This window comes from Triticum aestivum, chromosome 4A, assembly GCF_018294505.1.
Source record: "Triticum aestivum cultivar Chinese Spring chromosome 4A, IWGSC CS RefSeq v2.1, whole genome shotgun sequence".
In the NCBI taxonomy this organism is placed as follows: domain Eukaryota; kingdom Viridiplantae; phylum Streptophyta; class Magnoliopsida; order Poales; family Poaceae; genus Triticum; species Triticum aestivum.
Genome location: NC_057803.1, coordinates 392,441,381 through 392,513,469, shown reverse-complemented (window position 1 = coordinate 392,513,469; position 72,089 = coordinate 392,441,381). Strand labels below are relative to the sequence as shown.

At 49.1% G+C, this 72,089-nt stretch overlaps 1 protein-coding gene across 1 annotated transcript; it reads right to left on the bottom strand.

Moving 5' to 3' along the window:
* Nucleotides 1–27,033: 27,033 nt before the first annotated feature.
* LOC123083822 (uncharacterized) lies at nucleotides 27,034–61,897 on the bottom strand. The gene is made up of 3 exons (XM_044505725.1): nucleotides 61,761–61,897; nucleotides 27,781–28,180; nucleotides 27,034–27,703 (listed from the first exon to the last, which is right to left on the bottom strand). Exons 1-3 carry the CDS (start codon nucleotides 61,895–61,897, stop codon nucleotides 27,593–27,595), a joined length of 648 nt encoding a protein of 215 aa, XP_044361660.1. The 3' UTR covers nucleotides 27,034–27,592.
* Nucleotides 61,898–72,089: the final 10,192 nt, after the last annotated feature.

The following is a 72,089-nucleotide window of genomic DNA, read 5'->3' as shown; positions in this document are numbered from 1 at the left end:
TAGGCGTCGCCGTCGTCCACCACCTTGGTGCTCTCGGCGCGGCATGGTCAATGTGGTCAAGGAACAGCTTCCATCGAAAGAGTACTGTTCGTGGAGAGGTTGACAGATGGGTCCATGGCCGCAGCAAGGAAGTGCCTCCTTATTACACAGAAAATAATGGTTCCTCCACCTGACAGCAGGGACACACCGGACGGGCCACTATATCTCGTGCAAAAAACATTTCCCCCCTGACTACTAGGACCCACCTGGTCGAACCGTACGTAGCATTGTCATTCTGGTTACGAACATGTACGTACATACGATCGGTCTGTCTGCAGGCTGCAGCGATGAACTGTGGCCGTGTAAGGAAGTGCACGTGTCATAGTATAGGCGCGCACGTGTCATAGTAGAGGAGCGCACGTAGCATCTCACGCAGTCCTGTTAATCTCATGTACATGGACGTACAGCCAGGGTGCAAGAAAGTAAATATGGCCATGTACGTACATACGGGCTTGGTCTCGAATGCCAACTCGCGCATACGTACGGCCAGGGATCATGTACATGGATGGGTAGGAACGGAGAAACTGCATCGTCGTGTTCTTCGGGAGCCAAACGGCTTGGACTGAACAACCGATCGAAACAAGCCTGGCGTACTGCAGAACGGAGGAAACGGCCTTGTGTTTGACCGGCCATGGTCGAAACGGAATCTTGTTCATCGGGAGGGGTCTGGCATGCCGCAAAACGGAGGAAACAGACTTCTCTTGGACCTCCTACGTTCGAAATGGGGTCCTGTTGATCGGGAGGGGTGTGGCATACCGCAAAAAGGAGGAAACAAAATTGTGTTGGAGCACTACAGTCGAAACAGGGGTCCTATTCATCGGGAGGGGTGTGGCGTACCGCAAAACGGGATTCCACGGGATATTATTCATCTCTAGCGTCGACTGCCTCCACGGGCTACTGTTCATCCACCATCGACCTCCTCTAGCCTCCACCTGCGACTGTTCATCCATGATGTCTCCCTCCTGCCTTCACCAGCCATTGTTCATCCATGGGCTCCTGTTCATCCAACCTCCACTGCTCCTCCACCGACTACTATTCAACCAGCCCTCTCCATGGGGTCCTGTCCAACCGCCCCTCCACGGGCTACTATTCATCTAGCCCTCCACCGTCTACTCTTCAACCAGCCCTCCACAGGGTCGTCCTGTTCATCCAGCGGCAACGGCCTCTACTACCACGGTGTCCTGTTCATCCAACCCGTCATCGGGAACTATTCATCCAACCCCCCCCCCCCAACAACGCTCACTATTCGTCAAGGGAAGGAGGCAGCAGGTTTTGAGAAGCTTCAGTTAGCAGTAGTAGTGTCTGTGTCCTAGGAACGTTGGTGCCCAGACTTGGCTGCCTGCGGCCCACGGCGTGGCTCCATCAGTGGCCCGGTACGCCCCAGTTCGGCAGTAACAACACAAGACCCCAACATCAAGAGCTCCCTAGGGGCAGCCTCACTAGGCTGGCTCCCAAGGAGCGGAGATATCAAGGCAAGGCACTCCTCACGAGGTTCACATGATGTGAGCCATGACGACCAAGGCCAGGCAGGCGCTAGCGGATGCAGCATACCAGTTTCCCCTTTGGTGTCAAGGGGGCACGCGCAGGGGCGGAGTGCCAAGGAATCAGGCAAAGGTTCCCATATTGGTACACCAAGACCAAGACCGCTAGGACGACAGGACGAAGGTCATCGTGGAGCCCACTATAGCGTAACCACCAGATCCTTTGTACATGGCTGACTCAGGGTGGCTCGTCATGGCCCGGTAAACGCGCAGGCTGCGTTGCTCATGGCACATGAGCTCCTACGCTACCGCCCGGCCAAGGACCTCTACGAAGACTAGCTCAACTGGCTCGCCAAGCTAGTCAGCGCAGCTGGGGGCTCGGCTGCACCATCCCTCTCATTGCCTTGCCTGCTGCCCACTATGCGCGACATAGCCCATGGAGTGCCTCCGCCACCTCCTCGTCAGGACGCCACCCTCGGTCCAAGATGCGCGGCCCCACGGCGTGACCCACCACGCGGGCGCCCGCGCACAAAGAAGAAAGCTGTCGGGAGGTCCAACGGCCTCAAGAAGGTGCCCCAGCGCTCCCTCCACCAACACGTCAAGACCGCGCGCTGCCTGCGGATCGTGGTGCGCGCGCACCAAGATCAGGCTCCACCTCCACGACGAGCTCCGGTGACCACCGCGGGCTGCCGCGCCTTCACCCCTGAGTTGCGCAGCGTTGTCTGGCCAGGCAAGTTCAAGCCTGACCTACCTCCACGTTATGACGGTACCCCTGACCCTGCAGAGTTCCTACACCTCTACGAGCTGAGCATCGGGGCGGCCAGTGGCGACGAAAAGGTCATGGAAAACAGGTTCCACATGGCCCTCAAGGATGGCACACGCTCGTGGCTCCTGATTCTGCCCGCGGGGTCGATCTCCTCCTAGGGAGAGATGTGCGAGCTTTTCGTTGCCAACTTCCAGGGCACTCGCAACCGCCCACCTACCGTGGGTGACTTGCCACACATGAAGCAGCAGCCAGGGGAGACCCTGCAGAAGTATATCCAGCGCTTCAACAAAGTTCGCCTCAAGATCCCTAATGTTTCTAACGAAGCCATCATCTCAGCGTTGTCAAGATGAAGGAGGAGCTCGCCATCCATGACAACCTGTGCAAGGCTTTGGAGATGTTCAACATGGCTACCAAGTGCGCGAGAGCTGAGGAGGGGCACCTCTCCCTCCTCGAGCTCCCAACTGCCGACCCGGAAGACATGAAGGCCCAAGTCAAGGACACGAAGTGCAAGGGGGCTGCCGTGCTCGCGGCCGAACCAGAGATGAATTATGCGGCGACGACCACCCAAAGTCATCCAAGAGCAGCCGTCCATTTTGCGTCTTCCACAACATACACAACCACAACACGAATTACTGTCAAGAGCTCAGGGCCATCCGCGACGGGCACCTCGGTTGATGCCCCGAGCACAACGATCGAGGCTACAGCCGTGGAGGAGGTAGAAGCGGAGGATATTGGGATGACCGCGGCCCCCACCAGGACTGGCGTGACCAGCCTTGTGAGGATCGCTAGCAAGGCTAGCCTCGCTAGGGCGCCTGGAGAGACCAGCCTCGTGAGGACCATCCTCAGGGCAATACTGGCGTCCCTCCACTGCCACCACCACCGAAAAGAAACGACGACCACCACTAGGACGAGGGGGCTGGGGGCTTCCAGGAGCCTCGTGCCATCGCCTGCATCTTGGGTGGTGCTCAGACCCCAGCCTCACACCGCATCTTCAAGCAGTTCGCTCGTGAGGTGAACGCGGCCCTCCCTAGGTTCGAGGCCACACATCCGCTCAGGTGGTCCAAGTGCACCATCACCTTCAGCTCCTCCGACCAGCTCAAGTGCGCTGTGAGGGAGTCCTGGATTACGGGGTCCTCAGGCGTCCGGGCGATGTGACGTGGGCCAGACTGATGGGTCGTGCAGATACAAGACAGAAGTCCTTCCCCCGTGTCCGGATGGGACTCTCCTTGCCGTAGGAGGCAAGACTGGCATGCAAATATGAAGATTCCTTTCTATATAAACCGACTTTGTACACACCTAGCCCCCTCCACTATCTATATAAACCGAAGGGTTTAGTCCGTAGAGGCAATCATAATCATACATCCTAGACATCTAAGGTTTAGCCATTACGATCTCGTGGTAGATCAACTCTTGTAACCCCTATACTCATCAAAGTCAATCAAGCAGGAATTTGAGAAGAAAAAGAGAGAATAGGACAATCTATATGTTTAACACAAGCGGTTAAGTCGATAGCTTTCTTAAGGAACAGCTAAAGAAAACTACCCCCCACCTCTGAAGCTTGCCCCCGACGAACCTGTCTGCACCTGCGGGCCCGCGCTTACATCATTGGCATCGCATGATTAAACATCAGCACTAGCATATTACCTCCATCAAGAGGGCCCAAACCTCGGTAAACACTGTGTCCCTGTCTCCTATTACCTTCGATCTTTAGACGCACAGTTCGGGACCCCCTACCCGAGATGTGCCGGTTTTGACACCGACATTGGTGCTTCCATTGAGAATTCCACTTTGCCGTTGTCGAAAGGCTCAATGGCTCGCCTTGTCATCAAGGTCATTATCACTTCCGGAGGAGCCCTAGTTTCAGGGAAAACTCTCCGTCTTGGCGGCTTCACCATGGGTGCCCGCTCAGCCGTTAAGCCGAAAGTGACCCCCAAGTCGCCGAAAATCCTGTCCGTATTAGCCCCGAATACTCCGACAAGATGGATCCGGCAGATCTATCATCGTTGAACGAGCTGCTAGATCACATCGCCACCCTCGGAGTCTCAACTGACTATGATCGTACTGGGCTTAAATCCAACCAGAGAGAAATCAAAACTCCACCGATCACCCATCAGGTAGCGGTTGTGGTGGAACAAGCTGACAATAACTCTTCTCCTACATTGAGAAGAAACTACGTTCGGATTTCCAAACCCAGAAAATCGGATACCCGTCCTCGGGAGGACACTCACTGCCCTCCGAACACAAAATCAGATATTAAGCCTGAGAATTCACCGGACACTCCGGAACCTGGGCTGGCAACCTCAAAAATTCTTGGAACTCCGGATTCCATAGTGGGTCAGGGTGCGAATTTAATCCCGCCCACCCACCACAAGCAATATTCTCCAAGAAATTCCGGCCCTCCGAACATATGCGACCTAACGTATGTGTGGCAGCAGCCTTGGGAGACAGTCCATCTCTTTTGGGCCAAATTCCTTCTTGTTAAAAACAAGATAAAAGACTGCTGCAATGACGACACAATTTTAGTATTTCGCAACAACTGCACGGACGAGGGAATCCTTAATGCCCTCAATCACCGTCGTGTACTGCACTTTGCATATTTGGCACACATAGTACAGAAGTACTGCATAATGGAAAGCGCCTGGAAAAGTTAGACAACCCGCTGGGAACCGCAAGCCTTTAAGCCATCTCCCAGGTGGGCAAAAAGGATGCACCCTCGCGGGGCACCTGATCATCATCTCGTGGACAAGAAACCCAAGCCCTTTACGGGACAAAGAACTTTCTTCGAGGAATGGCTCGATAGGCCGTGTCAAATACACATGACGCCGAATACCAAACCAACACGCAGCCTACGGGCATGTTGGATACTGCGGCAGGTGGCCAAGAGTGGCGAGGGTATCCTCACCAACAATACCCCAGAGAAGTACCCTTCGGAGAACACCTATTTCAAGGTATTCACAGTCTTTGAGACCTTCTCATCAAATAATAGGTGCAAAAGGGCGTTCCGCGACCTCGCCGAAGTCTGCCAAATAGCAGCAATAAAACCCTTGGAACGATACGGTGATCACTTTCAATACCAAGGACGAACCAAGGTCCCGCTTAGTCCGGGCACTAGCCGCTTTGGTCCTAAACCCAATCATGGACGGCTTTCGGCTCACTAAATTGCTAATGGACGGTGGTAGCGGGCTGAACCTCATCTATGAGGACACGCTCAAAAAAATGCAAATCGACAGGAGTCACATTGAGCAAAGCAATACATCCTTTAGGGGAATCATCCCCAGTAGGGGAGCAAGATGCTCCGAGAAAATTAAACTAGTCGTGGTATTCGGCACACCAGAAAACTATAGGTCCGAAGAGATAATCTTCTAGGTGGTTCCTTTCAACAGCGGATATCATGTCCTATTAGGACAAGATGCATTCACACGCTTTCAAGCTATACCTCATTACGGGTATACGAAGCTCAAAATGCCCGGTCCCAATGGTGTTATCACGGCGCGGCGTGGTCAATCTGGTCAAGGAACAACTTCCATCGGAAGAGTACTATACGTGGAGAGGCTGACAGCAGGGTCCACCACCGCAGCAAGGAAGTGCCTCCTTATTACGTGGAAAATAATGATTCCTCCACCCGACAGTAGGGACCCACCGGACGGGCCACTGTATTTCGTGAAAAAAATGTTTCCCCCCTGACTGTTGGGACCCACCTGGTCGAAGCGTACGTTGTGTTGTCATTCTGGTTGCGAACGTGTACGTACATACGATCGGTGTATCTACAGGCTGTAGCGATGGACTGTGGCTATGTATGGAAGGGCACGTGTCGTAGTATCGGCGCGCACGTGTCGTAGTAGAGGAGCGCTCGTAGCATGTCACGCGGTCTAGTTAATCACATGTACATGTACGTATAGCCAGGGTGCAAGAAAGTAAATATGGCCATGTACGTACATACAAGGCTTGGTCTCGAATGCCAACTCACGCATACGTACGGCCAGGGATCATGTACATGGCTGGGTAGGAACGGAGAAACTGCATCGTTGTGTTCATCGGGAGCCAACTGGCTTGGACTGAACAACCGTTGGAAACGAGGCCTGGCGTACCGCAGAATTGAGGAAACGACCTTGTGTTTGACTGGCCATGGTCGAAACGGGATCCTGTTCATCGGGAGGGGTCTGGCGTGCCGCAAAATGGAGGAAACAAACTTCTCTTGGACCTCCTACGGTCGAAACGGGGTCCTGTTGATCGGGAGGGGTGTGGCGTACCGCAAAACGGATGAAACAAACTTGTGTTGGAGGGCTACAGTCGAAACAGGGGTCCTGTTCATCGGGAGGGGTGTGGCTTACCGCAAAACGGGATTCCACGGGATAATGTTCATCTCCACAATTGGCTGCCTCCACGGGCTATTGCTCATCCACCATCGACCTCCTCCAGCCTCCACCTGTGACTATTCATCCACATCGTCTCCCCTCCTGCCTCCACCAGCCACTGTTCATCCATGGGCTCCTGTTCATCCAGCCTCCACCGCTCCTTGACCGACTACTATTCAACCGCCCCTCCATGGGCTACTATTCATCTAGCCCTCCACCGTCTACTGTTCAACCAGCCCTCCACGGGGTCGTCCTGTTCATCCAGCCCTCCACCGAGTCCTGTTCATCCAGCGGCAACGGCCTCTACTACTACAGGGCCCTGTTCATCCAACCCCTCATCGGGAACTGTTCATGCAACATCCACCCCCCCCAACAATGCCCACTGTTCATCAAGGAAGGAGGCAACGGGGTTCGATCAACTTCAGTTAGCAGTAGTAGTGTCGGTGTCCTAGGAACGTTGGTACCCAGATTTGCCTGCCTGCGGCCCACGGCGTGGCTCCTTTAGCGGCCCGGTACGGCCCGGTTTGGCAGTAACAACACAAGATCCTCGCGAGGGGCCAAGCCTCATGAGGCGGACAACACCGAGAGCTCCCTAGGGGGCGGTCTCACTAGGCTGGCTCCTGAGGAGCAGAGATATCAAGGCAAGGCGCACCTCAAGAGTTTCACATGATGTGAGCCATGACAACCAACGCCAGGCGGGTGCCAGCGGGTCAGCGTACCAGTTTCCCCTTTGGTGTCAAGGGGGCAAGCGCAGGCGCGGAATCTCGAGGAATCAGGAAAAGGTTTCCATAATGGTGCAGCAAGACCAAGACCGCAAGGATGACAGTACGGAGGACATCGCAGAGCCCACTACAGCGTCACCACCAGAGCCTTTGCGGGCGAAGACTACTTTTGTCAGGATAACTTGTACTAGTTGTCTCCCTTTGAATTTGGCCGTTGTGGGATCCCTTCCCGCCTACATTTGGGAAGAGGACCAAGGCCACTATAAATAGGACTTAGCCACCACCAAAAAAGGGGATCATATCCATTGCACCCTCACCACCTCTCTAGCTCATCGAGCTCAAGAACACCTTGCCTCCTGGGGCTGTTCAACCACTATACTGCTTCATCCTCAGCCCCTCGACGCAGTCCACCACAAAGCTGGAGTAGGGTATTACACCGCTAGGTGGCCCAAACCAGGATAAACATATGTGTCTTTTGTCCCTTGGGTTCGTCGAGCTAGGCTGTGGAATCGTTGGGCCGCAAGGAGTTCTTCGTATGCACCCCAGTGTTCGAACCTCTCAAGGGTCTGCGGAGCCCGGAATCCGAAATTTGGCACGCCAGTTAGGTGTGTGTCGGAGCTTCTCTTCTGTCAATCGACTCGTCGCCGCTCCACCATCTCCATGGCAGATGCTCGCCGAGCCCGCGATGAGCGTCGAGCCGCTCTTGCCGTGCACGTCGTCCAGACGGCGCCCGTTGGCGGGCCTCCCTGTGATTCTCCATCACCTGCCGCCCATGCCGTCACCGGCCCAGCAGGGCATGAGTAGCAAGCATCGTCGCAGAATCCCTCCATGCGGCGGCACGGACGGACCGCCACCCCATCGACTCCGGCCAACTCGTCATCCCACTCTTGTCACGGCCTGGTGAATGTGCAGGCTACGTTGCTCATGGCACGTGAGCTCCTGCACTACCGCCCGGTCAACGACCTCTGTGAAGACTGGCTCGACTACCTCGCCGAGCTAGTCAGCGTGGCTGGGGGCTCGCCTGCATCGTCCATCTCATTGCCTTGTCCGCTTCCTACTACTGGCGACATAGCCCATGGAGCGCCTCCACCACCTCCTCGTCAGGACATCACACTCGGTCCAACACGCGCGGCCCCGTGGCATGATCCACCACGCCGGGTGCCAGCGCACAAAGAAGAAAGCTGTCGGGAGGTCCAACAGCCACAAGATGGTGCCCCGGCGCTCCCTCCATGACCACGTCAAGACCGCACACCGCCTGCAGCGGTGGTGCACACGCACCAAGATCAGGCTCCACCTCCACGACGGGCTTCGGTGACCACCATGGGCTGCTATGCCTTCACCCCTGATGCTGCATAGCATTGTCTGGCCATCCAAGTTCAAGCCTGACCTGCCTCAACATTACGAAGGTACCCCTGACCCTGCAGAGTTCCTGCAACTCTACGAGCTGAGCATCGAGGTGGCCAGCGGCGACGAAAAGGTCATGGAAAACAGGTTCCCAGAGCCCTCAGGGATGGCCCACACACGTGGCTCCTGATTCTGCCCGCGGGGTCGATCTCCTCCTAAGGCGAGATGCGCGAGCTTTCGTCGCCAACTTCTAGGCAATCGCGACCGCCCGCGTGCCGTGAGTGACCTGCGGCGCATCAAGCAGTAGCCAGGGGAGACCCTGCAGAAGTACATCTAGCGCTTCAACAATGTTCACCTCAAGATCCACCAATGTTTCTAACGAAGCCATCATCTCTGTGTTCTCCGATGGCGTCTGCGATGTCAAGATGAAGGAGGAGCTCGCCATCCATGAGGACATGTGCATGGCTTTGGAGATGTTCAACATGGCTACCAAGTGCGCGAGAGCTGAGGATGGGCGCCTCTCCCTCCTCGAGCTCCCAATTGCCGACCTAGAAGACAAGAAGGCCCAAGTCAAGGACATGAACTGCAAGGGGGCTGCTGTGCTCGCGACCGAAACAGAGATGAATTAATCCCGGCTGCGACGACCCAGAGTCGTCATAGAGCAGCCGTCCATTTTGTGTATTCCCCAACATACACAACCACAACACGAATTACTATCAAGAGCGCAGGGCCATCCGCGACGGACACCTCGGTCGATGCCCCGAGCGCAATGATCGAGGCTACGGCCATGGAGGAGGCAGAAGCGGAGGACGTTGGGAAGACCACGGCCCCTGCAAGGAGTGGCGCGACCAGCCTTGTGAGGATCGATGGCGAGGCTAGCCTCGCTAGGGCGCCTGGAGAGACCAGCCCCGTGAGGACCGTCCTCAGGGCAATATTGGCCTCCCTCCGCTGACACCACCACCGAAGCACGACTTAGAGGCATAACCGCATAGTAGGCATGTCGCAAGTGGGGTAATCTTTACACATCCCATGTACTAAATAAGAAAGGGATAAAGAGTTGGCTTACAATCGCCACTTCACACAATACATAAATATAGCATTACATCATCCAGAATACAATCAAGGTCCTACTACAGAACCAAAATAAAGAAAGACAACCCCTAATGCTAGATCCCCGATCGTCCCGACTGGGCTCCACTACTGTAAAACCCACGATGCAGATATATCTCCCACGTGTCAGAGCATGACTTAGAGGCATAACCGCATAGTAGGAATGTCGCAAGAGGGGTAATCTTTACTCGTCCCATGTACTGAATAAGAAAGGGATAAAGAGTTGGCTTACAATCGCCACTTCACACAATACATAAATATAGCATTACATCATCCATATACAATCAAGGTCCGACTATAGAACTAAAATAAAAGAAGACCACCCCTAATGCTAGATCCCCGGTCGTCCTAACTAGGCTCCACTACTGATCAACTGGAAAACGAAACAGCACAATGAACACGATCTTCATCGAGCTCCCACTTGAGCTGGATTGTGTCACCTGCACTGGCATCATCGGCACCTGCAACTGTTTTGGAAGTATCTGTGAGTCACAGGGACTCAACAATCTCACACTCTCGCGATCAAGACTATTTAAGCTTATGGGTTGGAAAAGGTAGTGAGGTGGAGCTGCAGCAAGCACTAGCATATACGGTGGCGAACTTACGCAAATGAGAGCGAGAAGAGAAGCAATGCACGAACGTGAACTAGAAGTGATCAAGAAGTGATCCTGAAACTACTTACGTTCAAGCATAACACAAGACCGTATTCTCTTCCCGGACTCCGCCGAAAAGGGACCATCACGGCTACACACGCGGTTGATTCATTTTAGTTAAGTTAAGTGTCAAGTTTTCTACAATCGGACATTAACAAATTCCCATCTGCCCATAACCGCGGGCACGGCTTTCGAAAGATCAAAACCCTGCGGGGGTGTCCCAACTTAGCCCGTCACAAGCTCTCACGGTCAACGAAGGATATTCCTTCTCCCAGGACGACCCGATCAGACTCGGAATCCTGGTTACAAGACATTTCGACAATGGTAAAACAAGACCAGCAAAGCCCCCCGAATGTGCCGACAAATCCCGATAGGAGCTGCACATATCTCGTTCTCAGGGCACACCGGATTGTCCAAACTTCCGGTAGGCCAACCCATAGTTGCCCCTGGTGGCCACCGGCGGCTGACAGGTTGGACCAACACTCAAAGGAGCACTGGCCCGGGGGTTTAAAATAAAGATGACCCTTGAGGCTGCACAACCCAAGGGAAAAAGGCTTAGGTGGCAAATGGTAAAACCAAGATTGGGCCTTGCTGGAGGAGTTTTATTCAAAGCGAACTGTCAAGGGGTTACCATTATAAGCCAACCGCGTAAGGAACACAAAATCAAGGAACATAAACTGGTATGACGGAAACTAGGGCGGCAAGAGTGGAACAAAACACCAGGCAAAAGGCCGAGCCTTCCACCCTTTACCAAGTATATTGGTGCATTAAAGTAAACAAGATATAATAATGATATCCAAACAATATCCATGTTCCAACATGGAACAAACTCCATCTTCACCTGCAGCTAGCAATGCTATAAGAGGGGCTCAGCAAAGAGGTACATAGTCAAACAACGGTTTGCTAGGACAAGGTGGGTTAGAGTCTTGACATGGCAATATGGGAGGCATGATATAGCAAGTGGTAGGTATCGCGGCATAGCAATAGAGCGAACAACTAGCAAGCAAAGATAGAAGTGATTTCGAGGGTATGGTCATCTTGCTTGAGATCCCGCAAGGAAGAAAAACGAGTCCATGAAGATGACAAGCGGACGTAGTCGAACGAATCCTCAAAAACGCGACGTTACAGGAACTAACCCGAAGAAGCAACACCGGAAAGAAGCAAACAACATGGTAAACAACCATCACATAATCATGGCATGATGCACAACCAAGTATGATGCATGTCTGGTTTAAATATGCATGGCATGGCAAAGTGCACAAACAAAACTACAAGTTAAATGGAGCCCAATATGCATCGGGATGCATATTGACAGAACACCACATCAATTATTTAGTTCTCTCTCGGTTATGTACTCACCAATATTAAATGTTGTTAAGCATGGCAAGAGGTGAAACATAAAGTAAACTACACATTTAGGCAATTTTAAGTGAGGCCGGAAGCAACAAATAACCATTCCGGTAAATCCCCACATGCATTTATCAATTTGGTGCAACAAAAATTTTAAACATTTAAATGTTATTATCATGATGCAAATGACATGTGCAAGTTTTATGCAATATTTATGAAAATGTTGATAAGAGCATTTTATGAAGCATTTGTCACTGTGGTAGAAAGAAAGGGGTGCCACGGCGATGAAACAAAAATGATGCCATGGCAACATTCCGGTTCTGGTAATTCGATTAAGATGCCGGTGAAAAGATGGGGCATGGGCGAGTAAAGCAAGATGGTGGGGTGCTCCCGACTACCGGGTTCCCACGGGTTAGTGGCATGGAAACGAGTGGTAATTCGGACACGGTGCAGACAAAGGGTGCATCTCATACAACACTGGCATTCATTCTCGGGCGGTCGTTCTCGGCGGTTATACCTTCGAAGTGTGCAAAGTAGAGGAAGTAGACGTTCTCAGGACAGTCCTAGTGGAAGTAGTCGTTCACGGTTCGTTGTGGGAAGTAGTCCATCTCGTGGCGACGGTAGTGGAAGTAGTGATACTATCGGTCCTCAGCGATGGTAGTGGTACTAGCGACCTTGGCGACAGTAGTTGTTCACATTCTTAGTCGCACAAGTTTCCATAGATGTTTGGGGTCACGACGAGGAACTTGACGTCCACGAGGTCTTGGAGGGTCAACGGTAGTGATACACAAGTCATCGTGGGAGTAGTGGTCCACGCCACGGTAGTCGAACTTGACGAACCCTAACTCTTCGAGGGTCGTCGTGGTGCTTGACGATATCCAGGACGATCTTGTGATTTGCCGGTCTCGATGAACTGTATGGGTCCCTCATCTCGGGTTTTTGCGATGGTAGTGGAACTTGGCGCATCCAATGCCTTTGGGCGTAGAGGTACTTGCAAAAACCAAGATGGTCTTGATGATCCGGCGAGACGACATGGTTCGGGGCGGTCTCGATCTTGATGGTCCTTGAGTCCAACAATACTAGGTGATCTAGGCCTCCAAGACTGTAAGGAAAAAAAAGAAAAAAAGGTGTGCACGGGATGCAACAGAAGGTGATGGTGATGCAGGGGAGCAGTGCAGGCGAGGAGGAGTCCCAGCAGCGGAGCTCCTTGAGCAGAGAAGAAGCCGTCGGCACGGAAGGCCGGGACAGGAGGTTGCCACTGGGTGTCAGGGCCTTACGGTTCCAGGCGAGGTTGCCGGCAGCAGAGCAGCAGTGACCCGAGGTCAACCACAAGAGGTGGGAGCGATGAGCTCGCTCCGGTGATGGCGGGTTACAAGCCGTGGGCGTGGCCGGACACTTGGGATGGCCGGAGACGGAGGCGTTGCGAACTGCAGTGGTGGGCACAGTCTTGGAGCACCCCAGCCGGAGGACGAGGCAGGGGCACGAGGGGCGGCGGAGGCCATGGATGAAGCAGCAGGGCGGCGTCGGACGTTGAACGATGAGGGCAAGGGGGATCCAGTGGAGCTCGAGCTCCTTGCGAGAAGGACAAACAGGGAGGAGGAGATCCGGGCGCGGGCACGGGGTTCTTGAAGGTCGAGGTTGACGAGTAGGCGCGGAGGTCAGAGGGCGCGGCGATGAGGCTCGACGGCGCTCCAGGGAAAGAGATCGAGGGAGAGAAGGAGGAGTAATGCGGTAGTAGGTGGCGGGCACGGGAACAAAGGGATGGGCTAGGGTTACCGCGGGGGCACGGCTGGGCTTCAGATGGGCCTTAGAGGCCTCAGCGCAAATGGGCCGGCCTGGCAGGACTAGGCCCAAGAGGCTGGGCTTCTCTCTCTTATTCCCTTTTTATTTATTGCGTAAATAGAAATAAAGTGAAAAGTACAGAGGGTTTGGGGTTGAAGTAGGGATGGAGGTACATATTTCTGGAAACCATGAAATTTTCCCGATTTAAACAAATTAGTTTAGAAATTTTTACAGACTATAAATTTAAACATGTTCGAATTTAATTCAAACTTGCATGAATTTATAACCTAACCAAACTGAAACCAAATGGGCTTAAATTTTATAGGATGGCCCTACATAATAAATATGATTAATGGGCAAAAGATGAACATTTATTTGAGCAATTCTATTTGCAACTCAAATAAATAGAGAAAAGGGAAAGAAGGAAGTGGCATAGGGATTTGAAACTTGGGTGAAACCAAGTTGGAAGTGATCATGGGGTTGATGGAAGGATCAAGATAAGAAAAAGAAGTTGCAATGCACATGAGCAACTAAATTAAATAAACACAACAATGGTATGGAGAAGATGCATTATGCAAAATAAAATAAAACAAACATCACAAGCGAGCAAGCACGCATGAACATAACACAAAATAAAAATAAAAAAGGAGGTCTCAGTCTTGGGGCGTCACAACACTCCACCACTACGAGAGGATCTCGTCCCGAGATCTAGGATGGCACCGAAGAGAAAATGGAAGAGGAAGAGGTAAAACAAAGTTGCTTCTTTGATAAACAAGTGAAACCAATGAACCTTGAGAGGTTAAAAATTGGAAAGAAGAATACAACTGAGATGAACAAAGTTGAAAACACTCCGTTAGAAAAGAGGAACAAGGAACATTACTAGAACTTTGTAGGTTGAAAGACCTAAGAAAAAAGGGTTTCAATGGACAAGAAGTACATTCAAGCACTCCGGTAGAAACGATATGTACAAGGAACTATAAGGATCAATTACGACAACACTCCGGTTAGAAATGGAAGGCAAAGAATATGAACTTGGCAAAACAAGATGATGTGTTGAAGAAGGCAACATCACAAAGCCACCGGAAGAAAGAAAGAGTAGAATCAAATGAACAGAGGGAAACAAGATCTTGTGAGAGCATGCTTACGACAAATGCTAGAACGGAGTTGTTGGATTATCAACAACGAAAAGGATAAGCATGATGTGGGCTTATAGAAGACAACTCAAAATTAGAGATGAAATTCTGCCACTAACGGAAATGATAGATTGGATTGATATGAACAAGGAGATGAGAAGCTTATTTCACTGGGAGGATAAATGAAGAGCTTGGTTCATTTATGAGCACCATAAATAGCAACAATCCTTAGGGACGGCTTTTTGGTGAAAATGACACAAGATAACTCCATCACCCGGGTCGCCGCTCCGCCCCGCTCCACCGTGCTGGCACCGCCTCGTCGCCGTTCATCGACCCTGGCCGGATCCCGCATCCCCGGCGTCCACGTCAACTCCGGCCACCACCATCTCCATCTCCGGCTACAACTCTGGCGAGATCCACCGCCACTTCGGTTCGCGTGCCGGACATACCCTAGATCTGGATCGGGTTGACCTTTTGCCCTTATTTTAGTAATTTTAGCATATTTTCATCATGCCATAACTCTGCATCTGTGTCGCCGTTTTGGGCGTGTAGCATATCAAATTGTTCGTCTCGACGAGTACTTCATTTCATTCCATTGCACCATGTTCATTTGAGTTCATCTTGATGCTCTAAATGCTGTTGCAAGAGTGCTATGCAAAGTTAGTTTCATATTCTTATCAGTAATTGGACATTTGTCATTTTTGCTATGATTAATGTGTGCCTCCTCTGAACTTGAGCCCTACATGAGTTTTGAAGTATGCCATGCCATCTTTATAGGGGTATATGCCATGTATTTTTTTGATCTTTGTGGTGACTAGCACAAGCATGCAAAGTAGCCCTCGTAATGTTGCTGATTTCAGGGACATAGAAATCTTCTGTCTTTGTCCTGTTAATATTTTTATGCCATGTATTCTTGTTGATACAGAGTGATCCATGCCTCTTTTGAGCATGATCAGTAAGGATGTTTTGTAGATATTGTGGTGCTCTATCCATCCATGTCTTTGTTTGAAATTATGGAGCACCCTAGCTTGACTCAATCGAGCTCTAATTTTTCTATGAAATGTTCCTGGCAGAATGTTTACTTGTTAAGCATTTTGCCGAGGTTGTTATATTTGCTCCATGCATGCTATGATGTTGTTCTTTCCATGTTTAGCTTGTATGACATGTCTACTTGCTGGGTGTATGCTTAGTTTGTCATGCCATTCCTTGTGGTGAGTGCATCGAGCTCACAAACATGCCTACTTAATATCTGTTTTGCCATGTTCCAGTTTTCTACAAAGTCTGAATCTGTTAACGATAGTTGCTATGTTCACATGGTTGCCATTGTATTTTCTGATCCCTTTTTGGCTTATGGTCAGTAAGGGACTTTTGTTGTATGCTTTGAGTAGCTTCATCCCATGCCTTGCTTTGCCATGATATGTTCCTGTAGCATGTAGTTTTAATGCTCTAAACTTTACTTCCTGATGTTAAATTCCTGACATGTTATTTTCACTAAGTCTGTAACCTGATATCTTTTGCACTTGTGCCATGCTTGTTTGAACCTGCTATTGAGTGAATTAGCCGTAGCTCAGTGTTCATCTGTTGTCAAGCATCTTGAGTGGATCCCTGCCATGTGATTTGTTGTCATGTTAGAGTGATTAGCTTAATTTTCTTGATGCATTTAGATGGCCTCGTGCTGTTAATCGCAGCTTTGTGCCATTATTATTTTGCTTGCCATTTGCAAACCGTGCATCCGATTCTGGTGATCTTTATATCGATTTCGACCGAAATCAACTCATCTTTCCAGTGGCACTCTTGGTTTTCCGAGTTGAGGCCAGGTTCAATCTTTCTTTTCCGAAGCATGCATATGCACCGCATATCTCATCCCGCATATCATGCCTTGTGTTGCATCATGTTGTTTGTGCATTGCACGTGGTTGATTGTGGTTCCCTTTGTTTGTATCCTTGCTTTGGGTAGAGCCGGGAGACGAGTACATGATCAAGGAACCGGTTGAGTACGCTTACGAGGATCAAGCTAACGTCAACTGGGAGAACTTTGCACGCAAGATGACCATACCCTCGAAATCACTTCTATGTTTGCTTGCTAGATGCTCGCTCTTTTGCTATGCCTATGCTATGATACCTACCACTTGCACATCGTACCATGTTTTGCATCATGTTGCTTGAGCATTGCACGTGGTTGATTGTGTTCCTTTTTTCTTGTTGTTCTTGCTTGGGTAGAGCCGGGAGACGAGTACATGATCGAGGAGCCCGTTGAGTATGCTTACGAGGATCAAGTCAACTCAGAGAACTTTGCATATTAAGATGACCATACCCTCGAAATCACTTCTATCTTTGCTTGCTAGATGCTCGCTCTTTTGCTATGCCTATGCTACGATACCTACCACTTTCTTATCATGCCTCCCATATTGCCATGTCAAACCTCTAACCCACCTTGTCCTAGCAAACCGTTGATTGGCTATGTTACCGCTTTGCTCAGCCCCTCTTATAGCATTGCTAGTTGCAGGTGAAGATTGGAGTTTGTTCCTTGTTGGAACATGTTTATTGTTGGGATATCATTATTATATCTTGTCTACTTTAATGCATATATATACTTGGTAAACGGTGGAAGGCTCGGCCTTATACCTGGTGTTTTGTTCCACTCTTGCTGCCCTAGTTTCTGTCGTACAAGTGTTATGTTCCTCGATTTTGTGTTCCTTGCACGGTTGGGTTATAATGGGAACCCCTTGACAGTTCTCCTTGAATAAAACTCCTCCAGCAATGCCCAACCTTGGTTTTACCATTTGCCACCTCGCCTCTTTTCCCTTGGGTTTCGCGGACTCAAGGGTCATCTTTATTTTAAACCCCCGGGCCAGTGCTCCTCTGAGTGTTGGTCAAACCTAGAGCACCATGTTGGGTCGTCCTTTGGCAACTTGGGTTACGTTGGCTCCCGTACGCTTAGCTTATCCGGTGTGCCCTGAGAACGAGATATGTGCATCTCCTATCAGGATTTGTCGGCACATTCGGGCGGCTTTGCTGGTTTAGTTTTACCATTGTCGAGATGTCTTGTAACTGGGATTCCGAGTCTGATTGGATTGTCTTGGGAGAAGGAATACCCTTCATTGACCATGAGAGCTTGTGATGGGCTAAGTTGGGACACCCCTGCAGGGATTTGATCTTTCGAAAGCCGTGCCCGCGGTTATGGGCAGATGGGAATTTATTAATGTCCGATTGTAGAAAGCCTTAAACTTAACTTAATTAAAATGAATCAACAGAGTGTGTGGCCGTGATGGTCTCTTTTCGGCGGAGTCCAGAAAGAGAACACGGTCTCATGTTATGCTTGAACGTAGGTTGTTCTAGGATCACTTCTTGATCATAGTTTATCGACCGTGCCTTTGCCCCTCTCTTCTCGCTCTCTTTTACGTATGTTAGCCAACTTATATGCTAGTGCTTGCTGCAGCTCCACCTCATACCTTTTACCCATCCTATAAGCTTAAATAGTCTTGATCGCGAGGGTGTGAGATTGCTGAGTCCCCGTGACTCACAGATTACTTCCAAAACCAGATGCAGGGACTGATGATACCGCTCCAGGGGATTCGACTGAGCTCAAGTGGGAGTTCAATGAGGACTCAGGACGATACTATGTTTCCTTTCCAGACGATTAGTAGTGGAGCCAGTTGGGGGGATCGGGGATTTTGTTGCATTTTGGGGTTGTCTTTATTTTGGTTCCGTAGTCGGACCTTGATTGTATCTGGATGAATGTAATGTTATTTATGCTATTGTGTGACGTGGCGAGGGTAAGCAAACTATGTATCTCTTTCCTTTATTCAGTACATGGGTTGTGTGAAGATTACCCCACTTGCGACATTGCTTACAATGCGGTTATGCCTCTAAGTCGTGCTTCGACACGTGGGATATATAGCCGCATCGTGGGCGTTACAGTGAGCGAGTAAAGCAAGATAGTGGGGTGCTCCCGACTACCGGGTTCCAACGGGTTAGTGGCATGGAAACGAGTGGCAATTCGGATAAGGTGCAGACAAAGGGTGCATCTCATACAACATAGGCATTCGTTCTCGGGCGGTTGTTCTTGGTGGTTATACCTTCGAAGCATGCAAATGGGACGGTTCTCGTTCGGTGTAAAGTAGAGGAAGTAGACATTCTCGGGACAGTCGTAGTGGAAGTAGTCGTTCACGGTTCGTTGTGGGAAGTAGTCCTTCTCGTGCCGACGGTAGTGGAAGTAGTGATACTATCGGTCCTCGGCGATGGTAGTGGTACTAGCGACCTTGGCGACGGTAGTTGTTCACGTTCTTAGTCGCACAAGTTTCCGTAGATGTTTGGGGTCACGGCGAGGAACTTGACGTCCACGAGGTCTTCGAGGGACGACGGTAGTGATACACAAGTTGTCGTGGGAGTAGTGGTCCATGCCACGGTAGTCGAACTTGAAGAACCCTAACTCTTCGAGGGTCGTCGTGGTGCTTGACGATATCCAGGACGATCTTGTGATTTGCCGGTCTCAACGAACCGTAGGGGTACTGTAACACCCCGGATGTAACGTTCCCAATTTGTACTCCAACTCTTGCCGTTTCTGGCGTTAAGTTAATTTATTTCCTCGGGTTCGGGTTTTGTCTCCATGTGTTGTTGTCGTTTTCATGCATCTCATATCATGTCATCATGTGCGTTGCATTTGCATACGTGTTCATCTCATGCATTTGAGCATTTTCCCCGTTGTCCGTTTTGCATTCCGGTGCTTCGTTCTCCTCCGGTGGCCATTTCTAGCTTTCTTTCATGTGTGGGGATCAAACATTTCCGGATTGGACCGAGACTTGCCAAGCGGCCTTGGTTTACTACCGGTAGACCGCCTGTCAAGTTTCGTACCATTTGGACTTCATTTGGTACTCCAACGGTTAACCGAGGGACCGAAAAGGCCTCGTGTGTGTTGCAGCCCAACACCCCTCCAATTTGGCCCAAAACCCACCTAACTCTACTCCATGTCCTAGAGCGTTCGATCACGATCGTGTGGCCGAAAACCGCACCTCATTTGGACTCTCCTAGCTCCCTCTATGCCTATATATACACCCCCCCATTCCAAATTCGCGGATCCTCTCCCCTCTAACCCTAAAAATCCCAGATCCGCCGCTTCGGACGTGTCCGGGCGGAGCCGGACAACGTCCGCCGCCACCGCCGCCCAACCAGGACGCGCCACGTGGCGCCCGGCGCCCGCCGCCGCCGCGGCCCGCAGGGGCCCGAGGCCGGCCCTCCCGCGCCGCCTCCCGGGCCGCGCCCCGCACCGCCTTCCGCCTCCCCAGCGCCGCCCTTCTCCTCCGGAGCCGGCAGCCGCGCCGCCCGCGCCGGCCGGAGTTGCTCACCGCCGACCGCCGCCTCGCCACTCGCCGCCCCGCCGCCAAGACTCGTCATCGGCAGCCCCGCGCCCCGCGGCCGCCGCCCCGCCTCCGTGAAGCTCCGGGCGCCTCGCCTCCTCGTCGCCGGCGGCCTCTCTGGCGAGAGCTCCGGCCTCCGCGGCTCTTTTTCTTCCGGCGGTCCTCGAACAGCTACAGTGCAGCGCCGCGCCTCAGTTTCCGTGCAAACTCTAGATCCAGATCCGGAGGTTAAAATTTTCCTAACTGTCCAGAATTTTTAGTCCAAGTTGCTCTCTTCGCGGCTCCGTAACTTTGCATCCGTAGCTCCGATTCATGTATATAGCACATTAAAATGTTCACTTCAGAGAGTACATCATTTTATTCCATTGCATAATTTTCATTTGAGCTCATCTTGATGCCCGAAATGCTATTAGAAGAGGGCTACTTGAGTTAATTGTCAGATTTGTTACTCTGTTTAGCACTTTTGTCATTTTTGCCATGATTAATGTGTGCATGCTATGCCCGTGAGTTCTTCATGTGTTTTGTTAAGGGTTTTGTCATCTTTCCAGAGGTGCAACCCATGTACTTTTAAGATGTGTATGATGACTTGTGCAAGCTTGCAAAGTGGTGCACTTGCTAATTCTGTTTTCAGGGACTTAGTAATTTCACTAAGTCCTGGGATTGTTATCTCACGATGCCATATGTTCGTGTTGTTTCCTAGTGATCCGTGCCTCTTTTGACGATGATTAGTAAGGGAGTTTTGTTAATCTTGTAGTGCTCTATCCATCCATGTCTTTGTTTGCAATTATGGAGCACCCTAGCTTGAGTCAATCGAGCTCTACTTTTCCTTCGTTGCGAATCTGGGCAGATCGTCAACTTGTTTGCGATTTTGCCGATGTTATTGTAGTTGATCCGTGCATGCTATGCTATTGTTCTTGCCATGTCTAGCTTGTATTTTGTGCCTTATTTACGGATGTATACTTGTCTTTCCATGACTTGCACCGTGGTGAGTGCATCGAGCTCGTAAACATGCCTTCATGAGTTATGTTTCAGCAAGTCCCAGTTTTCACTAAGTCTGAAAACTGATTATGTTTTTGCGATGTTCACATGCTTGCAATTGTATTTTCTGCTCCCTTTTGGCTCAAGGTCACTAAGGGACTTTTGTTAAGCTTGTTGAGTAGCTCCATGCCATGTTTACGAGCATGTTGTTTTCTTTGTCATGTTCAGGTCCTGTAGCATGTTGTTTTGTTGCTCCAAAGAGGGCTATATGATCTGAAATTCCAGACAAGTGTTAATTTCACTAAGTCTGAGATCTGTTTGTCATTTGCGTTTTTGCCATGCTTGTTCGAACCTGTTAATGGATGATTTGGCCGTAGCTCAGTGCTAGACTTTTGTTAAGCATCTTGTGTGCATCCCTGCCATATATTTTGTTGTCTTGTTTGGGTGCTGTAGCATGTTCATTTCGTTGCATTTAGATGCCTACTTGTTGTAAATCGCAGACCGGTGTCATTTTTGAAACGCTTGCCATTTCCAAACCGTAACTCCGATTCCGGCGTTCTTTATATCGTTTTCAAGCGATTTCATCTCATCTTTCCAGTGGCACACTTGGAATTCCAAGTTGAGGCCAGGTTCATGCATTTCCTGTCGTACCTTGCATTTTGCATCCCGCATAGCATATCATCATTTCATCATATTGCTTGGTCTTGCACGTGGTTGATTGTATCCTTGTTGCTTGTTTGTCTTGTTTGGGTAGAGCCGGGATATGAGTCCGCTACCGAGGAGCCCGTTGAGTTTGCTTTCGAGGATCCAGTCAACTCTGACAACTGTGTAGGCAAGATGATCATACCCTCGAAATCACTACTATCTTTGATATGCTAGTTTGCTCGCTCTTTTGCTATGCCATTGCTATGATGCCTACCACTTGCTTGAAAGCCTCCCAAATTGCCATGTCAAACCTCTAACCCACCATTGTCCTAGCAAATCGTTGATTGGCTATGTTACCGCTTTGCTCAGCCCCTCTTATAGCGTTGCTAGTTGCAGGTGAAGATTGGAGGCCGTTCCTTGTTGGAACATCTTTTATTTACTTGTTGGGATATCATTATATTGCCATGTTATATTAATGCATCTATATACTTGGTAAAGGGTGGAAGGCTCGGCCTCTCGCCTAGTGTTTTGTTCCACTCTTGCCGCCCTAGTTTCCGTCATATCGGTGTTATGCTCCCGGATTTTGCGTTCCTTACGTGGTTGGGTTATAATGGGAACCCCTTGATAGTTCGCCTTGATTAAAGCTTTTCCAGCAATGCCCAACATTGGTCTTACCATTTGCCACCTACCCTTTTCTTTCCCTTGGGTTCTGCAGACTCAAGGGTCATCTTATTTTAACCCCCCCCCCCGGTCCAGTGCTCCTCTGAGTGTTGGTCCAAACTAGAGCCCCTTGCAGCGCCACCTCGGGGAAACTCGAGGGCTGGTTTTAGCTGTACGGATTGCTTATCTGAGTGTGCCCTGAGAAAGAGATATGCGCAGCTCCTATCGGGATTTGTCGGCACATTCGGGCGGTGTTGCTGGTCTTATTTTAACCTGTCGAAGTGTCTTGAATTACCGAGATACCGAGTCTGATCGGAACGTCTTGGGAGTAGGTATATTCCTTCGTTGACCGTGAGAGCTTGTCATGGGCTAAGTTGGGACTCTCCTGCAGGGATTGAACTTTCAAAAGTCGTGCCCGCGGTTATGGGCAGATGGGAATTTGTTAATATCCGGTTGTAGATAACTTGAACCTTAATTAATTAAAATGAATCAACCGAGTGTGTTACCGTGATGGCCTCTTCTCGGCGGAGTCTGGGAAGTGGACACGGTGTTGGAGTAATGTTTGCGCAGGTTGTTCTCTAGCTTCTCACTCGTGCTTTGCCTCCTCTTCTCGCTCTCTTTTGCGAATAAGTTAGCCACTATACTCGCTAGTCGCTTGCTGCAGCTCCACTTATATTTTACCTTGCCATACCTATAAGCTTAAATAGTCTTGATCGCGAGGGTGCGAGATTGCTGAGTCCCTGTGGCTCACAAATTACTATTACACCAGATGCAGGGCCTGATGATTCCGCTCCAGGAGACACGTATGAGCTCAAGTGGGAGTTCGACGAAGACTCTCAACGATACTATGTTTCCTTTCCTGACGATCAGTAGTGGTGCCCAGTTGGGGGTGAACGGGACCATGTCGCATGTTGGGTTCACTTTCATTTTGGCGCCGTAGTCGGGCCATGAGTGTTTGGATGATGTAATGTTATTTATGTACTTCATTGACGTGGCGAGTGCAAGCTAACTATGTTATCTCCCCTTTATTATTCATATTACATGGGATGTTGTGAAGATTGCCTAACTTGCGACATATGCCTTCAATGCGATTATGTCTCTAAGTCGTGCCTCGACACGTGGGATCTATAGTCGCATCGAGGGTGTTACAGGTACTTCATCTCGGGTTTTTGCGATGGTAGAACTTGGCGCATCCAATGCCTTCAGGCGTAGAGGTACTTGCGAAAACCGAGATGGTCTTGATGATCCGGCGAGACGACGTGGTTCGGGGCGGTCTCGGTCTTGATGGTCCTTGAGTCCAATAATACTAGGTGATCTAGGCCTCCAAGACTGTAAGAAAAAAAGAAAAAACGTGTGCACGAGATGCAACAGAAGGTGATGGTGATGTAGGGGAGCAGCGCAGGCGAGGAGGAGTCCCAGCAGCGGAGCTCCTCGAGCAGAGAAGAAGCCATTGGCGGGGAAGGCCGGGACAGGAGGTTGCTACTGGGTGTCGGGGCTTGACGGTTCCAGGCGAGGTCGCCCGCAGCAGAGCAGCAGCGACCCAAGGTCAACCGCAGGAGGTGGGGGCGACGAGCTCACTCCGGCGATGGCGGGGTACAAGGCATGGGTGTGGCCGGACGCTGGGATGGCCGGAGACGGAGGCGTTGTGAACTGCAGCGGCTGGCGCAGTCTTGGAGCACCCCAACCGGAGGACGAGGCAGGGGCACGAGGGGTGGCGGAGGCCATGGACGAAGCAGCAGGGCGGCCTCGAACGTTGAACGACGAGGGCGAGGGGGATCCAGCGGAGCTCGGGCTCCCAACGAGAAGGACAAACGGGGAGGAGGAGATCCGGGCGCGGGCACGGGGTTCTTGAAGGTCGAGGTCGTCGGGTAGGTGAGGAGGTCAGAGGGCGCGGCGACGAGGCTCGGCGGCGCTAAAGGGAAAGAGATCGAGGGAGAGAAGGAGGAGCTATGCGGGAGTAGGCGGCGGGCACGGGAACAAAGGAATGGGCTAGGGTTACTGCGGGGGCACGGCTGGGCTACAGATGGGCCTTAGAGGCCTCAACGCAAATGGGCCGGCCTGGCAAGACTAGGCCCAAGAGGCTGGGCTTCTCTCTCTTATTCCCTTTTTATTTATTGCGTAAACAGAAATAAAGAGAAAAGTACAGAGGGTTTTGGGTTGAAGTAGGGATGCAGGTACATATTTCTGGAAACCATGAACTATGCTCGATTTAAACAATTTAGTTTAGAAATTTTTACAGACTATAAATTTAGACATGTTCGAATTTAATTCAAACTTGCATGAATTTATAACCTAACCAAACTGAAACCAAATGGGCTTAAATTTTATAGGATGACCCTACATAATAAATATGATTTATGGGCAAAAGATGAACATTTATTTGAGGAATTCTATTTGCAACTCAAATAAATAGAGAAAAGGGAAACAAGGAAGTGGCATAGGGATTTGAAACTTGGGTGAAACCAAGTTGGAAGTGATCATGGGGTTGATGGAAGGATCAAGATAAGAAAAAGAAGTTGCAATGCACATGAGCAACTAAATTAAACAAACACAACAATGGTATGGAGAAGATGCATTATGCAAAATAAAATAAAACAAACATCACAAGCGAGCAAGCACGCATGAACATAACACAAATAAAAATAAAAAAGGAGGTCTCGGTCTTGGAGCGTCACAACTACTACTCAAAAGGAAACAAACAAAACAACGACCAAGATCTTCATCGAGCTCCCACTTGAGATGGGTTGCGTCACCTGCACTGGCATCATCGGCACCTGCACCTGCATCGACACCCTCGCGATCAAGACTATTTAAGCTTATGGGTAGGGAAAGGTAGTGAGGTGGAGCTGCAGCAAGCACAAAGCATATAAGGTGGCTAACTTACGCAAATAAGAGTGAGAAGAGAAGCAATGCACGTTCGTGAACTAGAAGTGATCAAGAAGTGATCCTGAAACTACTTATGTTCAAGCTTAACACAAGAACCATGTTCACTTCCCGGACCCCGCCGAGAAGAGACCATCACAGCTACACACGCAGTTGACTCATTTTAATTAAGTTAAGTGTCAGGTTCTCTACAACCGGATATTAACAAATTCCCATCTGCCAATAACCGCGGGCACGTCTTTCGAAAGTAGAAAACCCTGCAGGGGTGTCCCAACTTAGCCGATCACAAGCTCTCATGGTCAACGAAGGATATTCCTTCTCCCAGGAAGACCCGATCAGACTCGGCATCCCGGTTACAAGACATTTCGACAATGGTAAAACAAGACTAGCAAGACCGCCCGATGCGCCGACATCCCGATAGGAGCTGCACATATCTCGTTCTCAGGGCAACACTGGATGAGACATCCTACGAGTAAAACCAAACCTCAAGTTTCCCCTGGGTGGCCTCACAGTCTACTCGGTTCGGACCAACACTTAGACAAGCACTGGCCTAGGGGGGGGGGCTTAAAATAAAGATGACCCTCGGGCTGGGCAACCCGAGGGAAGGGTAGGCGGTGGTGAGGCAAATGGTAAAACCAATGTTGGGACTTGCTGGAGGAGTTTTATTCAAAACGAACTGTCAAGGGGTCCCCATAACACCCAACCGTGTAAGGAATGCAAAATCAAGGAACATAACACCGGTATGACAGAAACTAGGGCGGCAAGAGTGGAACAAAACACCAGGCATAAGAGACGAGCCTTCCACCCTTTACCAAGTATATAGATGCTTTAATTAAAATAAGAGATATTGTGATATCCCAATATATCCATGTTCCAACATGGAACAAACTTCATCTTCACCTGCAACTAGCAACGCTATAAGAGGGGCTGAGCAAAGCGGTAACATAGCCAAACAACGGTTTGTTAGGAAAGGTGGGTTAGAGGCTTGACATGGCAATATGGGAGGCATGATATAGCAAGTGGTAGGTATCGCAGCATAGCAATAGAGAGAGCAACTAGCAAGCAAAGATAGAAGTGATTTCGAGGGTATCGTCATCTTGCCTGAGATCCCGCAAGGAAGAAGAACGAGTCCATGAAGAAGACAAATGGACGAAGTCGAACGAATCCTCACAAACGCGAAGTTATCGGAACTAACCCGAGGAAGCAACACCAGAAAGAAGCAAACGACATAGTAAACAACCATCACATGAAAATGGCATGATCCACAACCAAGTATGATGCATGTCCGGTTTAAAGAGGCATGGCATGGCATGGCAAGGAAAAGTGCACAAGCAAAACTACAAGTTAAGTGGAGCTCAATATGCAACTCCGTTGCATATTGACGAAACACCACGTTCAAGTTATTTAGTTTGATCTTGTTTATGTACCCAACAATATTAAATGTTGACTAACATGGCAAGAGGTGAAGCCAGAAACAATGAACAACAATTCTGGTAAATCCCCATATGCAAATTATGGCTTTGGTACTGTTCTGCCCGAAAAATAATTTTGGAGTTGTTAAACATGCAAAGTAAGTACACCATGATAAACTAGGCATTTTTCTACCCCATTTACATATAAAGTTTATTAAAATCCGAATTACGGTTATTTAGTTATGAAATAAAGCATTTTAGCATGGCATTTGAGAAAATTTAAACAAACAGCAGTTTAAACATTTTAAACATGGTTGAAAGTTGGATATTATGAAACTAGACACAATTTTAAGCATTTTTCATATATAAAGTTTTTACATAAGATGCACTATTTGTGAGTTACGATATGCATGAAGTTTAGGGACCAAACCGTAAAACGGTAATTCTCTGAATAAAAGCTAAAAACGCAGCAGCAGGGGAAAAAATAGAAATGGGCCGAATCTGGGCAGCCCAACAGTGCATGGCCCAACAGTAGGAAAAAAAGAAGGCGCTCAGGGGGGTGGCCTCACCCAGTGGGCTTGGGCCCAGGTTGGTTACGGGTTGGGTAGAAGGGGGCGCTAGAGCGGCCGGTCGAGGCGTTGTGCGAGTCAATGAGGCAGGGACGCGCTCAAGACGAAGCAGAGGCAGGGCGTTGACCTCAGGGCGGCTATGCGCGAACGAAACAGGAAGCAGGGCGAGGCGACCTGGCCGTGGTCTTCGCCGGCAGCGGCGGAGAGGCGCAAAGGCTCGATGCGGGACGGCGGCGCAAGGACTGTAGGCCTCTGGCGGAAGAGGCACAGGGGCTTGTGGCTCGTCGCTCCGGCGCGAAGACGGACTGGGCACGGGCGCTCCTCCTGGTGGTCCTTGACGGTGGCGACAGGGCGCTAGTGCTCCGGCAGCTTGGTCGCCGGGAGAGCAACAGACGAGGGCAGGAATGCAGGGGCCTCGTCGGATCTTGCGGAGACGGAGACGAAGGGAGCAGGCCGGCGGAGGAGCTGCAAGGACATGGCAGGGAATCAAATTCAGAGAAGTAGCAGCGAGGGAGGAAGGAGAGGTTTCCTGAGGGGTTCACCAATGGCATGGCTAGCCGGAGCTGCGGGAGCTGCTGCTGCTCATCACTGACGGGGACGGCTAGCTCGACCCGCTCGGGATCGAGCTCCTGCGGGGCGCGCGCGAGGGAGGCTGCTCGGGGCCGCTTGCAGCTGGCTTGGGACGCGATGCAAATCAGGCACCGGGCGAGACAGGGCGGAGGAGAAAAGCGCGATGGGGAACGGAGCTCATCTGCTCGGGCTCCGATCCAGAACGGGCAGGAAGGCAGAGGAGGGCTGGATCGAGGGGAGGCCTCGGGTTGGTGGGGAGAGATCGAGAGGATTTGGATCGGGCTCACACGCACTGATTGGATGAGGATGAATCCCGAGGTGGGGGTGAGTGCGGAGGCGGAAGGGAACAAATCCCTAGATTTTAGGGTTAGGCTAGAGTTTGGTCCGGTGCATATATAGCAGGTGGGTTTTGGTTAGGGGCTAAACTGGACCCTTCGATCGAAAACGGGCGGTCAAGAAAAAATAGGTTAGGGAAGTCTATATAAGAAACGCAGATGTTTTATAGATGTTTGGGGATGATTCGGATCCATCGATAATGACAACCTAGGTCGGGTTCGGGTCAGTTTCGGACACGCGCAAGGGGTTTCTCAGAACTGAGCGGAGAGGAGGTCTAACAAAAGGCCATGGAGGCAAGGGCGGTTTGATGGGCTCAGAAAAGGAGAGAAGAGAAGGAGAGGCCCGGCAACTGTTTCCGGAGACCAAAAACGTCCGACGATAGACCGTCTATACAGCCGCTATAAATATCCGTTGGGGCATCAAACAGACTCCAAATGCGATGAAACTTGGCAGGCGGCCTATCTACACTAATATAAGAGCGCACGTCAACTTTCTTCGTAATCCGAGAACATTTTCCGGCCACTTATAAAATAATATTTCGGAGGTGCCACGGGCGCGTGCAAGTGTGTCTGGGCTCAGAACAGGCAATGGAAAGAACTGAGAAACCCATACGAATGCAAGTTTTGAAAAACATGATGATGCAATTCACATGATGACAAGGCAAGGTGCAACACACAAGCAAATGACATGGCAAGACAGTGAATAACCGGAAGACACCTGGCGCATCAGTCTCGGGGCGTCACAACACTCCACCACTACGAGAGGATCTCGTCCCGAGATCTAGGATGGCACCAGAGAGAAAATGGAAGTGAAAGAGGTAAAACAAAGTTGCTTCTTTGGAAAACGAGTGAAACCATGAATCTTGAGAGGTTGAACCAATTGAAAGAATACAATGAAGATTAACAAAGTTGAAAACACTTCGGTAGAAAAGAGGAACAAGGAACATTACTAGAACCTTGTAGGTTGAAAGACATAAGAAAAGTGTTACAATGGACAAGAGGTACATGCAAGCACTCCGATTGAAACGAAATGTACAAGGAAAGATAAGGATCAATTACAACAACACTCCGGTTAAAACAAACTAGAGAAGGAATAAGAATGATATAATTTGGGCAGCACTCCGACTATAAATGGAAGGAATCGAACAAGAATTTGACAAGAAGAGAGGATACTTGATGAAATCAACAACACACTGCCTTCGGAACTATTGAAAGAATGGCACAATGGGTAAGAAAGATTTTAGATAGCACGCCGGTTGAGAAGAGATGCAAGACTTGGCAGAATGGGAAGAACTTGAAAAGAGGGCACGACACTCCGGTTAAAAGGACCAGAAAGGAAAAGAATATGATGATGATATGGCAAAATGATGGTTCGAAGAGAGCAATGTGACAAGGCCTCCGATGAAAGAATAGAATATAGATCAATGAAAGAAAATGAACAGAGAAGAAAATGACAACTTCTCCCATAATTGAATTAGAAATAGCATCCTTACAAAGATGGATTGAACTGAGTTGTTGGAAGAATCAACAACGAAAACAATAAACTTGATGTGGGCTTATGGAAAAACATCTCAAAACTTGAGGTGAAATTCTGCCACTAACTTAAACAATTGATTTGATTGAGAGCACCAAAGAGATGAAAATTTTCTTCCACCAAGATGATAAAAAGATAACTTGGAACATTGATAAGCACCACAGTAGCAACATTCCCAATGGATGGCTTTAGGTGAAATCTATACCAATCTAACTCGAATGAAGAGATTGATGGATTGAGAAAAGCTCATGCTCGAAGAAATAGATGGGTTTAACTACCTCATTCTTGACAAGTGTTGCATCATGAGACACGAAAGAAATTGTCAAGAATGACATAACACCACCTCAAAAGATAAGGTAGAAAGAATTGCACTTCGGAATGCAAGAAGAAAGAATACTTGAAGTATAGCTTGGCGGATCATAGCTTCGAGAGAACTCTTGATGAACAGTTGAAGAATGAAAGGAATCCTTGACGAACCACCATGTAGAGCCTCTGTGAAGAACTCCAGTAATAAAAGAATGATCAAAAGAAAGGAAAGTTGAAAAGGACTCCGGGTGAAGCCTAGCAATGATTAAATGGACCTTCGTGATGATATAATTGAGAGAGCTTGGAACTCCGGGAAAGAAAAGATGAAATAATTGAAGCCGATAACTTGATGAGCCTCCGAAATAAGGAATTGAATTTACTTGATGAAACAAGAATAATAATTCCATTATGCTTATCCTTCGTCAATTAAATTGATGACACACAATGGATTTTTGCATACTACTTATTCTCGTAGAAAGGATTAAGATAGATATAGCGCCAACTTGAAGAGGCCTTCAACGAACCACCGGTAGGATTTGGAAACAACGAATGAATTGATATGAAAATGAAGGAAGAAGAAACTTGAACAAACCACCGTAAGAATTGAAAAACGAACGAAGTAAAGGGATGAATCACTGGTAAGAATTAGCAAATGAACAAAGATACATGAGAGAGTTTAGATATGAGAGAACGAAGAGATCATGAACTGATTAGAGGATATTTGATTGATGCACCGGTAATATTTGGGGAAACGAGAGCTGAAAGCTGGCATGAATAAACACGCAATGATGGTCTTCGGAGAATCAAACTAAAAAGAGTCCTGGATTGCTCCGGATGGGTGAAAAGAATTCTCACGATCGAAAAACAATTATGGAAGGATGGCATCAGGCTAGAACCACGAGTCTTGAGAGAACGGGTAAGATTGCAGCGAAACTCTTCTTCGGTCTTCAAAAGCAGAGAATGACGATGGGAAACACCAACATGAATTGTTGATGCACTTCGGAATGAAAATTAGAAAGGATGAACTAATGACGAAAAGAATTTGAAAGATCTTGGTGAAATACATTTAACTGATGATAACTCATTCTTACGACAAACTTTGAAATGAATTTGAGAATAACTCCGGGAAAATTTGCTGAGTCAGGTAAGATCCTGGGAAAAGACCTGTGGGTTAGGGCCCACTCAAAGAAAACACCATTGAACAATTTAAAAGAGGGATTGCACGGGTTTAATTAAATGGTTTGAATAAGGTAAGAGCTCGAAATATCTTGAAAGGATTACGAATAGAAACTTGAATCTTCTGGGAAATCTTTAGCACTCCAGATAGCAAGTAGTGGATGATTAAGAAGTGCACCAGCATGAGAAAACATTTAAAATGATGAAAGGGATATGATCAACTTAGCTTTAATTGAATCCACCAGAGAAGATAAAAGAAACGAAGAATGATGAACTTAAAGCTCCGTTAGTATCTTCCTGAGAATCACCGGATAAGAATATTGACGGAAAAGAATGGAGAGACTTCACATCAATAAGATGGATACTTGATTGAGAAATATGAGTCCTTGAAGAAAAAGGGTGGGATGGCGGGAAAAACAAAGAGAACTTTGGCAGATGGAAAGGATACCATTGAGAAAACTTAGAGTTGATCTTGCGGATGTTGAAAATGATCAAATCCACTTGAAGAAAAACACGTCGGATGAAAAAGGATTGACATGACAATCTTGATTATCATGAAGGATTAGCATTCACATAGAAATATGGGAACACCGCTTAGGGAAGGTATGGAAACCACACTTGACATTGAAGCAATTTGAAAACCACAAACCAAAACAAAACAAAGGATTGGCTTGCAGAATAAGCCGGAAACAAACATATGATAGATCCCATATCGTATCATGTGTCTGTTGGATGGATATTCTACGTGATACTTGAATTATCACTTATAAACTCCTGAAACTTACTGGTTATGCAATCTGGTGTTGGGGATACAGGGGAAGCATAATATCTCACCCAAACTAACAAATCCTACATCCAACCATATCCATCCTTCAACACATAACCAAGAAACCTTCGAAAATCATTTACCTCAACCTTCGAAAAGCATTTGTTATACGAGTTATGGCAATACTCCCGAACTCCCGCCCTAGTACTAGGTGGCGTCGAGGTTATCTCACCAACAACTGCGTAAAAGAGATGTTCTGTGTCGGTGAACTCAGGTATTCCAGAACTGCAAACGATAAAATTGTGATGACAACACCTCGGAGCTCAACTCCCCGGGACACTGCCACAACCCCTAAATGTCAGGAGGCACCAAGAACAAAGTTCTCGTCACAAAACCATCATAACGATTCCAAGATACCCGCGTGATACTAATTTTTTTCATGAAATTTGAGAAGAGATGAGTTAAAACTCTACGTCAGGAGGTCTCACCAGAGCGACGAAGGGACTGAGGAGTAAAAAGAATCCTTCTCTCCGATATATATAATCCTATAAGACTCAAAACATTTTTCTAGACTCAACAACGTCTTCGATCAAGCAGGGGGCTGCTAAGTCGGGGAATGCTCTGATTACCAACTTGTAACACCCACGATGCGGCTATATCTCCCACGTGTCGAAGCACGACTTAGAGGCATAACTGCATAGTAGGCATGTCGCAAGAGGGGTAATCTTTATACATCCCATGTACTGAATAAGAAAGGGATAAAGAGTTGGCTTACAATCGCCACTTCACACAATACATAAATATAACATTACATCACCCAGAATACAATCAAGGTCCGACTACGGAACCAAAATAAAGAAAGACAACCCCAAATGCTAGATCCCCGATCGTCCAGACTAGGATCCACTACTGATCAAAAGGAAACAAACAAAACAATGAACAAGATCTTCATCGAGCTCCCACTTGAGCTGGGTTGCGTCACCTGCATTGGCATCATCGGCACCTGCATCTGGCACTACTAGGGAAAACCTTATACACAGAATCTTAGCAGCAGCGCGACATAAAAAGGGGCACTGCTGCTAATTAGTAGCAGCGCGGTTACGGAAAGCGCGTTACTGGTGCAAATTTAGCAGTAGCGTGTGATGTTTAAACCACGCTGCTACAAAAATCCACCGACAGTACACAACGACCTAAGTTTACCAGTAGCGCGACGTCAGGAAGCGCGCTGCTGCAAATGCCATAGTAGTAGCGCTCTTTTTAGTCACGTCGCTGCTGGTAATTTTGAAATTGTCCACACGGTTGGCCTGTTTAGCAGTAGCGTGTGATAGGAAAGCGCGCTGCTGCTACGCTCTTAGCAGCAGCGCAGTTTTGCTCCCACGCTACTGCTAAGACGTAGCACCCACCACCTTTTTCCACCTCCCCCTCCCCATCTCCTCTCCTCCCTTTCCCCTACCTCCCACATCCTCCCTCTCTCACTCTTCTTCTTCCTCAATACTTCTCCCCCCATTACTCGCTCTTCTACCTATCTTTCTCTCTCTTCATTACTCCTAGCTATAACTACACCACCTCCATTAATGCATCTCCTTTCTCTTTTTCCTTCCCCCTCCACTAGTTGAAGTTGTCTCCTCCCAAATTAGGTAGCTAGGTATATGTAGCATTTAGTTAAGTGACCTATTTGCCCCTAACTAGATCTATCTTTGTCAAGAAGAGATTTCTGCACTTTTGATCTCCGTACAACATCATCTCCACCGTGTGCTCGATCTCGAGATAGAGGTGATTAAAATTTCATGCTTTTGCAAAATGGAAATATGTTTATGTGTGTGTGATATGTTTATGGAAATTTTGTGTGTGGCATGAGTTGACGCCAAATTGTGCTTTTGAGTTGCCTATGTTTTGCCGAAATGTCGATTTATTTCCGTTTCGGCGAATTCCGGGCAAACTCTAGATCTATATATGTCCTATTTTTAAGGAAGGTCATGCCGAATTTTTGTATGACTTTGATGAATGCACGCATTTTTATAATCAATTTGTTTATTATTACCGTGCAGAGTTGACGATGGTCAGTGGAACGATGGTGGACAGGTGGTTGCGGTCGGCGGTGCAGGACATGAAGGAAAATAACCTGACAGAGGTTTTATGTCTGTGTCGAAAATGCAAAGGAATAGTTTGGCTCGACCCCCATGACGATGGTCGTGTCGAAGCGCACCTGCTCATGACTGGTTTCATGGATGGCTATACTCGGTGGATAATTGAAGATGAGGATGACGATGTTGAGGATGCCGACGGGGCAGGCAATGATGACACGGGGCAAGACGAAGAGATGATCGATAATGGCGGCGGGGAAGAGGCCGGACATGGCGGGGGCGAGGAGAAGGGGCCGGACATGGCGGCGGAGAGAACGACATGGACTCCACGCAGCAGAGTTCGTCGGTACTAAGTTCAATCGTGCGGGACCCTCATGTTCAAGCATTGCTTCGCAAGGAGACGAGTACTGAGAGAGCTGCTTCTAGAGAGGAGGCTAAGCTGGAGCAACTGGTGGTAGACTCGAACACTCCATTGTATGATGGTTGCAATCCTGAGGTGACCCGCTTGAGTTTCACGCTCCAACTCCTGAAGACGAAGGCTAAAAACAAATGGACCGACACTAGCCTCGATGAGCATCTCAAGTACCTAAAGGATGTTCTTCCCGCGGGTAATCTATGTCCTAGTAGTGTTGATGAGGCCAAGAAGATCGTGTGCCCTCTTGATCTGCCACACGTTAGATACCATGCATGCATCAACGATTGCATAATTTATCGGAAGGAGCACGCGGAAAAAACAAGCTGTCCGGTGTGCAATGCTTCTCGATACAAGAAGGCTGGGAAGAAATGTCCCCAGAAAGTGGTATGGTACTTACCGATCACTCCCCGTCTCCAGAGGTATTTTGTAGATCCCAAGGAAGCAAAGCTAATGCGCTGGCACGCGGAGAGGAAGAAGCCCGACGATGGAGATGATCCGAAGCTGAGACACGTCAAGGATGGAAGCCAGTGGAGAGCGTTGAACAGCTTCTATCGGTATTTTGGATGTGATGCAAGGAACATCGTGCTCGGCGCGTGTACCGATGGCATGAATCCGTTTGGCAATCAGAACACCAACCATAGCACATGGCCCGTGTTTGTATGGATGTACAACCTCCCCCCTGGTTGTGCATGAAATCGAAGTACATTCACATGAGCATGCTTATTCAAGGGCCGAAACAACCAGGAAATAATATTAATTTGTATCTGGGGCTACTTCAAGAGGAGTTAGACACGTTATGGAAAACACCGGCCAAGACATGGGACGCCAGCAAAGGCGAGTATTTCAACATGAGAGCCGCGCTGATCACGACAGTGCAGGACTATCTCGGTTACGGATATGTGGCAGGCCAGGTGTGCCATGGATATTGCGGATGCACGCGGTGCATGGATGATACGACGTCTCAGCAGCTAACGTCAAGGAAAGATGGCGGGTCTGGGAAAATCGTGTACATGGGGCATCGAAGATGGCTCGAACAGGACGACCCGTGGAGAAACCGTGGAGATCTATTCAATGGTCACGCTGAGCATCGAGGACCTCCACGTAAGCGGAGCGGTGCCGAAATCGATGAGCTGTTGAAAAACTGGAAGGAGTGCCCCGCGTCGGGAAAGACGATGAGAAAGGCGCCGGAGCCGCTGCTGAAGGTATGGAAGACGAGGTCTGTGTTCTGGGACTTGGAGTACTGGCACAAACTCGATACACCTCATTGCCTTGATCAAATGCATATCTGTAAGAATGTCCTTGAGAGCTTGCTCGCAACACTGATGAACATGCCGGATAAGACCAAGGATGGGCCGAAGGCAAGAAAAGACTTGCAAGATTTGAAAATCAGGGAAGATCTGCACATGCCGCCCCGTAAAATGTCAGACGAGACAGAGACGGAGACAGAGGCACGGGAGAAGAAGGGCAAGAAAATAAAGAAAGAGGATTATTGCCCCCCTTCTTGCTTCACCTTAAGTCAGGCTGAGATCCATCAATTCTTTAAGTGCCTTACCGGAGTCAAAGTTAGTTCCGGTTACTGTGGCAAGATAAGCAGATATCTAGACACGGACAAGAAAAGGTTCAGCGGGATGAAGTCCCATGACTGTCATGTGATGATGACGCAGATACTACCTGTTGCCCTTAGAGGGATAATGGACAAGCACGTCCGTGACACGCTTATTGGTCTCTGCAACTTTTTCGACGTCATCTCTCGAAAGTCGATCAGTGTGAAGCAGCTCCGAAGGCTACAGGAAGAGATCGTTGTGATACTGAATGAGCTTGAGATGTACTTCCCGCCCGCGTTCTTTGACGTCATGGTGCATCTGTGTGTCCATATTGTGGATGACATAATAGACCTGGGGCCGTCATTCCTGCACAACATGATGCCGTTTGAGAGGATGAATGGGATCATCAAAGGATTCGTTCGTAACATGTCCCGTCCGGATGGAAGCATCGTCCAGGGCTATTTGACACAAGAGTGCATCTCTTTCTGTGAGAATTTTCTATATGGCGCAGACCAGCCGCCTGGTGTTAGTGTTGGTTTGCCCGTTAACAAGCACGATGGGAGGCTCGAAGGAGAAGGTCACTGCAACGGTCGCAGGGAATTGCACGTGGCATACTCAGATCGACGCAGCGACTTTGACAGAGCAAACTTGGTAGTGCTACAACATCTAGACGAGGTAGATCCTTTCGTGGCACTGCACAAAGAAATTATCGCAAAGAAGTATCGTGACCGGGGGGTATGCAAGACAGACGCCGAAGTTACTAGAGAGCACAACTCCACTTTCCTGCATTGGTTCAAAGAGCATATTATTGCTAATCCCCCGGAGGAGGGCTCTAAGGATGGATTGCTCATATACGCCTTAGCACATGGCCCCTCGCCCAACCTCGTAACCTATCAGGCATATGATATCAACGGATACACGTTCTACACGGAGGAAAAAGATATGGACAGTGATGATCAGAACTCAGGGGTAACGATGGAATGCATGACCGGCAGCGACAACGGCGCAACTGAACAATTTTATGGAAGGGTCGAGGAGATCTGGGAGCTTGACTACTCTGGACTGCACAACACGACGATGTTCCGTGTCAGATGGGCTAAGAATGTCGAAAGAGAAAACCGGATTTTCACTACCATGACTATACCCGACGCCAAGAGCGCTACCGTGAACGCTATCGCAAAAAACGAGCCATGGGTACACGCTAAGCACGTGACACAATGCTTCTTCATAACCGACCCATGCAATCCCAGTTGTGTTGTCGCGAGGAGAGGCAAAAGGAACATCATTGGAGTGGATGGAGTTGCCAACGAGGAAGACTATGATCAGTACGGCAACCCAATGAGGGAAGATGACGATGATGATGAAGTATACGTCAAAAGAAGAATCAATACTACATTACCTAAGAAAAATCGTACTCCATGGAAAAGGCAAAGTCACAATGAGGGGCTCAATTATTCTTCGACAAACAAGAAGGGAAAGAAGCTGACTCAAAAACGAAAACGTCAGTGCCGAGGAATCGGTCAAATGATGTAATATATATATATATATATATGTTCCTATTTTGTATACACACTTAGCCATTATTATGCATGGGTCCAATGATGTAATATATATGTTCCTATTTTGCATACATATTTAACCGTCAAATGATGCAATATATATCGCCTTCCCTTTGTCCACTGCTCTTGGAAAAAAAAGTGAGAAAAATAAAGGAAAAGAAAAAGGGAAACTGGTTATAGCAGTAGCGCTTTACTGAAAAAGAGCTACAGCTAGTCAAGGTAGCAGTAGCGGTTTCTGTATAAAACCGCTATAGCTGCCTTTAATAGTAGTAGCGCGTTTTGTCTAAACGCGCTACTGCTACATCCACTTAACCGAAAATTCTCACTCTCCCTGCTTCATCCCACCTCTTTTCCCCCAAATCCCCACTCTCTTCCCCCCGTCGCACCGCCGCGCCCGACCCGGACCCGGTGCTCGCCCCCGACCCCGGCGCGCTCGCCCCCGACCCGTCGGCCCTCGCCTCCCTCCTCTGCTTCCTCCCCTCCCAACCTCGGCCGTCGTCGGGCCTGCCTCCTCGCCCCTGCACCCTCTGTAAACCACCCCCCTCTCTCTCTGCTAGCTAGGGTTCTTTGGTTAATTTACTTAGGTTTTAGTTATGTTAATTAGGTTATCTATTTAGTTATGAATTTAGATAGGTTTCAAAATTAGCTGAATTTATATGCAAATTTGAACTGGACATGTGATATGTGGATATGTCATGTTTTGGACATGTCATGTTTTGGTAAATGATCCGAGTGGCCTATGTTACGCCGGAATGTTGATTCATTTCCGTTCCGGTGAATTTCAGGCGCTCGATATGTCCATTTTTTAGCAAAGGTCATGCCGAAATTTCCCGTGAATAAAGGCATGATTTGTGCTACATAGTTGGCATATCGAGTGCTGGCACATAGATTTCTTTTTTATGTCATTTCTCATTTATTCATACTTTTAGAAATAAATGAGGACACTTAATCATAGGAAACATGTCGAACAACGAAGAAACTGGGCCTTCTGACCAAGATGCATACGAGATGGATTATCAGGGTGAACAAGACTACCTCGACTTTTTGACTGCTAAGCAAGGTTTGCAGGTCCGCCTCGATGATGGTACTGACGCCGACATCGACACCGACGGCGCCGGCACCGAGACCGGTGGGGAAGGTACCGGCGGGGAAGATACCGGCGGGGAAGGTACCGGCGCCGATGCCGCTACCGAAAAGAGGAAGCATAAGAAGCAGAGGATACGAAAACCTAACAAACTAGGGATTGGACGACTTGTGATCACAAAGATGGCACCTGGCAAGTTTGAGCCGTTAGAGCCGGAAGAACCTCGCAAGTGCTATGGGAACCAAGTAGGATGCATCCTACGGGAATGCGCGAGCATCAACGACGATGACTTAAGGAGTAAAGAACATTTGACGCAGTTGCTCCTAACGAAGTTGCACAAGAGATTCAAGTTCCCCGACCGGGATGATAACATAGAACAACCGTGGGATGATCCGAAGATGAAAAAGATTAACAATCACGCCATGGGCATGTTCAGCAATGATTTGGCCTCCTGGAAAGGGAGGGTGAAACGAGCTATTGAGGCTGAGGAACCCCTGTCCAAGATTCTGGAGGAAAATCCGACACTTACGGAAGAGGAGTTCGAAAAGTTCAAGGACACTTGCGCTACCGAGGACGCCAAGGCTAAGGCTGCGATATTCAAGAGCCTTCAGCAAAGGAACACGGGGAAGCATCGCCTCAGAAGCCATGACTACCTCGGTAAAAGGCCCATATGGGATAAGGAGGATGCGGAATGTGAAGCCGCGGGTCTCCCAGACCCCTTCGCGAAGTTCACCAACCCCTTGGAGCGTGACTTCATCAGGGCCCGCTACAAGTGGGATAAGGAGAAAAAGGTTTTTTACACGGACCAAATCATGAGGAAATTGATTAGACTACTTGAGAAGCAACACCAGCTTGCAGCCGAAAGCCCTACTTCTCCGATGAGGCCCAAGTGGGACACCCCTCTCAACCGGGCCTTGAACTAACTTAAGGGACTCCCTTTGGGCCAGCGGCCGCAATATGGTCGTGTGCACGGCGCTGGAGATGGCGCCACGTGGAAGGTGTTTCTGTTTGTGATAGGACGAGAGATCAATTACAGTGTTCGGTTCAAACTAGGCCAAGAAGCAGAGAAAGAAGTTTAGTCAGGCAGACATCGACGTGAAGGTGAAGCTTGCGGTCGAGAAAAAAGCAGTTGAGGACGCGAAAAAAGCAGCCAAAGACAAATATGAGTTGCTACAGCAGGCAGCCAATGCAGTTGTAACTGCCTGCAGAAATGATTTCGCTACTAACTTGGTTCCAGTTATCATCAACTGGACGAAGGAAAATCCAGACAAGACGGTACATGATTTCCTGTTGCCCAGTTTCGTCGGGAGCAACTCCATGAACAACAACACCATCGCACCATCACTTGCCCACGCAACCGGGCCTCCTCTCGCAGCTGCTCCCGCTCATAGCAGCCCATCCTCAGTCTCTGGCGTGCTCAGTGGGCCTTCGTCTTTGGCTGAGCTCGACGCCATCACGGTAATTACATGTCGCACCAACATATATATATAATATTCCATTTTTGTTGCCTTTCGGATGTTTTACGCCATAGACATATGTGTTTGCAGGCAAAAGAAACCCCGTGCACCATACTCTAATTGATCAAAGGCCAGAAGGTGGACGTGGGAAAGGGGATGATAATGGACCCCTTGCAACCCATGTTCCACAACCAGCCGATCCCTGCTGGGCACTTCAGGGTTAGCTTGTCCAGTGTTAAATCGGGGCACGAGGATTTGCCTCCTCCAGTACAGCATGTGGGAGCAGATGACGAGACCCCGCCACGGATTGGAAGCTGCAAGGGTTGGGTGCTGCTATGGCCGAAGAATCTTATTCGTCTGGAGCCGGCCGAGAGCACACCAATAACCACACATCAACAAGCATGTGCGGAGACCACCACCCCGCCTACGCAATTACCAGCTCCTGTAGTGCCGGGTGAGAGCGGCGGACGACATGATGAAGGGGGTGCAATAGTACTGGCTGATGTAATTTGTCCTGTAGAACAGAGAATGGATGATGAGACGGAGGTCGACCCTATGGATTTCCTCAATACAAACGCGTATGACTGTGACATAGAATTGATGAGTCAACCATATGACGAATCGGGCTATCAGCTTGCTAATGAGGATATGGATGATATGCCCGGGCAGGAAGGTCGTAGCAGGGATTGCAAAAAGTCTCTCTTCATGAAATCCTCACAGGACACGCCTGAAGATGCCGCCTCAACACAGGCTCAACTAGCCGGGCGCGAGGGTCGTACAGTACTTAGCCCGGGAACACTGGGGCAGGGGTTAAGGAAGGGTCTAGAAGGTGTGCCCAAGAAAAAGGAGAGAAAGAGATCGGGAAGATAGCTGCCTCCAAACAAGCCAGAGCACATAGCAGCCAGACGATGCATTCTGAAGAGCGTGTACCCGTGAAAGGTGCGGCCATGTTCCATCTCACGGGCGAGCCGATGCTACCGCCGAAACCGCTGGAGGCACTATCAGGGGATCTCAGGAGACTGCACGACCATGTGCTGTCGACTGAGAAAAGCCTACTAGCCTCAAAGGATCCAGGATATCCGACATACGCGGCTCGTGTGCCTGAGGGGAAGTGCTACGTCGAGACACGGCCCGCGGAGGTGTTCTTCCTGCGGTTTGACCATATCTTTGAGATGTTTCTGACAAGGCGGCTCGATTTTACAATCGTCCGCCTTTTTGCGCTACATATGAGCTCCGTCATGAAGAGTGAAGAAGTCTCGCAAATCTGTGTGGCGGATCCGTACTACATGCACGAGTCTTTCTTGAGTCTCGGCGACTTTGAGCGTGAAACTGCTAGGGAGTACCTCCAAAACTTCATGGTACAGAATAAGGACCGGGAAATTGTCCTCGTGCCTTATCATCCAAAGTAAGTCAGTTCCGGACAACCCTTTCATACATTTCAATCATTCCTTCTCTCTCTATGGGGAATAATTTGAGGTGTCTTTTCCCCGCAGCAACGGGCGCGCCGTCCTTATCGTTCTTTACCCGCAAGTCTCCCACGCCGTGTATTTTGACCCTTCCAGAGACTACGAGAAAAAAGACTACACCCACATAATGAATATTCTAGATGATGCTCTCCAAGGCTTCAGCATTAGAGGTGGCCACATGCAGATCAGGAAACAAAGGAACAAGAAGATGGGTTTCGCGCATAAAACTAACTTCTCCTGCATCCATGTCCCAAAACCAAGCAAGAAGGATGGATTCTACATCGTCCATCTCATGATTCAGTTCAACACGGATCACCAAAAGCTTCGCATGAGAAGCAGAAATGATGATCATATCCACAAGTGGCTAGAATCTCATGGAGAAGCGGATTATAAACTTAGAGATGACTTCTTTCGCATCCAAAGCGACATTGCGACGATCATCATGAAAGAAGTCGTCGATGAGAAGGGGATGTTCCACCACGGCCCTATATCGCGAGCTGACGTCCGAACTCGCATAGGCATGCAACGTCTAGACCTCACGCCGTTCAAGAAGCTAGGGTCCATCCTCGATGATATGGAAGGATGGAACTTCTAGTGATTTATGATGCCGATGATGATGATATGTGTCGGTTGAACTTGTATACTTTTTGTAGCGATGAAACTTTGTGATGTCCACGGTCCCTGCCGAACTTGCGTAACGCTACTTTGTTAGTTTGCGTACGATGACCTGCGTACCTCTAGTTAATTAATTTGCATACTGTATGTTGCATCTAGTTGCTAACCCTTTCTTTTCGGTGTTGCTCTAGTATATTTTGTTGCATATATATGATTGTACATCCTCTTCATGAACAAGCATCTCTAACAGGTACCTAGTTTCTTGATGGCGAGATGGAAGTGCTATGTCATGTACAAAGGGAAGGTTCCGGGGGTGTACAACGAGTGGCATGAGTGTCAGGCGCAAGCGAATGGGTTCTCGGGCGCCAGCCATAAAGGCTTCAAAAGTAGACAAGAAGGAGAAGCTAGTTACTTGAGGTTCACGCTAGCGCGAGAGAGGACTCGTAACCGCCACCTCATGTACTGCATAGTTCCTCTCTCACTCATAGTGATAGCTCTTCTCGCGTATACCTTTGTTTAGATGGATGATGTTGTAGTTGCAAGTATACGAGACTTGCATGTATCTCTATTTTCGAGATGATGACAAGATACCACTTTCTGTTGGATGATGATTATGATGAGACTATTTGTATGTATATGCTATGATTACATTTGTGGTCTCGCAGGCATTTGTATGTGTATCATGATGACATTTGTATGTGCTAAAGATTCTTCTATAAAGCCTGTGCAAATACAAAACAAATATGCCCCAAAAAACAAAAAACCACTAAAATTAGCAGTAGCGAGTGGAGAAAAGTTAGCAGCAGCGCGGTAGTAGCAGTAGCGCGCACAGGAGAAGCGCGCTATAGCTATTAGCAGTAGCGAGTTTCCATTAAGCGCGCTGCTGCTACACTTGTGTAGCAGTAGCGCTGGTGAGCACGCGCTACTGCTACGTGTTAGCTGTAGCACCTTATTAGTAGCGCCGGTCCCCACGCTACTGATACACCTAAAACCCGCGCTGTTGCTAGCCTTTTGCCTAGTAGTTTGGTTTTGGAAGTAATCTATGAGTCACGGGGAGTTAGCAATCTCACACCCTCGCGATCAAGACTATTTAAGCTTATGGGTAGGGAAAGGTAGTGAGGTGGAGTTGCAGCAAGCACTAAGCATATAAGGTGGCTAACTTATGCAAATAAGAGCGAGAAGAGAAGCAATGCACGGTCGTGAACTAGAAGTGATCCTGAAACTACTTACGTTCAAGCATAACACAAGAACTGTGTTCACTTCTCGAACCCCGCCGAGAAGAGACCATCACGGCTACACACCTGGTCGATTCATTTTAATTAAGTTAAGTGTCAGGTTCTCTACAACCGGATATTAACAAATTCCCATCTGCCCATAACCGCGGGCATGGCTTCAAAAAGTTCAAAACCCTGCAGGGGTGTCCCAACTTAGCCCGTCACAAGCTCTCATGGTCAACGAAGGATATTCCTTCTCCCAGGAAGACCTGATCAGACTTGGAATCCCGGTTACAAGACATTTCGACAATGGTAAAACAAGACCAGCAAGACCGCCCGATGCGCCGACATCCCGATAGGAGCTGCACATATCTCGTTCTCAGGCCAACACTGGATGAGACATCCTACGAGTAAAACCAAACCTCAAGTTTCCCCGAGGTGGCCCCGCAGGTTACTCAGTTCGGACCAACACTTAGACAAGCACTGCCCTGGGGGGGCTTAAAATAAAGATGACCCTCGGGCTGGCTGACCCGAGGGAAGGGTAGGTGGTGGTGAGGCAAATGGTAAAACCAAGGTTGGTCCTTGCTGGAGGAGTTTTATTCAAAGCGAACTGTCAAGGGGTCCCCATAACAACCAACCGTGTAAGGAACGGAAAATCAAGGAACATAACACCGGTATGACAAAAACTAGGGCGGTAAGTGTGGAACAAAACACTAGGCATAAGGCCGAGCCTTCCACCCTTTACCAAGTATACATATGCAAAATTAAAATGAGATATATTGTGATATCCCAACATATCCATGTTCCAACATGGAACAAACTTCATCTTCACCTGCAACTAGCAACGCTATAAGAGGGGCTGAGCAAAGCGGTAACATAGCCAAAGAACGGTTTGCTAGGAAAGGTGGGTTAGAGGCTTGACATGGCAATATGGGAGGCATGATATAGCAAGTGGTAGGTATCACGGCATAGCAATAGAGCAAGCAACTAGCAAGCGAAGATAGAAGTGATTTCGAGGGTATGGTCATCTTGCCTGAGATCCCGCAAGGAAGAAGAACGAGTCCATGAAGAAGACAAACGGACGAAGTCGAACGAATCCTGACAAACACGACGTTATCGGAACTAACCCGAAGAAGCAACACCGGAAGGAAGCAAACGACATAGTAAACAACCATCACATGAACATGGCATGATGCACAACCAAGTATGATGCATGTCCGGTTTAAAGAGTCATGGCATGGCAAGGAAAAGTGCACAAGCAAAACTACAAGTTAAGTGGAGCTCAATATGCAACTCCGTTGCATATTGATGAAACACCACGTTCAAGTTATTTGGTGCGATCTTGTTTATGTACCCAACAATATTAAATGTTGATTAACATGGAAAGAGGTGAAGCATATGAAAACTACCTATCTAGGCAAGTTTAAATGAGGCCGAAAACAACAAACAACAATTCTGGTAAATCCCCATATGCAAATTATGGATTTGGCAATGTTCTGCCCTAAACATAATTTTAGAGTTGTTAAACATGCAAAGTAAGTACACCATAATAAGCTAGGCATTTTTCCACCCCATTTACATATAAAGTTTATTAAAATCCGAGTTACGGTTATTTAGTTATGAAATAAAGCATTTGAGCAAATTTAAACAAACAACAGTTTAAACATTTTAAACACGGTTGAAAGTTGGATATTATGAAACTAGACACAATTTTAAGCATTTATCATATATAAAGTTTTTACATAAGATGCACTGCTTGTGAGTTACAATATGCATGAAATTTAGGGACCAAACCGTAAAACAGTAATTCTCTAGATAAAAGCTAAAACCGCATCAACAGGGGAAAAAATAGAAATGGGCCGAATCTGAGCAGAACAGGAAGAAGGGCGAGGCGGAGGAGCTGCAAGGACATGGCAGGGAATCAAATTCAGAGAAGTAGCAGCAAGGGAGGAAGGAGAGGGTTCCTGAGGGGTTCACCAATGGCATGGCTCGCCGGAGCTGCGGGAGCTGCTGCTGCTCATCATCGACGGGGACGGCTATCTCGACCCGCTCGGGATCGAGCTCCTGCGGGGCGCGCGTGAGGGAGGCTGCTCGGGGCCGCTTGCAGCTGGCTTGGGACGCGATGCAAATTGGGCACCGGGCGAGATAGGGAGGAGGAGAAAAGCGCGATGGGGAACGGAGCTCATCTGCTCGGGCTCCGATCCAGAACGGACAGGAAGGTAGAGGAGGGTTGGATCGAGGGGAGGCCTCGGGTTGGTGGGGAGAGATCGAGTGGATTTGGATCGGGCACACATGCATTGATTGGATGTGGATGGATCTTAAGGTGGGGAGTGAGTGCGGCGGCGGTAGGGAACAAATCCCTAGATTTTAGGGTTAGGCTAGACTTTGGTCTGGTAACTCCGCCTATGTTGTCTCAACATAGCCGGTCCCAAGCCCGGGTAAAGGAGGAGGGTTGTGATAGGCTTGGCGAGCCAACGTAAAAACTCAGCCACTCTTATGGAGATGAAACCCAAAAGATTTTCGTTGGGGCGTAACCCTCTCAGCGACGCGCCACATCGGAACCCGGGTGTGGTGGAAAATGGGCAAGGGCCGGGCCGTCACCCCCCAAGTGGCGCTCCGTATCTTGATCCGGATACGGTGGCAAGTGAGCGAGGATCGGGTCGTCGCATCCTTAGTGGCGCGCTACATCGGCGCCCGGATGTAGTGGAAAATGAGCAAGGGTCTTCGCATTTGACTCGACGAGTGCGAAGGGTAAGGAAGCTAGCCGAGCCTAGGAGGATTCGCTTAGGTAGCTGGAACGTAGGGTCTCTGACAGGGAAGCTTTGGGAGCTAGTTGATGTAGCAGTGAGGAGAGGTGTTGATATCCTTTGCGTCCAAGAAACCAAATGGAGAGGACAGAAGGCGAAGGAGGTGGAGGATACCGGCTTCAAGCTGTGGTACACGGGGACGGCTGCAAACAGAAATGGCGTAGGCATCTTGATCAACAAGAGCCTCAAGTATGGAGTGGTAGACGTCAGGAGACGTGGGGACCGGATTATCCTGGTCAAGCTGGTAGCTGAGGACTTGGTTCTCAATGTTATCAGCGCATATGCCCCGCAAGTAGGCCGCAATGAGAACACCAATAGGGAGTTCTGGGAAGGCTTGGAAGACATGGTTAGGAGTGTACCGATTGGTGAGAAGCTCTTCATAGGAGGAGACCTCAATGGCCACGTGGGTACATCTAACACAGGTTTTGAAGGGGCGCATGGGGGCTTTGGCTATGGCATCAGGAATCAAGAAGGAGAAGATGTCTTAAGCTTTGCTCTAGCCTACAACATGATTGTAGCTAACACCCTCTTTAGAAAGAGAGAATCACATCTGGTGACTTTTAGTAGTGGCCAACACTCTAGCCAGATTGATTTCATCCTCTCGAGAAGAGAAGATAGGCGTGCGTGCCTAGACTGTAAGGTGATACCTGGGGAGAGTGTTGTACCCCAGCATAAGCTGGTGGTTGCTGACTTCCGCTTTCGGATTCGTGTCTAGCGGGATAAGCGTGCCAAGGTCGCTAGAACTAAGTGGTGGAAGCTCAAGGGGGAGGTAGCTCAGGTGTTCAAGGAGAGGGTATTTAAGGAGGGCCCTTGGGAGGAAGGAGGGGATGCGGACAATGTGTGGATGAAGATGGTGACTTGCATTCGTAAGGTGGCCTCGGAGGAGTTTGGAGTGTCCAGGGGAAGGAGAAGCGAAGATAAGGATACCTGGTGGTGGAATGATGATGTCCAGAAGGCGCTTAAAGAGAAGAAAGATTGCTTCAGACGCCTATACCTGGATAGGAGTGCAAACAACATAGAGAAGTACAAGATGGCGAAGAAGGCCGCAAAGCGAGCTGTTGGTGAAGCAAGGGGTCGGGCATATGAGGACCTCTACCAACGGTTAGGCACGAAGGAAGGTGAAAGGGACATCTATAAGATGGCTAAGATCCGGGAGAGGAAGACGAGGGATATTGGCCAAGTCAAATGCATCAAGGACGGAGCAGGCCAACTCTTGGTGAAGGACGAAGAGATTAAGCATAGATGGCGGGAGTACTTCGACAAGCTGTTCAATGGGGAGAATGAGAGTTCTACCATTGAACTGAATGACTCCTTTGATGAGACCAGCATGCGTTTTGTGCAGCGCATCCAGGAGTCTGAGGTGAAGGAGGCTTTAAAAAGGATGAAAGGAGGCAAGGCGATGGGCCCTGATTGTATCCCCATTGAGGTGTGGAAAGGTCTTGGGGACATAGCGATAGTATGGCTAACCAAGCTTTTCAACCTCATTTTTCGGGCAAACAAGATGCCAGAAGAATGGAGACGGAGTATATTAGTACCAATCTTCAAGAACAAGGGGGATGTTCAGAGTTGTACTAATTACCATGGAATTAAGCTGATGAGCCATACAATGAAGCTATGGGAGAGAGTCATTGAGCACCGCTTAAGAAGAATGACAAGCGTGACCAAAAATCAGTTTGGTTTCATGCCTGGGAGGTCAACCATGGAAGCCATTTTCTTGGTACGACAACTTATGGAGAGATATAGGGAGCATAAGAAGGACTTGCATATGGTGTTCATTGACTTGGAGAAGGCCTATGATAAGATACCGCGGAATGTCATGTGGTGGGCCTTGGAGAAACACAAAGTCCCAGCAAAGTACATTACCCTCATCAAGGACATGTACAATAATGTTGTGACAAGTGTTCGAACAAGTGATGTCGACACCGATGACTTCCCGATTAAGATAGGACTGCATCAGGGGTCAGCTTTGAGCCCTTATCTTTTTGCATTGGTGATGGATGAGGTCACAAGGGGTATACAAGGAGATATCCCATGGTGTATGCTCTTTGCGGATGATGTGGTGCTAGTTGACGATAGTCGGACGGGGGTAAATAGGAAGTTAGAGTTATGGAGACAAACCTTGGAATCGAAAGGGTTTAGGCTTAGTAGAACTAAAACCGAGTACATGATGTGCAGTTTCAGTACTACTAGCTGTAAGGAGGAGGAGGTTAGCCTTGATGGCCAGGTGGTACCTCGGAAGGACACCTTTCGGTATTTGGGGTCAATGTTGCAGGAGGATGGGGGTATTGATGAAGATGTGAACCATCGAATCAAAGCCGGATGGATGAAGTGGCGCCAAGCTTCTGGCATTCTCTGTGACAAGAGAGTGCCACAAAAGCTAAAAGGCAAGTTCTACAGGACGGCGGTTCGACCCGCAATGTTGTATGGCGTGGAGTGTTGGCCGACTAAAAGGCGACATGTTCAATAGTTAGGTGTGGCGGAGATGCGCATGTTGAGATGGATGTGTGGCCACACGAGGAAGGATCGAGTCCGGAATGATGATATACGAGATAGAGTTGGGGTAGCACCAATTGAGGAGAAGCTTGTCCAACATCGTTTGAGATGGTTTGGGCATATTCAGCGCAGGCCTCCAGAAGCTCCAGTGCATAGCGGACGGCTAAAGCGTGCGGAGAATGTCAAGAGAGGGCGGGGTCGACCGATTTTGACATGGGAGGAGTCCGTTAAGACAGACCTGAAGGATTGGAGTATCGACAAAGAGCTAGCTATGGACAGGGGTGCGTGGAAGATTGCTATCCATGTGCCAGAGCCATGAGTTGGTTGCGAGATCTTATGGGTTTCACCTCTAGCCTACCCCAACTTGTTTGGGACTAAAGGCTTTGTTGTTGTTGTTGTTGTTGTTGTTGTTGTTGCTAGAGTTTGGTCTGGTGCATATATAGCAGGTGGGTTTTTGTTGGGGGCTAAACTAGACCCTTCGATCAAAAACGGGCGGTCGAGAAAAAATAGGTTAGGAAAGTCTATATAAGAAACGCAAATGTTTTATAGTTGTTTGGGGATGATTCGGGTCCATCGGTAACGGGAACCCGGGTCGGGTTCGGGTCAGTTTTGGACACGCGCGAGGGGTTTCTCAGAACTGAGCGGAGAGGAGGTCTGGCAAAAGGCCATGGAGGCAAGGGCGGTTTGATGGGCTCAGAAAAGGAGATAAGAGAAAGAGAGGCCCGGCAACTATTTCTGGAGACTGAAAACGTCCGATAATAGACCGGCTATACTGGCGCTATAAATATCCGGTGGGGTATCAAACAGACTGCCAATGCGATGAAACTTGGCAGGCGGCCTACCTACACTAATATAAGACCGCACGTCAACTTTCATCCCAATCCGAGAACATTTTCCGGCCACTTATAAAACAATATTTTGGAGGTGCCACGGGCGCGTGCAAGTGTGTATGGGCTTAGAACGGGCAATGGAAAGAACTGGGAAACCCGGACGAATGCAAGTTTTGAAAAACATGATGATGCAATGCAGATGATGACAAGGCAAGATGCAACACACAAGCAAATTACATGGCAAGACAGCGAATAACTGGAAGACACCTAGCGCATCGGTCTCGGGGCGCCACACAAGTTCACCATCACTTTTAGCTCGTCCAACCAGCTCAAGTGTGCGGTGAGGGAGTCCTTGGTTACGGGGTCCTCGGGCGTCCGGGCTATGTGACATGGGCCGGACTGATGGGCCGTGCAAATACAAGACAGAAGAATTTCCCCCGTGTCCGGATGGGACTCTCCTTGGTATAGGAGGCAAGATCGGCGTGCGAATATGAAGATTCCTTTCTCTGTAAACTGACTTTGTACAACCCTAGCCCCCTCCGGTATCTATATAAACCGGAGGGTTTAGACCATAGAGGCAATCATAATCATACAGCCTAGACATCTAAGGTTTAGCCATTACGATCTCGTGGTAGATCAACTCTTGTAACCCCTATACTCATCAAAGTCAATCAAGCAGGACATAGGGTATTACCTCCATCAAGAGGGCCCAAACCTGGGTAAACACTCTGTCCCTGTCTCTTGTTACCTTCGATCCTTAGACGCACAATTCGGGACCCCCTACCCGAGATCTGCCAGTTTTGACACCGACATTGGTGCTTCCATTGAGACTTCCACTATGCCGTTGTCGAAAGGCTAAATGGCTCACCTTGTCATCAAGGACAGTATCACTTTTGGAGGAGCCCTAGTTTCAGGGCAGACTCTTCGGCTTGGCGGCTTCACCATGGGTGCCCGTTCGGCCGTTAAGCCGAAAGTGACCCCCAAGTCACGAAAATCCTCTCTGTATTAGCCCCAAACACTCCGACAAGATGGATCCGGCAGATCTATCGTCATTGAACGAGCTGCTAGATCACATCACTGCCCTGGGAGTCTCAACTGACTATGATCGTATCGGGCTTAAACCCAACCAGAGAGAAATTAAAACAACACCGATCACCCATCAGGTAGCGGTTGTGGAGGAACAAGCTGACAATAACTCTTCTCCTACGTTGAGAAGAAACTACGTTCCGATTTCTGAATCCAGAAAACCGGATACCCTTCCTGGGAGGACACTCCCTGCCCTCTGGACATAAAATCAGACATTAAGCCTGAGAATTCACCGGACACTCCAGAACCTGGCTGGTAACCTCAAAAATTCTTTGAACTCCGGATTCCACAATGGGTCAAGGTGCGAATTTAAGACCGCCCACGCACAACAAGCAACATTCTCAAAGCAATTCCGGTCCTCCGGACATATGCGACCTATCATATGTGTGGCAGCAGCCCCACGACACAGTCCATCTCTTTTGGGCCAGATTCCTTCTTGTTAAAAACAAGATAAAAGACTGATGCAACTGAGGTAGTCCTGGACTATGGGCTCCTCGGGCGTCCGGCCTGTTATCTATTGGGCCGGACTGGTGGGCTATGTAGACATGAAGGCCGAAGATTGTACCTGTGTCCGGATTGGATTCTCCTTGGTGTGGAAGGCAAGCTTGGTGATCGACTATGAAGATTCCTTCTTATGTAACTGACTCTATGTAAACCCTAGACTCCCCCCCAGTATCTATATAAACCGGGGGGGTTAGTCCGTAAAGGATATAGACATTACCATAGTCATACATGTTAGACCTTTAGGGTTTGGCCATTACTATCTCGTGGTAGATCAACTCTTGTAAAACTCATATTCATCAAGATCAATCAAGCAGGACATAGGGTATTACCTCCATAGAGAGGGCCTGAACCTGGGTAAACGTTGTGTCCCCCGTCTCCTATTACCATCGATAATAGACGCACAGTTTGGGACCCCCTACCCGAGATCCAACGGTTTTGACACCAACATTGGTGCTTTCATTGAGAGTTCCACTGTGCCGTCGACGAAAGGTTCGATGGCCCCTTCAATCATCTATAACGACGATGTCCAAGGAGAAACCTTCCTCCCTGGACAAATTTTCGTGTTCAGCGGGTTCGTACTACGACCAACTCGCGTGGCCATCTGGAGCAGATCGATATCTACGCCCGTGGCCACCAGGTCAGATTTGGAAGCTTGAACTACGTCATGGATATCCGTGGAGACTTGATCTTCAATGTATTTGAGACCGCAGCGATCGGTCCTCCTCGCCCCAATAAACATGACTTAAATCTGTCATCGGATCACATCCAGGAGATGGTCCCTGTTGCTGCAATGGCCTTAGAACCGGAGCAGATCATGCCATCCAAGGCCACAGAGTCCGCAGCGTTGGAGCCACACACGGACTCGACACCCCGAAATATTTGCATCAATGGAACTCTGGATTCATCTCCGGCTATAAGTCCCGGACCGGATACGCCTGCGGACACCGAGTTGGATCGATTATCAGTTTTCGAATTTAGCGCCGCAGACATCTTCCAGCACTCACCTTTGGGTGATGTGCCAGGCTCTTTAAAGAACTTGTCCTTGGAGAAGGACTCACAGCCAAACCATGTTCGGTTCGAGCCAGAGGCTAATGATGGGAAATTTTTCTTCCCACCCGCCACCCACTTCATAGCCACTGTCGATGACCTAACCGACGTGCTTGATTACGGTTCCGAAGACATCGACGGTATAGATGACAATGCCAACATTGAGGAAGGTCAAGACGTGTCGTTCACTGGACGTTGGACAGCCACCTCTTTGTACAATGTGTACATGGTCGACACACCTAAAAAAGCTAGTGACGATGACAAAGGAGATCCAATTGCGAATAAACCTTCTAAGACACAGTCCAAGCGCCGGTGCCCTAAACGCCTGGCAACACTGGCACCAGAGAAAATAGTACTCCGGATAACACTGGAAACAATGAAGACCCTGTCGGGGCTGCATCCGAATAGGAGAACAAGACAACAAGCAAGATAAACCTAATAAACAGGCCATGCCCAATGACCTAGATGATCATAGTTATCATCCAGTCTCCGAGGATGATGAGGGCCTTGGCAATGAGGACATCATCGTGCCTGAGGCACCCCTCGAGAAAGAGCGCTTCAAGCGCCAGCTAATAGCCACTGCAAGAAGCCTGAAGAAGAAGAAGCAGCAGCTTCAAGTTGATCAAGACCTGCTCATTAATAGGTGGACAAATATCCTAGCAGCCGAAGAATATGGCCTCAAGCGCCTAGCTAATAGCTACCCAAAGCGCAGACTGCTACCTCAGCTCGATGAGGAGGCACCAGATCCCATACCTCCCTCACGCAATGCGGACTGACCACCATGCGGTCAGGATAGTGCGGCGGACCGACCACCCCGCGGTAGGGATAAAACGACTTCTCAGGCCAAACAACAGCCCACCCCACCACCTTGCAAAAACAGGAACAAAACAGCTCGGGACCATAGATACGACCTTCGGCAGGAGCTGGATAGTAGAGCAGAAAAAACCAGATAAATTTACGGATCGCGAGGACGCTTCCCGACTCGGGATGATGGCTACCTATTCGGGTGTGACAAACCTAGTCACATCTGGGCCGATGACTGCAGACGGACTCCATCAGAGATGCGTCGTGATGCGGCCAGATATAGAGGCTCCGCACACCCTCTCTGCTTCACAGATGTGGTGCTGGATCACGAATTCACCGAGGGGTTCAAGCCCGTCAATATTGAATCATACGACGGAACAACCGATCCTGCAGTATGGATTGAGGACTTTATTCTCCACATCCACATGGACCATGGAGACGACCTCCACACCATCAAATACCTCCCACTGAAACTCAAAGGGCCAGCTAGACACTAGCTGAATAGCCTGCCCGAGAATTCCATCGGTAGTTGGGAGGACTTGGAAGACGCCTTCCTTGACAACTTCCAAGGTACATATGTCCGGCCACAAGATGCCGATAACTTAAGCCACATAGTTCAACAACCTGGAGAATCAGCCAGAAAATTATGGACTAGGTTCCTAACCAAAAAGAACCAGATCATTGACTGTCCGCATGCCGAAGCCGGAGCGGCCTTTAAACACAACATCCATGACGAATGGCTAGCACGCCACCTTGGCCAAGAAAATCCGAAGTCCATGGTAGCCCTTACGGCACTCATGACCCGCTTTTGCGCGGGTGAGGACAGCTGGCTGGCTCGTAGAAAAAACACAGCCAGTGAGGCAGGCCCCTCCGAGGCCAAGAACCTCTCAGGCAAGCTCCGGTGCAACAGACACAGACATAGAAGCAATGGCGACAACACCGATGACACCTCCATTAACGCCGGATTCAGCGGCTCCAAGTTCGGCCAGCGAAAGAAGCCCTACAGAAAGAACAGTGAGGGACCATCCGGCCTGGATTGCTTACTCGATCGTCCGTGCCACATACATGGTACCCCAGATAAATAAGCCAATCACACCAACAGAGACTGTTGGGTTTTCAAACAGACTGGCAAGTTAAATATCGAAAGCAAAGAAAAGGGATCACAAAGTAAGGACTTGGACAAAGAGCCCCGGCAGCCGAATATGGGAGGGCAGAATAAATTCCCCCCCAAGTCAAAATGGTGAACATGATATACGCTACACACATCCCCAAAAGGGAATGCAAGCGAGCACTTCAGGACGTCTACACGGTAGAGCCAGTCGCCCCAAAATTGAATCCGTGGTCGTCATTCCCGATCACCTTCGATCGTCGAGATCACCCAACTAGTATCCGGCATGGCAGTTCAGCCGCACTGGTCCTTGACCCAATCATTGACGGATTTCACCTAACACGAGTCCTAATGGAAGGTGGTAGCAGCCTCAACCTACTCTATCAGGATACAGTGCAGAAGATGGGCATTAATCCCTCACTAATCAAACCCACAAAGACTACCTTTAAAGGAGTCATACCAGGCATTGAGGCCCGCTGCACGGGCTCAATCATGCTGGAGGTGGTCTTCGGTTCCCCGGACAACTTCCAAAGGGAGGAGTTGATCTTTGCTATAGTCCCCTTCCGCAACGGCTACCACGCACTACTCGGATGAACCGCGTTTGCTAGATTCAACGCGGTGCCACACTATGCTTATCTCAAGCTGAAGATGCCTGGTCCGCGCGGCGTCATAACAGTAAACAGAAACACAGAATGCTCCCTCCGGACAGAGGAGCACACCGCTGCCCTAGCAGCAGAGGTACAAAGCAGCCTTCTCAAGCATCATTATAGCCTGGCTGCCGAGCCCCTGGACATCATTAAGAGGGTCCGGACTATACCACAACAAGACAGCACGGCTTGTCAAGAGCTTGGTTAGCAATTTGGCCTTCGCCCCAATCCCGATGAGGTAGTGGCATTCATACCACGCGTCCATAACTACGCACTCAAAATTCCATGGGCATCGACGGAGGCACAAGCTATCCTGGGATCCACGGTTCGGCTAGACCGATCTCGGACACACATATAACTTTACTATGTCCTTTTCCCTTGTTTCAGGTTTCTCCTATGAGGGCCTCCCTTGACGGCTTGATTTATGACCCCGTCAAAGGACAAACACACCGGAGTGACACGAAGCACATGCGTACATGGGAAGCCCTAGAGGCTAACCGTTTTTCAGGACCCACGCGCAGTCCACCTTCGGGTATGGCATTTCAAATAGCCGGTTGCTTATTTCATTATTTTGTACCAATGTGCTTGAACGCATTAATCCAACTATAATGGAAACAGTTCATGAGCCAAGCTCAAGAGCTCCAGATCCTATCTCTATACTCCCTCTGTTTTCCTTTACATTACTTATTTCCTAGCAACTGGGCACTCTGGTATGTTTCATATTTTCCAGGGGCTCCCCATCGCCCCACGATATGGAAACAAAAGTCTGAACAATCCTGAAAGATAATGTTTGGCACCCCGAATTTAGCATTATATGCATTGGCTCCGAATCATGTCTTTGGTCAATAGTTGGGTTACCCAGCTATTGTGCTTGCTACCGTAGATTCCGCTAAATCATCTAGGGTAGTAAAGGGAGAACTACTATGATTGTGGCCTGGCCTTGACCAGACGAGCACCTCAGTAGAGAAAGTTGAATACTGACTGTCATGATATGGCGAGAGCCGGTCAGCTGTTCGCGGGTCAGAAATAGTTGGAGATTTTTTCCGCATTATGCGAAAGATCGGCACTTCCCGATTAGATGCTGACAGCACCTTGGTTCGGACCAGGGGCTGCACCTATGCTTTATTATAAAACTCCTATGGCTAAGTGAGGGCATTTAAGTCGTACAGTTTGATTGCCTTGTTTGTTGCGCTAAACAACTCCTTCAAGGACCATACAATTGGATCTAGAATGTTTAGATTCCATCTCGAACACCTCCGTACTACCTACATGAGGGCAGAAGCCGACGACTAGACAACCCTCAGATTACATACAACATGGCCGCACAGGAGGAAACAATTCAAAGCATAACAAAATTACATTACATTACAAGGCAAAGGCAACATGAATACATTTATTCAAATACAATGTCCTGCAAACATTGTGCTGCCGCAAGGCGAGACCCCTCCAGGACATCAGCAAAGTACCGTTCGTGTGTGTGGTGTTCCTTGCCCTCCGGTGGCCCTCTGGTCACCTTGACGGCGTCCATCTTCACCCATCACATCTTGCAATGGGCGAAGGCCATGCGTGCACCTTCAATACAGGCCGAATGCTTGACGACGTCCAGCCGAGGACAGGCGTTCACCATCCGCCTCAGAAGTCTGAAGTACTGCTTGGCATAGCTTCGGCTGGCCATAGCCGGATTATGATTCCTTCATGGCTAGTTCGGCCACCCGATGCAGCTCCACAAGCTATTTCAGCTGATCGGTGAAGGACACAGGATGCTCTGGCGCTGCATACTACGACCAGAATAGCCTCTCCGTAGAAACCCCCCCTTCGGCTCGATAGAACTCTGTGGCATCTGATACACTACATGGTAAATCCGCAAAAGCTCATGGGGAACTCCGAACCCGGGTTAGTAAAAAGTACTGCTTCTCCACATATTTACTTTGCATCTTAAATGCCTTACCCGCTGTGATCTTCTTGGCCTCTTGGCTCTCCTGGAGGGCAGCCTGGGCATAATTCCGTGCGGTCTCCGTGCTCTGATGAGCCTCGGTCAGTTTGGTCCCTTAAACTGACGCATCATGCTCCAAGGCTTCGCATTTCTTGACGGCATCCTGGAGCTCATGTTGGATTTCTTTGACCAGGGCATTGGACTTCTTACGGGCGGCTTGCTGCTGGACAGCCTTCTCCTCGGCCTCGCCAAGGGCCTTCTTCAGAGCCCCGACCTCGGTCGCGGCTCCTGCACATATTACGACATAGCGGTCAATATACAACGCCTATCCTTTCTAATCACACAGCAAGCCGTCACTCACATTGCTTCTCCGGGAGCCAAACCTTAACCTCGCCGAGCTCGTTCTCTATCTGCTCCAGCCTCTGCCTCATCTTAGAGACTTTGGCAGCATTGGAGGCCGCGGCCAATAGCGACGCCTGCTTATTCATACATATTACGTTAGTCTCCTACAACAGAAGATTGATCCTCTGTCCGGTTCTTCTTGCCGAACACCGGACAGTGTCTCAGGGGCTACTGGCTACATGGGGTTTTTCACTTTATTACCTCGAAACCTGTCAATAGGCTGCTGCAGGCTTCATTCTATCCACACTTGACGGACTGAATCTTCCCAATCACCGCACCTATAAGGACACGGTGCTCATCCATAACAGAGGCGCTTCGAAGCGCCTCCATCAGGTTATCCGGCGCCCCTGGATGGACAAGGGCCACCGGTGGAAGCGGCGCATCCCCCTCCTTCAAAGGGGGCTGCTCGCCCGACTCTAGAGCCATATGGGCCTCTGGAATCATATTCGGTTGAGGGCCGAACTGGATGCGGCCGTCTTCGCCAATATCCATGGGGGTCGGTCCCCCCATATGTCTGGCAGTGGAGGTCTCGCCTTGTGGCGCCTCCCAGACAGCGTCCTGGGCTCCTCCCCAGTTCGGAGCGGTGGCGACATGCTCGCCATCCCCGACGGAGCCAACGAACCTCCAGATGAGGATCGCTAGATAAGGTCGCGGGCCGGACTGCAATAGCATAATTAACTATGTCAAGATAATTAAGAGAAAGGGCCGGATGTGCGCATGAGCGAACCGTGTCAGTTACGATGCGGCCTGGGGCTTAGTATGGGGCGTCTCTCCGGACATCTATCAATGTCTCATGCGGTGTTGACCGCTGGGATGCTCTTCCCCTTCTTGGGTGTTTCAACCTCCGGATGTGCTGAAGCCGCCCTCTTCTTCTTCCTCTCCTCAGGGGGAAGGTTGTTTTCCTCCTCCTCCTCTTCCTCGCCATTGTCCTTAGGGACAAATGAATGAGCTTCGTCGTCTTCGGACGTCACGTCCGAAGTGCCCATTGCAACGGGGGACACTCTTGGCCCCCTTGGCCTTCTTCTTGGCCTTCTTCACCGACGCCTTATAAGGCGCCGGCACCAGCATCTTTGCTAGACGTGGGATGACCGGTTCTTTAGGCAGCGGAGCCGTACACTGGATCCGCTTCGACCTCTCCATCTAGTCCTAGAAATGCAATGATAACCTCAGACATCATCCTTGAAACGATTATGTTGGGGATACATCAAAAAATAGCATACCTCGTCGGCGACGTGTTTACAATCGTGACCACGGTCTGAATCCATATCCAGTGGTTTCTCGTTGCCCTTAAAGAGCAACTTCCATGCGCCTTCATGCGTAGTCTCGAAGAGCCTCACCAGGGTCTGATGCTTCTTCGGGTTGAACTCCCACAAAGGACGGCTTTGGCGCTGGCACGGAAGGATTCGGTAAACCAACATCACCTGGATCACATCAACGAGATTGACTTTCTTGGTTGACATGCTCTGAATGCGCGTCTGTATCGCTATCACCTAATCAGGGGAACCCCAGTCCGGACTCTTCTCGACCCAGGAGGAGAGTCGAATGGGAGCGTCGGAGCTGAATTCGGCAGCTGCGGCCCAGGTGGTGCCGCGAGGTTCTGTGATGTAGAACCACTCCTTCTGCCACTCCTTTACTGTGTCCACAAAAGTGCCTTTAGGCCAGGAGACGTTGGACAACTTGCTCACCATAGCTCCTCCGCACTCCGTGTGCTGGCCGTCCACCACCTTCGGCTTCACATTAAAGACTTTGAGCCACAACCCAAAGTGGGGTTGGATGCGGAGGAAGGCCTCGCACATGATGATAAACTCCGAGATGTTGAGGAAGGAATTCAGGGACATATCATGGAAATCTATCACGTAATAATACATTAGCCCGCGGACGAAAGGGTGGAGTGGAAACCCTAGCCCGCGGAAGAAATGGGGGAGGAACACTACCATCTCGGTGGGCTCCGGCGTGGGGACAACTTGTCCCTCGGTCAGCAAGCGATGAGCGATCTCCTTCGCCAAATATCCGACTGGCCGGAGCTCAGTAATGTCCTCCTCCTTGACAGAGGATACCATCCAATTTCCCTGAACCCCGGATCCAGACATGGTTGCTTGAGTGGAAACGAGATGAGAACTTGGGCGCTCGAGCTCGAGATTGGAAAGGCGGAGACAGAGAGAAGGCGTGAGAGAGTAATAAGGATCCTTATCCCCTTATAAAGGCAGTGAATACTGAACGCCTCCTCACTCGCCTTAAGATTCGCCTATTCCCAAGGGCCGTATCAACGGCATGGTTGGGTTACCCATGCCCGTATTGATGAGAATCCCATAATAAGGGGGCACGATCTCTGCTTCGACAAGACGTGCCAATGGAAATCGTGTCTCGAAACGTGGATGACAGACAAAAAACGGTTTGAAATTATGACTGGACAGACGTGAGGTCATTAGCAGATTAGACTCGTGTAAAAATATATTCTCTCTACGGTTATGTATGGTGTGTGCGTGACAGGTCTGGATATTATCATTGCATCCGAAGACCATCTTGAAGTTCGGATAAAAGGGAACCCGCCTTGCAATGCCGAAGACAATCTGCGCGCCGGACTCCTTGTCATTGAAGTTCAGGGGCTACTGAGGGAGTCCTGGACTAAAGGGTCCTCGGGTGTCTGACCTGTTATCTATTGGGACGGACTGATGGGCTGTGAACACATGAAGGCTGAATACTCTACCCGTGTCCGAATTGGATTCTCCTTTGCGTGGAAGGAAAGCTTGGCGACCAACTATGAAGATTCCTTCTTATGTAACCGACTCTATGTAAAACCTAGATCCCCCCAGTGTCTATATAAACCAGAGGGGTTAGTCCGGAAAGTATATATACATTATCATACTCATAAAGGTTAGACCTTTAGGGTTCGGCCATTATGATCTCATGGTAGATCAACTCTTGTAATACTCATATTCATCAAGATCAATCAAGCAGGACGTAGGGTACTACCTCCATAGAGAGGGCCTGAACCTGGGTAAATGTTGCATCCCCCGTCTCCTTTTGACACCACCAACAACGACGACACAATTTCAGTATTTCGCAACAACTGCACGGACGAGGAAATCCTTAATGCCCTCAATCACCATCGCATACTGCACTTTGCAGATTTGGCGCACATAGTACAGAAGTACTACGCAATGGAAAACGCCTGGAAAAGTTAGACAACCCGTTGGGAACCGCATGCCTTTAAGCCATCTCCTGGGTAGTTAAAAAGGATGCACCCTTGCGGGGCACTTGATCATCATCCCGTGGACAAGAAACCCAAGCCCTTTACGGGACAAAGAACTGTCTTCGAGGAATGGCTCGATAGGCCCTGTCAAATACACATGACGCCGAATACCAAACCAACACACAGCCTACGGGCATGTTGGATACTCCGGCAGGTGGACAAGAGTGCCGAGGGTATCCTCACCAACAATACTCTAGAGAAGTACTCCTCTAAGGACACCGATTTCAAGGTATTCACGCTCTTCAAGACCTTCTCATCAAATAATCGGTGCAAAAGGGCGCTCCACGACCTCGCCGAAGTCTGCCAAATAGTAGGAATAAACCCTTAAAACGATACGGCGATCACTTTCAATGCCGAGGACGAAACAAGGTCCCGCTTAGTCCGGGCACCACCCGCTTCGGTCCTAAACCCAACCGTGGACGGTTTTCGGCTCACCAAAGTGCTAATGGATGGTGGCAGCAGGTTGAACCTCATCTATGAGGACACGCTAAAAAATGCAAATGGACAGGAGTCGCAATGAATAGAGTAATACATCCTTTAGGGGAACCATCCCCAGCAGGAAGCAAGATGCTCGGGGAAAATTAAACTAGATGTGGTATTCGGCACACCAGAAAACTATAGGTCTGAAGATATAATCTTCCAGGTGGTTCCTTTCAACAGCGGATATCATGCCCTATTAGGACGAGATGCATTCACACGCTTTCAAGCTATAACTCATTACGGGTATATGAAGCTCAAAATGCTTGGGCCCAATGGTGTAATCACTGTTTCCAGTGATCTGGACATAGTACTCCATGCCGAAAATAAAACCGCATCCCTGGCCCTTAAGGCACTATCCGAATCGCTGGCGACCAAGGAACTCACCGCTCTGCGTTCCACAGTGGGTAGCGACGATGTAATTCTTGATAAAAGGCTTAAATCCACCTCTTTCAAGCTAGCTGGAGAAATAGTCAAATTTCAAATCCACCCGACGGATCCCAAGAAAACAACTTCTATTGGGGCATAGCTGGACCCGACGGTCGACGCCGCATTGTGCGCGTTCTTGCGCAAAAACTGGGACATCTTCGCCTGGCACCCGTCGGATATGATAGGAATCCCACACGCGCTGGCTGAACATAGCCTCAACATACTAAAGGGATACCACTACTAGGAAAAGGGCTATAGATGAAATGGATACTAATGGCGCACCTGGCATGTGGTGCGCCACTACAATATAGCAGTGGCGCACCATGTGTAGGTGCACCTTTTGTTTGGAAGACACTAATGGCGCACCGGATACATTGTGCGCCACTAGTAACAATTTTTTTTTCATTTTTCCGAACATACTAATGGCGCATCAAGTAGACAGTGCGCCATTACTAAGTTTTTTCAAAAAAAAAATTCATTTTTTTTCAAAACTAGTAATGGCGCACCGTGGGTGTGGTGCGCCATTACTAGTTTAACTAGTAATGGTGCACTACTCCCACAGTGCGCCGTTACTAACTTTCCCCCCTCTATCCCTTTCCCCCCGAGCGGCGCCTCCTCCCCGGCCGAGCCCAATCCCCAATCCCCCGAGCCCTCGACCTGCTGCTCCGCCACCGCCCCGACCCACTGCGCCGCCACTGCTGCCCTGCCCCCCATGGCCGTCTTCAAGGAAGGGCTCGAGGAAGCAAGAGACCGAGCAAGAAGGCGCCGCCTCCTCATCGACGCGCCGCCTCCTCCTCGACGCGCCGCCTCCTCCTTGATGCGCCACCGCCCGCCACCTCCTCGATGTTGGCGCCCTCCTATGGCAGCCTGCCATTATCCCAGAGGTGATTCCTCACCTCTCCCCCCTTCACCTCCTTCCCCCTAGGCTACCTCCCGCAAGTACCACATCCCTCTTCCCCCGTGTTCTAGGGTTAGCAAAAGTCAGCAAATTGATTTCAGTGTGGATTGGTGGGGGTTGTGCTTCTTCATTTTGATTATTGTGACAATTCTTTCTAAAATTGTGATCTAGTTAAATGGAGTGTAGGTAGTGTTTTAGCCAAACCTCCCCCCTCTGAACTCATCTATTTAGTCATATATATGAAGCAACCAAATCTATTTGGATGTGTGTGTGTTTGCTGGTTTGCCTTTTTTTGCTTAGTTAATGTGTCTTTCAGTTAGGAGCTACTGTCAAAAACTTGAGCTACTGTCAAAAAATTCAGTTATGGAATCTAGAATTATGTCAGTTTTGTTTTGTAACTAGAAGACCGAAGTGTTAGGGATTCTGTCCAAACTGTAGTTTTCAATATTCTGTCCAAACTGAAAACTGTTAAAAAGACCATGTGTTTTTTGGTCAAAATCTGCATGTAAAACTGAAATAATCAGTCATAAAGAATATCCTCAAGACCATGTGTTTCTTGGATTTCTTGATTGTATTTTGTGCTTGCAGGAGTAAATTTCTTGGAGTAATTTTGTGCTTGCATTGTTTGAGTTCTTAATCCTTTTTACTGAAAATCGAACAGAAATGTTTTCTTAAGTCAGAAGCCTGTTACTGCACCTGTAGTGCACATTATAAAATCTCCTAGTACTTAACCCACCCAAGCTATGAGGCAAAAAATTTCAGTTAACTGTTATGGACAATTGTCAATTTTCTGTAATGATGATGGAACAATACAAAGCATTGTACTCCAGTGTATATGCAGGATACAAAAATTTTAGCAACTTCTCTGATTTTATAAAGTTGTTGTTACTTGGGTGAAACTTCACTTGTTTTTAGGCTAGTGCAGGGTGTTGCTTTATTCTGTCATCATTTGTAACTATGTCACAAATAAATTGTTCCTTCTTCTGTATTTGACAAGTAATAACTTGCAAAGATGATGATCATCTTTTACAGAAAACAATTTTTGTAAACACATCAGTAACTTTGCTTGTTTGCTCGGTTTTGTCTCCGACCTGTCACATCCCTAGTTCTGGTATGACCTAGGCTAGCCTTCATGTTTGCATCATGTTTAAATTTCATTGAAATTTGAAATGGGGATTTGTGAAACCCTCAGAATCATTCTGTAATGACCCAAATAAAAAAATTGCTCCAAAAAGGTCCAAGAAAATGCTCATGTTGCTCTCTGAAAATAATGGACAGAGATAAAAATCAAACCAACATTTTCAGGAGCTCATAAGTATTTATTTTGGGCATTTGGAATTAATGCAGTAATTATTTGCTTTGGATATATATTGTTAAATATATATAATATTGTCCAAAAATTATGCCAGTAGTTGAGGAGCTCTGGAATAATACCACTAGCCCCTGCAAAAATTGGCATAAGGAAATAACATGGTTTAGTATTTTTATTAAACCAAACAAATGTCAGGAACTAGAGAAGAAAAACAAAATAGGAAAACGCTTACCTGGACCTGGCACTGTGCGGCCCAGCCAACTGGCCACGCCAGTCATCTCCTAGCTCGCGCCAGGAGGACGAGCGCATAGCTAGCACGCGTGAGCACGTGCCTCGGCCACCTACTCCCTGTCTGCTTCATCACAGATGCATCTAGGAGACGCCACGCACTCCCCTTGACCCTCTCCCACTCTCCCCCATGCTCATCCCCTCCCCTGGACCTCTCTCTCTCACCCCCCCCCCCCGAACGGCTTCGTCGCCACCCCTCGCCGTTGTCACGCTCACCGCCTCCCCCTCGACCTCTCTCCGTGTATGCAAGCTCATCCACGTCTCCGTCTACCTCTCCGTTGAGCCACGCGCCTCGGGAGCCCCTGTAACGTCGCCACCGCCGTCGTCTTCAACCTCCAGCACCCGAGATCGTCTGCAATGCCACATCGCTGTCCGGCCTCCCCCGAGCTCGCTGACGCCTCCAAACGACGCGGGGTGAGCCCCTCTTCGTTTCGCCCCTAACCCCGTCGCCCCGCACATCCTCTAGCGCTAGCGCCACAGTGCCCGAAGCTCGCCGCCGCACAGCCATGTCGCCGCCGTGGCCACTGTCACGTAGAGCTGCAACTGAGCACATAGTCATGCTCAGCGCAACGTGAGGAGGCCGTATACGTCTTCCGCAGCCCCTGCATGCCCTGTAGGCCGTTCCCGCTCGAAGCCGTGCTCCGGCCGCCGCGCCGAGCTCCGCTCCGGCGAGCTCCGGCCATCCCCGCCTCGCCCACTTGCCCCAGAAGACGCGGACGAGCCCTGGCTCCTCGCCCGTGGTCTCCGCCGCCTAAATGGTCGCCAGAGCGACGATCCCGAGCCCACCACCGTGTTCTGCCTCGCCGGCGGCTTAACACCGGCGGGATTGACCGGGTCCAACCCCCCTATTGACCCAACTTTGACCCTTGTGGGTCAATGACATGTGGGGCCCGGCCCTGCTAATTTTTAGTTTAGTATTAGTTTAATAGCTAACTAACCCTATTAACTAACTGTGACACTGATGTGTGGACCCCACACATCAGGTTTGACCTGGTCAGCCACGTTTGACTCGCTGATGTCATGGCATTGTCATACTGACGCAATATATCATTTCCTGGTTTAAAAATAAATCAGGAAATTCCAGAAAATGATATAAACATGAAAACTACATAGAAATTCAACTGTAGCTCAGATTGAATTAATTTATATATGAAAAATTATCAAAAAATGCAATATATCCATATGTACCATTTTCATGCATGACAAACCAACCTATACATGTTGTATATTTGAAAACACATAAATGGCATTTATAAGAGCTTATTTTGGAGATGCATTTGAATCTTGGTTCAAATGGACTTCAACCAAATGAATTCTAGTTGCATTAGTGTAAACAACATCACATCTACATGCCATGTTCATGCATCATATTCTTGCATATGATGGTGTATTGATTGTCGACACCGTTCCTTCTTGATAGGTCTTGCTCAGGAGAGTACTCCAGAGTACCTATCTGAGGAGCAACGCCCCCCTATTGATCTACCAGGCAAGCAAACCCACTTGTTCATTCCGACACAATCCTACCCTCTCGCTCCTGCTCTCTTTTATTGCATTAGGGAAACAACGATTCAACTACTACTTTATGTTGCGGTAGTTGAACCCATTCCTCTGCATGACCTGTCATTGCCACAGTAAATAGTTAAAACCCACTAGCATGTGTAGGAGTTGATTGAGCCATCTTGTGTTTGTACCATGCCATGCCTGCTATTGCTTAGAGTTGTGTCAGGTCTGATTCATCGGGAATGAATTGGAGTGTTACGATATGTTTTGGTGCTGAGAGTTAAGCGTGTGAACACGATTTGGTAAAGGTAGCGGTGAGAGGCCATGTAGGAGTACATGGTGGGTTGTCTCATTGGGACCGTCCTTAAGAACTGAGTTCTGTGTAAGTTGTCCAATGACCAATTACTACCACACATTGGGCTCCGGGCGCTCCAAGCTCTCTCGACTTATTAGCCAACTTGATCTCTGTCCAGGAGTTGCAAATAGTTTCTGGTGTTTGTAGGTAGTGTTAGTAATCTACCAGGTGGCACCCGCCCAGGTGGGCTTTGGACAGACTAGGCACAGTGGCATGGTGTACCATGTGGCACCCGGATGGTGGCCTTGGGAACCCTGCTCACATCGTTTGGGGCCGTGAGCGACACCCCGACCGGATCTCCTTGCGGATGGAACCCAAATAGGCGATAAACCTGGATGAGAGTCTTGTGTGGTTAGTCAGGTCGTGGCCGACACCCTTGCCAGGCTTCCGCTTGAAGGTTGCCGAGGTACATGACGTGTACATGGTGATAAGTGGTGGGAGCATGTGCGAAGAAGTACACCCCTGCAAGGTTATCATGATATATTCAAATAGCCGTGTCCTCGGTTATGGACTTCTTGGATGCTTACGTGGTACATAGACAACTTAAAGTGGATACTCTAAAATGCTCAAGACAAGTGTCAGTGCTATGGATGGCTTTGTCATAGAAAGACATGGATGAATCCATAGTAGTGTATTGATGTGGTGATTACTGGACTCGTGTGCGCTGCCTCACCTCAAAGAAGTTTCTTGTAGTCGTGGAACAGGATAGCCACTGAGTCAAAGCTGGCTTGCTGCAACTAAACCCCACATTACCTTCTTGATACAAATGCATGTATGATAGGATCTGATGTAAGTCTTGCTGAGTACCTTTGTACTCACGTTTTCCTTATTTATGTTTTGCAGGTGAGACATCTGTCTCACTAGTAGTACCACTTGGACTTCGACGAGTAGCTTGTTACCTCAGCTACCATCTTGTACCCTTGGGAGGGACTTGTAGATAGTCAGGCTTCTCAGCCTTTTCCTTTTGTAGTTTTCTGTACTCAGACATGTAATGCTTCCATTGCTTATATGCTCTGAATGATGGGTCATGTGACCCCTGTTTGTATTTAATGCTATGTGGCTCTTCTGGGCCTTTATCTATATGAGTTTGCGTTATGTTGTGATGCCATGTTGTACATCACATACTTGCATGTTATGCGTATGTGTAACGTGTATTTCTATGTGTGGGATCCAACACCCTAGTTGTCTATCCTTTGTAGCCTCTCTTACGGGGAAATGTATTCTGGAGCTTCCACCGAGCCATGGTAGTCCGCTATAGCCCGGTTTACCGGAGTCCTGCTAGCCCAGCACTACTGCTCCAGAACACTTAGACTGGCCGGCATGTGATTCACTTCGTTCCTCTGTCTGTCCCTTCGGGGAAATGTCACGTGGTGACATCCGGAGTCCTGCCTAGCCTGCTACAGCCCGGGTTTCCGGAGTCCTGTTAGCCCAGTTGCTACAGCCCCCAAATTCACACGCTGCTGACCGACATGCTCGATGTTGTTTCATGTATGCCTGTCCCTGTAAGTTAGTGCCACTTTAGGTTCACGACTAGTCATGTCGGCCCGGCTTCTCTATCATATGGATGCTAGCGACACTGTCATATACGTGAGCCAAAAGGCGCAAACGGTCCCAGGCCATGGTAAGGCGTGAGGCCGCAAAGTTATATGAGGTGTTACATGCTAGATCGGTGTGACTTAGAATCGGGGTCCTGACAGCTTTGGTATCAGAGCCTAACTGCCTGTAGGATTTTGAAGCCAGCCTGGTCGAAGTTGAGTCTAGAAACTTGTAACGCCCCGAGACCGACGTGCTAGGTGTCCTCCAGTTATTCGCTGTTTTTGCCTTGTCATTGCTTGTGTGTCGTGCATTGCATATCATGTCATCATGTGCTTTTCATTTGCATACATGTTCATCTCATGCATCCGAGCTTTTTCCCCGTTATCCGTTTTGCAATTCGGCGCTCCTATGTCACGCGGTGTCCCTTTCTACCTCTTTTCGTGTGTGTGTGTTAAACGTTTTCGGATTGGACCGAGACTTTTTATGCGGCCTTGGTTTACTACCGGTAGACCGCCTGTCAAGTTCCGTGCCATTTGGACTTCGTTTGATACTCCAACGGTTAACCGAGGGACCGAAAAGGCCTCGTGCATGTTGCAGCCCAACGCTCCTCCAAAGTGGCCCAAAACCCACCTAAACCCCCTCCATCCTCTCGGTCGTTCGATCACGATCGCGTGGCCGCAAACCGCACCTCATAAGGACATTCCTAGCTCCCTCTATGCCTATATAAAGACCCCTCCATTTCATTCCCGGGTCTTCTTCCCCTAACCCTAAAAATTTCCCTCGCGCCGCGCCGGACATGTCCGAACCCGGCCGGACGAACCCGCCGCCACCGTCCGCGCCAATGGCCTCCCGCCACCTATCCCGCCGCTGCCTTCTCCGCCGCCGGCCTGGAAGGCCTGAACGGGGCCCCCAAGGCCCATCGCGCGCCCCACCTCCTGGGAGCCCCGCCGCCTGAGATCCTCCTCCGCCTGGATCCCGCGCGCTGGCCGGCTCATCCCTGCCGCGGAGCCGCCGCCCCGCTGCCGTCTAAGGTCGCCGCCGGCGCCGCCACTCCAGCGCCTCCCGCCGGCCACCCGCCACCGCACGCCGCTCGTCGCCTCGTCGCCGGAACCGCCCTCCGCCGCCATCTTCCACGTCTCCAGCGATCCCCTCCATTGAACCTCTAGTTCCGCACCGCTATAGTAACAGACCTGATTCAGATCAAGTCTCGGATTAGGGTTGACATTTTGCCCTCATCACAGTAATTTTTGCATATTTCATCGCATCATACCTCTGCATCCGTAGATCCGATTCATGCGTGTATCATATCAAAATGTTCGTCTCATCGAGTACATCATTTCATCTCATTGCATCATTTTCATTTGAGCTCATCTTGATGCCCGAAATGCTGTTGGAAGAGGGCTATGTGCTGAATTTGTCAGATCTGTTTCAGCAAATGGACTTTTGTCATTTTTGCCATGATTAATGTGTGCATGCTATGACCCTGAGTTACATGTGTTTTGTTGAATGCCATGCCATCTTTATAGGGGTGTATGCCATGTATTTTTGTGATCTTTTGTAACACTCCGGATGTGATTTACCCTATTTGTAATCCAACTCTTGCTGTTTCCGACTTTAAGTTATTCTATTTTCTTGGGTTCGGGTTTTTGTCTCCGTGTGTTGTTTTAGTTGTCCTGCATCTCATATCATGTCATCATGTGCATTGCATTTGCATACGTGTGCGTCTCATGCATCCGAGGATTTTCCCCGTTGTCCGTTTTGCATTCCGGCGCTCCGTTCTCCTCCGGTGGTCATTTCTAGCTTTCTTTCATGTGTGGAGATTAAACATTTCCGGATTGGACCGAGACTTGCCAAGCGGCCTTGGTTTACTACCGGTAGACCGCCTGTCAAGTTTCGTATCATTTGGACTTCGTTTGATACTCCAACGGTTAACCGAGGGACCGAAAAGGCCTCGTGTGTGTTGCAGCCAAACACCCCTCCAATTTAGCCCAAAATCCAACAAAACCTTCTCCATCATCTAGATCGTTCGATCACGGTCGCATGGCCGAAAACCGCACCTCATTTGGACTCTCCTAGCTCCCTCTATGCCTATTTAAAGACCTCCCCCGAAAATCTCCTTCTCCTTCCCCCGGATAAAAAACCTAGATCCAAATCATCATCGCGCGCCGCCGGACAGAGCGCCACCGACGGACACGTCCGAATCTCCACCCCGCCGCCACGTGTCGCCACGCTGTTGGTCCGCGCCCCGCGCCCACATCGCCACCGCACGCCTCCACTGCGGCCCGCGGGGAGCCCGCATCCGGCCCATCTGGCCAGCGTCGCCGCCCGCACCGCGCACCCGCGCGCCCGCCGCCTCCTTCACCGTCTCCGGCGGCCGGACGCCACCGCGCCACCACCGGATGCCACCCCTCCGGCCACCGCGGTCATCCTCGCCGGCCGCCGCCTCCCCTTATCGTCAGCCGCCGCCGCCGTCGAGCCTCGACGTCCGCGCCCGCGGCCACCGCCCTCTCCGACCACCTCGCCGGCCGGCCTCGTCTCCGGCGTCCCCCGCGGCAAGATCCTCTCCCACGAGCTCCAAGTCCGGCCAACATCAAAATCCGTGCCAGATCTGAGATCTAAATCTCGAGGGTTGACTTTTATCCCCGAAACCCTAATAATTTGCATATTTCATCATGCTATAACTCCGCATCCGTAGCTCCGTTTTGGGCATGTAGCATATCAAAATGTTCCTCTCAGAGAGTACATCATTTCTTTCCATTGCATCATTTTAATTTGAGTTCATCTTGATGCCCAAAATGCTGTTAGAAGAGGGCTACTTGAGATAATTGTCAGATCTGCTACTCCATTTAGATATTTGTCATTTTTGCCATGATTATTGTGTGCATGATATGCCCATGAGTTCTACATATGTTTTGTTAAGGGTTTTGCCATCTTTCCAGAGGTGCAACCCATGTATTTTTGTGATGTGTGTGGTGACTAGCACAAGATTGCCAAGTGAGGCACTTGGTAATGCTGATTTCAGGGACTTAGCATTTATACCAAGTCCTTGAGCTGTTTATCTCATATGGCCATATGTTCATGTTGTTTCCTAGTGATCCGTGCCTCTTTTGAGGATGATCAGTAAGGATGTTTTGTTAATCTTGTAGTGCTCTATCCATCCATGTCTTTTATTGTAATTATGGAGCACCCTAGCTTGAGTCAATAAAGCTCTACTTTTGCTACTTCGTGAATCTGGGCAGATTGTCTACTTGTTAGCGATTTTGCCGAGGATGTTGTAGTTGATCTGTGCATGCTATGGTATTGTTCTTGCCATGTATAGCTTGAATTTTGTGTATTCTTGATGGATGTATGCTTAGCTTTTCAGGACTTGCTCCGTAGTGGGTGCATCGAGCTCGTAAACATGCCTACTTGATATCTGTTTTCAGCATGCTCCAGTTTTCACTAAGTCTGAAAACTGATTATGTTTTTGCCATGTTCACATGCTTGCAATTGTATTTTCTGGTCCCTTTTGGCTCAAGGTCACTAAGGGACTTTTGTTAAGCTCTTTGGGTAGCTGCATGTCATGCTTTACTTTGCCATGTTCAGGTCATGTAGCATGTAGTTTTGTTGCTCCGAAGAGTGCTATCTGATCTGAAATTCCAGACAAGTGATAATTTCACCAAGTCTGAGATGTGTTTACCATATGCATTTTTGCCATGCTTGTTTGAACCTGTTAATGGATGAATTGGCCGTAGCTCAGTGCTAGACTTTTGTTAAGCATCTTGAATGCATCCCTGCCGTGTATTTTTATGCCATGTTTGGGTGCTGTAGCTTGTTCATCTCTTTGCATTTAGATGGCTACTTGCTGTAAATCGCAGACCATGGTCATATTTGAATCGCTTGCCATTTCCAAACCGTAACTCCGATTCTGGCGTTCTTTATATCGTTTTCAAGCGATTTCATCTCATCTTTCCAGCAGCACACTTGGTTTTCCAAGTTGAGGCCAGGTTCATCCATTCCTTGTCAAATCTTGCATATGCATCTCGCATCGCATCCCGCATAGCATACCACCCTTGCATCATATTGGTTGATCCTTGCACGTGGTTGATTGTGTCCTTGTTGCTTGTTTGTCTTGTTTGGGTAGATCCGGGAGACGAGTTCGCTAACGAGGATCCCGTTGAGTTTGCTTTCGAGGATCCAGTCAAGTCTGACAACTTTGCAGGCAAGATGATCATACCCTAGAAATCACTACTATCTTTGCTATGCTAGATTGCTCGCTCTTTTGCTATGCCAATGCTACGGTGCCTACCACTTGCTTTCAAGCCTCCCAAATTGCCATGTCAAACCTCTAACCCACCATGCCCTATGCAAACCATTGATTGGCTATGTTACCGCTTTGCTCAGGCCCTCTTATAGCGTTGCTAGTTGTAGGTGAAGATTGGAGGCCGTTCCTTGTTGGAACATTATTTACTTGTTGGGATATCATTGTATTATCTTGTTATCTTAATGCATCTATATACTTGGTAAAGGGTGGAAGGCTCGGCCTCTCGCCTAGTGTTTTGTTCCACTCTTGCCGCCCTAGTTTCTGTCATATCGGTGTTATGTTCCCGGATTGTGCGTTCCTTACGCGGTTGGGTTATAATGGGAACCCCTTGACAGTCCGCCTTGAATAAAAAGGCTCCAGCAATGCCCAACCTTAGTTTTACCATTTGCCACCTAGCCTTTTCCCTTGGGTTTCGCGGACTCAAGGGTCATCTTATTTTGAACCCCCGGGCCAGTGCTCCCCTGAGCGTTGGTCCAACCTAGAGCATCGTGCGGGGCCGTCCCTTGGCAACTTGGGTTACGTTGGCTCCCGTACGCTTAGCTTACCCGGTGTGCACTGAGAACGAGATATGTGCAGCTCCTATCAGGATTTGTCGGCACAGTGGGTGGTGTTGCTAGACTTGTTTTACCATTGTCGGAGTTGTCTTGAAGAACCGGGATACCGAGTCTGATCGGAACGTCTCGGGAGGAGGTCTCTTCCTTCGTTGACCGTGAG

Excerpts from the sequence above, each read along its gene's own strand:
- LOC123083822 (XM_044505725.1), bottom strand. The coding sequence starts at position 61,897 with ATGGGGGGCAGGGCAGCAGTGGCGGCGCAGTGGGTCGGGGCGGTGGCG. Across the intron at positions 28,181-61,760 it reads AAAGGGATAGAGGGGGGAAA|CCTAACCCTAAAATCTAGGG; the intron begins GTTAGTAACGGC and ends ACCAAACTCTAG. Across the intron at positions 27,704-27,780 it reads TCCGGCTAGCCATGCCATTG|CTCCTCCGCCGGCCTGCTCC; the intron begins GTGAACCCCTCA and ends ATGTCCTTGCAG.